Genomic DNA, 71490 nt, shown 5'->3' on the forward strand with positions numbered 1-71490 from the left:
CCCCATCGAGTGAGGGTCCTTGGCTTCTTGCCGGAAAGAATTCAAGAATGAGCCACAGTTGAGTAAAAGCAGATTTATTGAGAGAGATGCACACTCCACAGACCAAGTGTAGGTGGTCTCTGAAGGCCGGAGACGTGAGAGGCTTGGCAGTGGTGGGGAGTGGTGGTTAAAGCAAAAGTAGATACTGTGAATGAAAAATACTGCAAGCCATGTCAGTAAACAAAGAACTCTGAGGCCATCAAGTCATCAGCGGCTGCCGCCACCCCCCAGTGAAGACAAGCCTGCAGCCCAGCCTCTGCAGCCACAGCAGTGACACACTCTGAGGGCACTCAGAATAAGAAAGGACGGGATACTGGTCCTAGATAGCTAGGTGCTTGTCAAAGGAATGAATTCAATGAGCCGAGACATTTGCTCCCTCCCATACATAGAAAAGTGCTTAATTCTTTAACTTGAGATGCCTGGTTTTCTCTAATAACAGCAATCTTTAATGTTCTGACTACCTGGTCTTTGTTGCAAAACTCCTATATATCTTGGATCCTTCCCTACCTCTTTGGAGCAGCCCCTTAGAGCCATCTGAGAGTCTGTCATCCCAGGCTTAAGTCCTCAGAATGGTCCGCCAAATAAAACATAACTCCCAACTTTTAGGTTGTACATTTATTTCAGTTGACAATACACATTCCAGAGACAGAGTGCTGGCCGTCTCAGAAGGCAAGAGGGAGAGCAACCAGGAGGTGTGGGGTTGTCAGGTTTTATGGGCTTGGGGATTTCATATGCTAAAGAGTAGGAGGACTATCCCAGCTGCTTTGGGGAAGGGGTGGGGATTCCCAGGAACTGGGCCACTGCCCGTTTTTGATCTTTTATGGTCAGCCTCAGACCGGTCACAGCGCCGGTGGGTGTGCCATTGCCCATGCTAATATAGTCTAATGAACGCGTACTGAAGCTCAAGGTCTACTGGAGGTCGTATCTCCTGCCATCTTGGGCCGCCACGTCTGCTGGGAGCTGGTTTTCCTGCCACCTTGGTGCCAACTGCTGTGCCACTCCCTGAATGGCAGGGCCCTGCCGCCTCCCTCCCTGTCTCAGTCGAGCAGAGGGAACGTGGGCTTTGGGGCCCGACATCTGGCTTTCAGTCTCAGCCGCGCCAGGGGCTGGCAGTGCGGCTTTTCCCAAGTGAAGTTCCCTCTCTGGGTCTCACTTTGTTCATCTGTCAAATGGTGGTAGAAACAACTCCCTCTCAAGGTTGCGGGGAGGATAAAGTAAAATGATCCAAGGGAAGCTCTTTGTTAACTTGATACCATTTTGGAGATAGAGATAGACAATTTATTGTCCAAACCAGAAAGATCGAGAACGGAGTGGCATCCAGTCAACCTGAATGCCGGACCATTCTCCTCAGTGTGCACACTGTCACCTGGCCTCCCTGAGATTGGAAGAGAAATCCCGCAGGAGAAGGGCCCCAGGGAAGCGGTTTTAAGGTGATTAACTCAGCCTTCTAGGCGCCCGACTTTGAGTACCTTGCTCTGTCCTCCCCACTCACCAGCTCTCTGGGCCACTTCATAGAATGGAGCCATTGCTGGTTTAACACAGCAATGGTTGGGATGATTGGCGCCAGCATCTTCTGTTGTGTATTTGTATCTCTTACAGGCTGTATGATCTTGGACAAGATGTGTAACCTCTCTGTGCCTCAGTTTTGTTTCCTGCAAAATGGGTCCATGAATCCCCAAGTGCATGAGTTGTGTGAGCACTGGGTGCTTAGCACGGTCCCTGGCACATGGAAGCCCTCAGTAACAAATAGTTTCCCTTTTTCCCTTCGCATGAACCATGAGATTGTCTGAGTATTTATTGAAATCCCAGCATCACGGAGGACGATGACAATTAGATTGAGTTGGTTGCAGCAGACTGTTAGATTTAAGTGAGTTGTGCAAGAAAAAATACCCTATTACAGGTACTTGTTGCAAGTGAATACTAATGGTAACTGGAGCAGAGGTGATGGAGACCCCTCGGCATGTGCCCCTGGCCCTCCAGAGTTGGCCTGAAAGCTGAGCCCCTCCCACCTCAAGCTTCTGCATCTCTCTTCTCTGCCGAGGGCTTCTCTCCTTGGACAGCTGTGCCCAGACATGCGGTGGGGCTGGTCATCGCCTCCCGGGGCAACCCCTACATGCTGGGGGTGAGAGTCCAGATAAACGTCCCAGCCTCCTGTCCTCTGGGGAGATGATATGGACGTGATTCCACACACTTCCTCGGAGGGTGCCATAAGGACCTGAGCCCCAGGTGCCCACAGCAGGAACTCACCCAAAATGACACCAGTACCAGCTCCTTTCATTGATCCTGTTCGCATGGTGTTTCCTGGCATCGACTCATAAGTAAACCATGAATCCAAGTCCTAGTCTTTGAGGAACCCAAAAGGAGACAGCGGCTGCTGGAGTCTGAATGTTTGTAGTCCCCCCACCCCCACCCCTCCTGCCTAATTCACATGTTGAAATTAACCCTCGAGGTGATGCTATAGGAGGTGGGGATTTGGGAGGTGACTGGGCCACGCGGGCAGAACCGTCATGATCAGAATAAGTTTTCTTATAAAAGAGACCCCCCCGACAGGGGGTCCCCTCCGCGCGGAGACGTTATAGTGAGGAGTGGCTGTCAGTTGGGAAGCAAGCTCGCACGAGATGTCGAGTCTGCCAGCTCTGCGATTTGGACTCCCTAGCCTCCAGAACTGTGAGATCTAAATGCCTGTTGTTTGTAAGCCACCCAGTCTATCGCAGTTTCATTATAGCAGCCCCGTTGGGTTAAGACAGTGCCTAACCCTTAATTGCTGGCTGTGAGTGGGTCCTGCGCTGGGCGCTCCATGAGCGTCACTGTACGTGACCCTCATAAAACCCCAGGGGCAGGTCCTAACGCTAGTTTCATTTCACAAAGAGCCAGTGGCTTGCCCAAGTTCACCCAATGACATAGTAGTTTTCCAGGACAAAGTACCTGGGCCAGAAGCCAAGGATGGGCTGGTTGATTCTGTTTGATGATTTCATTGATTTGAGGTGAGGAATCTTATTCAAAGGGGACTTTAGAGACCACCTCTGTGGGGCAGCTGGTGGGTGCAGAATATCCAGAAAGATCTATGCATCATGGGGTGCTGATGAGACCGGGGTTCTGAGCCTTAGAAGCGCTTAGTTGAGCCTTAGGGAGAGGCCGTCCCCTTGTTTTGATGATATTACTAGAGGCATCAAGGAGTAAGTGCTCTCCACTGTTCCCTGTCTGCTTGACTCCTGGGGAGGAGGTGGTCCTCCCGGAACAAGACAGGCAGCCAGCTCATTGCCTCTGCCGTGGGGCAGCCGCCACGCTGGGAGCCATGTGTGTCACCCTTGGATGCACATTTCTTTCTTTCCTCCTTCTTTCCTTCCTTCCTTCCTTCCTTTTTATTTCTTTTTTTCTCTTTCTCTTTCTTCCTTCCTTCCTTCCTTCTTTCTTTCATGAGTCTGCTTCTTTTTTGTTTTATTCACCAGTTTGTTATATTTTTTAGATAACACATATAAGTGATATCATACAGTATCTGTCTTTCTCTGATTTTTTTTCTCACTTTGCATAGTGCCCTCCAAGTCCATCTATGTCACTGCAAATGGCAATATTTCATTCCTTCTTAAGGCTTTCTCTTGGCATTGCTTCTTACTCCACTGTATATATGTATATACCGTATCTTCTTATCCAGTCATCAGTTGGTGGACACTTAAGTTGCTTCTGTGTCTTGGCAGCTGTAAATACTGCTGCTGTGAACATTGGGGTGTGTGTCTCTTTTTGAATTAGTGCTTTTGCTTTTTCAGAGGTGTGCTTGGGTGAATATAATCCCACTGGATTGCTGGGTCATACAGTAGTTGTGTGTTTAGTTTTTTGAGAAACCGCCATGCTGTTTTCCATGGCTGCACCAGTTTACATTCCCACCAGCAGCGGAGGTTGGAGGCACACTTCTGACGCCAGGGGTCAGCCAACCCTGCTCTTCCCGTCACCTACTGCATCTCTCGCACTCGGATCTTGGGCCTTTGAGGGCTGCCGACCCTTGGGAGACTGAGGCGGTTCCTCCCTGCTCTGTACACGTCGAGGGAGCCCCTCTCCAATGTCACAGTCACCTCTGCTGCAAACATCACTGAGAACAAGCCTTTTATTTCAGCTCTTAGTAAGGAATTTCTGACCAGGCGACCAGGAAACTTCATTTTCCAGTTGGACAAATTCCAAGAAGGAAAGTGTGGTGTTTTAAAATCTGGAGGTAATGAGAGTCTGGCAAACACCCAGAGGAGAGGACGGAGGAGTGGGAGCGCTGGAAAGCCGCCTCGAAGCCTCCCTTTCGGAGGGAGGAGACCGATCTCCCAGTCCAAGCCTGGCTCCGCCTCCCACTGGCTCTGGCCCCCAGGTGAGCCACATAGTCTTTCTGCTCTCAGTTTCCTCTTCTATCGAACGGGGATATCAGTTCCTACCTCGTAAAATTGCTGTGGGGATAAAATGGCAACTCACGGAGAACACGGAGCAGAGTGCCTGATAAATACTAAATGCTCAGTAAACATTCGCAGGGCACAATGCCCGTCAAAAATAAAAGGGGGAGGAGGTGGGGAAATCTTCAGGCTTTGGTGCAGCTCTGACGTTCAGCCAACGCAGCATCAAATCCTAGAGGAAAGATTGTTTTTAGAAGAATCAGCATCGGACAGAAATAGGCAGGTCTGAGCACCCCGTCCCCCTCCTCTATCCCTCTGTGCTTAAGCTGTGCCTCCCAGCTTTTGGGAATAAGACCGAGGCCATCACTGAGCCAGATATGTAACATCTGCTCTTTCAGCCACTGAAGGCTCAGAGGAACCGGAAGCAATCCTGTGTAGGAACTTGCTTGAAGTTCATGCCCATACCTGAGTCTGGGAGAGGAGCCCAGGAAGGAAATTTTTGGATGCATGAGAAACTTACACTTTAGAAGTCAGCCAAGGGGGGTGTGTGTGTGTGTTGGTGCACGCGCTTGACTTTTTTGTTAGTTACTTATTAATTAATGTATTTAGCAGCAGACACTTACTTTTTAAGTGTCAACTATAGCCAGGTACCTGGAAATTTTCTCAGAGGAAGATACCCACTTGGATCCAAATGAACAAAGGCAAGGCCGAATTTCCTCTGAAAGACTAATTTAGAATTATGTAGGTCAGGGCCCTAAAGCACTACTTTATAAAGTACAGATGAAGACATTTCAACTGAAAAACACTCAAAAATTAATTATTTTATTTTTTTCTAATTATAAAAGTGATAGTTACTTATTTCAGAGCATTTAGAAAGCAAAAAAAAAAAGTCTAAAACAGAAGTGAATATCACTTGCAGTCTCACTATCACTATTAATATTTTGGTGTTCTTCTTGGTTTCAAGAAGGAAGCCTACCATTTCCCCTGGGTTTTGAAGGATGAGTAAGAGTTTGCCAGGCATATCCAAGATGGAAAAGCCTTCCAGGAAGAAAGGAAGTGGCATGTGCGCAGGCCCAGAGACGCAAAAGCACGTGGACATGGCTTGCAAAAGCCAATGGGAAAGAGACAGGAGGGCCAGAGAGAGGATATTCACTTGGACAGGTTGGCAGGGACGAGGTCATGGAGAGTCTCACATGTCAGACCAAGGACTTTGTCAAAGGGCTTCAGGAGAGGGGAGTGCCTACTCAGGCAATGTGGAGGATGGGCTAATACAGGGAAGCCTGAAAGGAGGAGCCAGTGGAGGCTCTGGTTCAAGTCGAGGAGACAATGGTCCAAAAGAATGGACACCCAGACGATGCTCAACCTCAAAGGGTAAGAAGTAAACTTTGAAAAGTTACCTTAAGATTTTCAGTTCTTACAGAGACAATTGTGTCGTATGTTGGGGAAGGTATGAGGAAATGGGCACTGGTGCTAGAGTGGAACTTCTTTGGAGGAGAGTCCAGTTACTGTGTGATTTGGGGGAAGGGTTTCAACCTCTTTAAGCTTCAATTTTATTGTGTGAAAAATGAGGATAATAGTCTTATAATTTCTTTTATAGAGTTGATAAGAGGCTTAAGTGAGCTAATGAATAAATTGCACTTACAATGCCTGGCACGTCAAAATATACGCTAAATACAGTTAGCTTTCATAATCATCCTGCATCTTCATATCCAACTTGCAAATGCTCGCATCCTAGGACCCAGCTCTTCTCATTTCTAGGAACCTCCGTTAAAGAAATAACATCATAAAATTATAAAGCTTTGCACAAGGATATTCACAACAGAATTTTTTTATAGGAGCAAAAACGTGGGAAAAAACATAAATGTCCACTAATTGAAGAATAATTAATAAATTAGGGGTATAGCTTACTGGTAGAGCACATGCTTAACATGCATGAGGTCCTGGGTTCAATCCCCAGAACCCCCATCAAAAAAAAAAAAGCAAAACAAAAAAATTATAAGAATGAATGTTTCAGAATTCTATGACACTTTTAAGAATAATGAGGAAGATCTTATTAGAACAAAGTGTGTTACAGCTCAGTGTTACAGCAACTGGATCTTGGCAAGAGACCAAGCAGCACTCAGAGAGCTGGAGAACTCAAGTTTATTAAGCCAGCAGGCCTAGAGGAGTTAACATTCCAGGCTCTGGACCCCATCTGTAGGTTTACACAGGCTTTTATAGGCTACCAGTCAAGAATCTGCAACATCTTGCAACATCTTGCAACATCATATGCAGAGTAGGTGTTAGAAATGGACCAATCAGGAGTGATAGAAATGGACCAATCAGGAGCGAGCTTTATGTAAATGAGGTATTAGAAATGGATCAATCAGGAGTGAGCTTCAGGGACCAACAGAATCTTAGGGGTAAGTTCTGCTTTCCTAGAAGCAAGCGGTTTTACAGGAGCACTAGAGCGAGAGAATATTGCTGGACCAGGGAACCGGATGGCACTGGTGGGAAAGTAGTGTCCCTGCCTGTGAGTCCTGCCAGTCTTCATGGGGCTTCCCACATCAATCTCTATATATTACCTTTAAAAACATCCACAGCTTATGTTTTAAGGGGAAATAGGAAAGATTAGAGTATAACATATATATTTCATTTCTATAAAGTCAAATCAAATATACTCGCAGGTGAGCATATACGTTTGTAGGAGCATAGACAGTGTCCAGATGAACATAGACCCAGTTACCCCTGGAGATGGTAGTGTTGGGGCTGGGGTTAGGAGAAGGAAGTTATCACTTTATACACTTCTGCGCCATCTTAGCTTATTCTTATGAGCATGTGTTATTTTGGTAGTAAAAATAAAGAGCTTCTTAGGTCAGAGAAGTTGAGGCATGAAAGAAGGTGGGGCACGGAGGAGGAGCGTGAGGCAGAGCCTGGACGAAGGCAAAGGATGGGAGAAGCAGGCGCGCATCCAGAATAGGGCAACCTCCGGGGTTCCACATGCATCATCTGTCCAGTCGCAAACTCCACTCACACTGGACTCTCTTCAGAGCCACGCTCCCCAGAGCTAAGGAGCTGCGGCCCCAGGGACATCTGCTGTTTGCTTTCCGCAAAGGTCCGGGTCCCTTCTCCCAGGCCCGTGGGCATGGAGTCCTGGATACTGTTTCCTTGGGGTCAGGAGGCTGGCTCCGTCCCCTCCCGCGGAGGGAAGCCAGGCTGCGGGAGGGCCTGGTCAGGACCCGAAGGGTAGCTGGCGGCTTCGCCAGGAAGCGCTAACACCCGACGCCGGGCTTCTGCCGCCCCCTGCCGCATACGGGCTGGCTGACCTCTGGCAAGACCCGGAAACCCTGTAATTGCATCTGTGAAATGGGAGCAACCGAGGTGGTAGTTATTTTACAGGGTGTTGTGAGCTTACACGAGGTGGTGACAGGGTAAGATGACTGCTCGGTGGCTGTTGGCCATCACTGCCTGGAATGGGGGCTCGCCGGTGGCCTAGTGGATTTAAATGGTAATTCACGCCCATACTTGCAGCTGACCGCTGGGCATTCGTGTCACAGCAGTGCATTAACCGTTCTCCCCGCCCCCCGCAGCACCTCCAGTCATTACACCACCTCAAAGTACTCCTTGAGCTCTAGGACAGCAGTTTTCACCCCTGGCTGCACCTCAGAACCTGAGTCCTGGGAGCCCAAAATGCTGATTCCCAGGCCACACCCGCATATTGGGAAGCCATTGGTTTCGATGGGGCCTGAGCAACAGGACCGGTGACTATCTCTCCCAGAGATTCTGGGGGTGAAGCCAGGGTGAGAAATCCCGCCTTACACCCAAACAGGGGTGCCCCATTTCAAGGATGGAGTCCCCTTCCCTCAGACACTCTGTTTCCCAATCTCAACTCCCAGACCTGAGAACTGCAGTCCACAGCTGGGCCCTGGTCCAGGCGGCTTTTCGGTCCAGCCGCCTCCTCTTCCTCCCTCCATTTTTCTTTTCTTATTTATTTATTTTTTTTAAATTTAATTATCAGGCCCTAGCCAGCAGCTGGGGCTTCCTTTGCCCTTTGCTCCCCAGCCCCTCATTGCTCCTGGGAAGCTGGAATTTCCCCTCGGAAGTGGGATCCAGACCCAGCTTCTCCCACGGTAACAGCACCCTCTTCCTCCTCATCGGGTCATCACTACTGGATTTTCCGACGTGACTCAGCCTTCTTGGTGAGGAGGCCGTGTTGGAAGGAAATCTTTTGCTTCTTTCGCGTTTCAGTCGCCAGCACCCGCGCCATCCAGGGGGAGAGCTGCCCAGCCCTTAGTCTCTTGCTTCACCTGTCACCGCTCTACTGGGGAAACGGGTCCCAGGCATCTCCCCTCCTCCAGACCGAAATTATTATTCAGAGTTTGTAACGCGAGGTTACATCCTTTGGAATTTCAATAGCATCGACATCTTTGTCTCTATTTTTAGCTTTTCCTTATTTAAAAAAAATTGTTCTCTCAGGCGACCATCTTTCCTGGAGATTGCACATGATTAAAATACATTTTCATTATGAACGGGAGTAAAAGGAAAGAACTTGCTCTTGATTGCAATCACACACGATGAAACGGTTTCCCACCCCGGGAAGCTGGCTGGGACGACTCCCCGCACTACTGATGTTTACCAAGCTGGCTTGGGGGCCGTACTGGAAATGGTCTGCCCACCTTTCCCGTTTGGACGTTATTACAGAGAAATTAAACGGCAGGGGAAGGAAAGTCATGACTTCCGGCTTGCCACTTGTCCATTTTAACCTTCACCACAAGACCTAAGGTGGGTTTTATTGTCTCCATCTTACAGATGAGAACACTGAGGCTCAGAGAAGGGATCTGGCTTGTCTCTTAGCAAGAAACAGTAAGAGACAGAGCTAGGACCTGACTGCTATTCCTCCCCTGCACAAACCACCCTGAGAAGGACCCCCTGCTTTCACGATGAAGTCCATGTTCCTTCACTGGGCACCGAAGGGCCCCCACGACTTGGCCCTGAGAACCTGGGAGCATCTTCCCCAAACTTCCCTTGGTGCACACAACCTTCAGCCACAGTCTCCTTGGTTTCCAGGTCTTTCACATGGACTCTCCCCTGCCCCCGAGGAGCCCCAATTTTCTTCCTGCCCCGTCTCCTGCCACTGAGAAATTCCTGCTCCCTCAAGCCGTCCCTGCTTGCCAGCTCCCCTCATCCAGCCAGCCGGGCTCAGGGTTCATTGTCCAGGTGTGATTCCAGGTGTGACTGGCCTGCGTCACAGCACTGATAGCCCCGAGGGCGGGAACTGACTCTGGTCTGGTTCTGGTTCCGCTCTGCCCCGCTGCCACTGGGAATCCGGTACCCTGGAAAATGAGCCCCAGTGGATGACTCCATTCCTGCCTGTCGGACGCCAAACCAGGGCATCTTTCCAACTTGCTGCAGCTGGAGAGATCACATCTGTCCTTCTCATAGCTTCCTGCACCCTCTTCCGGACTTAGCATCAGAAATCCAGAGACCCACGTTGGCAGGCCTAAGTCCGTTGCCTTGCGCCACCTGCCGGCAGCTCCAGGGATCAGCAGGCTCCAGCCGCTCGTCTTGCAGGCAATGCTGCTGCCTGGCGGCGCTTCTGCGCGCTGCGGCTCTCTCCGCAGAAAGTGAATATAGTTCCCTGTGTTATACGGTAGGTCTTTGTTATTTATCGATTTTATATATAGGGATGTGCTTCTGTTAATCCCCAAACCCTAATTTATCCCTCCATGCCCTTTGAATTTCTGGTGTCAGAATCATTCAGAGGGATTGTTAAAAGTTGGCTGGGTCCCACCTTAGAGTTTCTGATTCAGTATGAGGAGAAAGGCCCTGAGAGGAGGCATTTCTCATTCCCACTGATGCTGTAACTGCTGGTCCAGGTACCACGCTGTGAGAACGGTTGCTCCTGTTACTGTAATAGGGGACCCCATCTGGCAATGACCTTGCCGACCCGCCTTTGACCGTTGGGTGCTTATCTGAATACTGTACGTTCTGCAAACCTTTTGTTTGCTGCTGTGTATGAAGGAATGTGAATACGTTCTTTTATAAAGCCTTTGAATTCACCAAGTTAGGTTTGTGGTAAGTGATTTCACTTCTTCAGGACTTTTGCCCCCACCTTTTTAATGAAGAGATGCTCAGAGGAACCCTTGGCGTTATTACAAGAGTAATGCAACAAATCTGACTCCGTATGAGACCTGTTCCTTTGGCTTTAACCCTGTGCCCTGTTTTCTAGGCTTAGTCTTGCTGGCTCTGCACCTTTCGTAAAAACAAAGTTGCCTTTAGCCTGAAATATACAGGAGAGCCTATTCTCAAGGCTCTGACCTTTAAGGATATTAACACTTTTGCTCCTATAAAGATATCTAGTTGCAGAATGGAAAATAACCTTTGTTTTCTTAGAGGTTTTATAGGGGCACCATGATCTGACCCTCTTGGACAGCTGTGAGAACAAAGGATTCCTACACCAAGAAGTTTGCAACAATCAACCACACCCCCTCCCCCTTTTTAGTATAAAAGGAGCCTGGATTCTGATTTGGGTGAGGTGGTTCTCCAAGACATTAGTCTACCATCTTCTTGGTTTGCCGGCTTTCCAAATGAAGTCTCTTATTCCTTGCCCCAGCACCTCATCTCCAGATTTACTGGCCTGTTGTGCGGCGAGCAGAATGAGTTTGGACTCAGTAAAACAAGGAGTAATGTATGCAGACGTGAAACCACTTTGAGGATTGTAAAATGCTGTACCAGAGCTAGTTCTAACTATTCCAGTTGATGGAGAGGCCGTGAAGTACAGTGGAGGACACTTCTTGGAGTTTGACAGGTCTGGACTGAGATGGTGGTTGGATCACCATGTGACATTACACAAGTCAGTCCACCTGTCTGAGCCTCAGATCCCATCTCTTTAAAACTGGGCAGACCATGGGCTCCCTGAGTGTGAAACAAGCCCCTGTGAGTTTCATCGCCAATGCTCCTTTTGCTCCAGGAGCTCCAGGGCCAGTGGTGCCCTGAGTGACAAACCGGCTGGTTCCAGACAAACCCTAGTCACAACTTGGTTGCTCGCGGCCACTTTGCCTCTGGATGCCTGGGGACGCTGCTCCTTTCCAGCTGTGTTCCCAGAAACTCTCATGGTCCCTGTTCTTTCTGCATCCTGGTGATGACCTCTCTGCACAATGCCAGGTGGATTCTTTTCCACAATTGGAAATTGGAAATACAGGGACATGGCTTCAGATCCCCAGCAAGAGCCCAGGTTAAACCCGATGACCATGTGGACCTGTGGCCGGCACCAGCTCTCTGGGTGCTGGAGCTCTGGCAGTGGACCACATGGACATCCCTGCCCTCAGATGCCTGTTGATCTGTGCCCCTTGGTATGTCCACATTGAACCTAAATGCTTCCTTGCACTCTGGGGGGGGGGAGTGGTAAATATGCAAATTCATAGAGTATCACAAGCTGATCTGAAATGGACCTGATGGAGCACGGGAGACGGGGCACAGCCGGAACTTCTCCAGCTGCGATGTTTACATATGCTGTCTCAGTAGGTCCGGGCTGGGCCCTGAGAACTTGCATTTCTAGCAAACCTGGATGTCGCTGGGCTGTGGACCATACTTTGAACATCGGGGGTTGAAGTGACACCTTCTAGCATTGCTACCCAATGTAACTTTATATTTCTTCAGTTCGCAGTGAAATTCTGAATCCACAAGGGAAACACTAATTTTCTTAGTGTCCCAGTTGTTTGTACTTTTGGACAGGGCTGTCGGTTTGGGGGTCAGACCTTGGCTCCCATTCTAGTTTTCAAGCCACCAGATGCAGCCTTGAACTTGCATTTCACTATGGAAGCCCCCGCCTTCTCAGCCGTGAGCAGAGACTTTTCCCACCTCTATCTCGTTTGGGCAAAACCCTTCATCGTTAGACAGCTTCAAAGGATGGATTCAGGTGTCTCCCTGTGACCATTTTAATCTGCTATTTTTAGTGAGGTGGTGGGTTATCTCTGGGGAAGTTGCCAGGGTTCTGAAATCTTACTGCTAGCACTGATATACTGGCGTTTTGAATGCATGGGCAGTGTCGCTAGACAAATACATGATGGGCGACCCCCCCCAGACTGTTCACTATGTGAACTGCTGTACAGGAAGTACCTTGGTTACAACTCTACGACGTAGACTCAATCATTTTCTCAAATCACCCAAATGAACAAGACTGAAGGTCACAGAGGATGTCCGTATCCCAAATACATATATTTAAAAGTGGGTACGACCAAGATTGCATCAGCTCCGTCTGACTCCTAGACCCAAGCTCTTGGATTTATTTACATAATTTAAGTGACAAACTGAGTTCCAGTAGCGAAACAGATGCAGAGAGATGTGACCAAGAAGGTTAAAATGCTCACAGCTCTTTAAGAAGTCTGTTCATAAGGCATTTCCCAATCTTGGGTTAATTTATATTTTCTGTGAACCACGGCAAATGCCAGTTCCACATTAGAATCCAACAAACGATATAAAAGCGGAGTGACCTCACCACCTTGTGCAATGGTGTTAGCCATCCAGATGCAGACTCTCACTCCCGCTGTGGGCACAACTAATGGTCCTGGGGTTGCGCTGCGTGGGGCTGGTGGGGGGGTCTGTGCATCTCTGTGCACGCAGTCTTTGAGAAGGTGGAAGGCTGGTGGCCAGAACTAGAATCTGTTTCCCACGTAAGGTGTACTACAGAAACATCTACTAGGAGTTACTGATGGTACCGAGAGATTCAGTTTACATGAAACGTACCATCGGTCGTAACATACAAACTGCATCATCCATTCCGTACAAACCAGAGAGAGGATTTATTTTCATTCCGAGTTTATTTAACATTTCATCCAGTCGAACTGAAATAATACATTGACTCCAACTCTGGCAAGACACGGTGCTAATACTGAAATCAAAACTGCCAGTCAGTTAACACTTACAGTCGTTAATTCTTAATGTCGTGTTCATAGCAATGTTAATTAACTATTTGCGGTTACCAGCGGATTGCACCTCACGTGAACTTTCCTCCAAAAAAAGGTTATTTATTTCAAAGAGATCAGCGAAGACTGCCAATCTTGGCTCAATTTGTTCCTTTTTATAAACCACAATTCGACGCTACAGTTCGTATTTCTCTATAAAAGCATCAGGAGTCGGAAACTTCAGTAAATAGTGTTTAAAAAGACACACTTCCAGGCTTGTCATCCCTTGTGTCATGATGCTTTGGTCCTGTCCTCCTGGTGTGTATTCAAATTTCGGTTATTTTGTCAATCTTCCAACTGGTCATAAATTTTTCAATGAAGGTTAAGATTCTGAGATGGGGCCACCAGTGGACAGGGGAGAGGGATTCTGAGATTAGCTGGGGTGAGCAGGGCAGGCCTCACGGGCTTTAGTTTCTTGTTAGAAGTGCCCTTGAAGCACCTTGTGGAGGTGTGCCTGGAATTTCCGGCTTTTATCAATTTTTAAAGAGACGCCTCTATAGCAACAAAATACATCCAAGGCCGGAATGTCATGGGATGGTTTAATAGAGAAATTCTCAACGAGGAAATTCTGGCAGCATAAAGAAAGGCTCAGAGTGGCCCAAAGCTTTGGGTCCATTAATCCTTTTAGACAAAACAGAAACACAGACATGAGGCACACCATTCTCGCTTTGTGAGGAAATTCAGGCTGGTCACACTGTCAGGAAAAAATCTGCCAAGATTAGTTTCTACATTTTTGTTTTTTCACTTATTAAGTCTCTGAATTACAAGTTGGATCGAGTGGTCTACACTTGATAAAATAACTATTCTGCTTATGCCTTTGAACCTCGACAGAACTGAAACATCATCTCTGTTTCGTTAAATGTATTATTTGTGAAGCTAACCTGGGTGATGAAAACAGTGGTCCGGGCGTTGGTTATTCTCACAAGGGGTGGAATGTAATATACAACATTCAAGTAAATGTCACTTAGTCACGGATTCACACGCACACACTGTGTCTGTATCTTTCTGAAAGCCAAACAGAGCTACGATGTCACAGAAAGACCTGTAGGTGAACGAACTGCGCACCAGCTTCTACACAACGAAACAGACAAAACAAAACAAAACAAGACAAGAGCAAACAAACCAGATTCAAATTAGTCATACTGCACTAGTTTTGGAAAGACTTCCAAAATTTGCCTTTCCAACTAACATTTCAGTTAGTTGACTCGTTGGCTTAAATCACTCAATATAAAGCCAACAGGTAAAGGGAAGATTAACACCTTCGCAGGAATGTGAAACAGGATACATTTAAAAGTCAGGCAAAGAAATCCCACCAGCAATTCGAAAGCACACAGCTGCTGACAGCGGGGACCTCGCCTCGCGACTGCCTGTTCCTATGACTTTCAGGAGGTATCTGATCTGAAGGAGCTTTTGTCTGTGAATCCAAGAAACCCATCATCTACTTTGCGATGCTTCCTGCTCAGACTGGGGGCCAGCTGCCCTGAACATGTACAAGTCATTTTCACAGTTTGGCCTCAGAGCTTTTGCGTTTCCCCAACTCACTACTGAGACCGCTTTGATTGGAAACAAAAGTGGGAATAACAGTTCAATGTTTCAAACAGATGTCCTTTCCGCCGACTGATAATCAAGTTATTTGTGGAGCAGCTAGTGAACGTCTACTGTATGCCTAGCGGGGCTTTCGAAAACTCCGGGGGAGGGCTGGGACAGTGGCCTTGGAAAAAGCTGCAGGAAGGGTGCCTCTGTAAATCAGACCGTGATTCAAATGGAAGGGGGCCAACAGGTGGGGGCACCCGGCCCACACCAGGTGCTGCGCTGTACACAGCAGCTTGACTCTAAAAGGCTAACGTGGAGCTTTCAAAGGTTTGTGTCACTGGGAGGACCCGGGCTGGTATTCCTCGCCAGCTCGGCTACACCGGGCTTGTGGTTGGCGGCACCGGCTGAAGGCGTTTCTGCCCCTGCTTCACAATCCCTTGTTAAAGTACACGCGCTGTAAGTCAGGACGGGTCTCTCGTATCTTGGCTCGCAGCTCCTCCTCCAGGCTTGTCACGGACATGGAACTGGGATAAGGGACAGACGACATGGTTATTCCACGGGTGGGGGTGGGCATTAGGACGTGAAGGGAGGAGAGAGGGGACCCCCACCGCCCCCATGACTGGTGCAGAGTCCTGTTGGAAAAACGCTTTGTGTGCCCAGAAAATGAGCACCCTGTGCCTTTCAGAAAATTGTCACTAAGGACCCAAGAAGTGCACTGAGAGACCCTCTTGACCTCTCCCATTATTAAAAGGCTTAAGCACTCATCGTTGGCAAGGAAGTATGGTTGCAGTACGTTCAGGCACTGACAGCATCGCAAAACAATCTGCGGTTATGCCACTTCCCAAGGGAAACAATATAAACGTTCACCACTAACGAAAAAAGACAGATGCACTCAGTGGAGTTTTTAGCACTAAAAATTCACTTGCACTAATGTGTTTTTTGTCCACTGTCTAATAAATAATAATGCAACTAATGCTAAAACTTCTAGAAAATGCTAGAAGGTGCGAGAAAAACCATCTCTTTAGTCACACCACTGAGAATGGCCACTGTGAGTCTTTGCTTTTAGGCATTTAAAAAAATGTACTTTATTATAGGGGTATGTGTATGAAAGCTTATTTTTTCTTTTTTTTTGGTTATTAATACATACGTGTTCTATAAAAGGATGAGGAGAAATTGCCCAGAGAAACTGCTGACATTCTGATATGTAATTTGTCTTTTGAAAAGAATTGTTCTTTAAGATAGTTGAGACGTGGTAAACTACGAGGTAAAGATTAATAAACATATGTCAAAAAAAGGAAAAATTATTGACTATAGAAAGAAACTAAAAAAAACCCCTCCACATTGGCTATTTTTTTTCCCTATGGAGTGGTTCCTTGGGTAATTTTAAAATAATATGAGAATGATAATGGCTGTGACTTGTTGCTCATTTTGGGGGCCAGACATTACGCATTTCAGTTCTTATAAAGACTCTGAAAGTCAGGTATTAACCTAGTTTTACAGATAAGGAAACCGGAGTTACACCTGAGATGTGAAGTCCGGTCTAGCTCGACCCGGAAGCCACGCCCCAAACCAACGGGCTACACTGTGTCTCTGTCCTTGCAGGTTTCCATTGATCTGTAAGTATGTACAATTACTACTGATATAATTTAAAGGACAAATCCGATTTTGGAATTAAAGTTACTCAAACCCTAATGGATGATGGGGAGTGGTCTCTTTTTTTTATCTTCTAGGAGAGTTTTAAGAAATTGGAATAATCTTGTTTCTTGACACTTGAGTAACCCTCCCCTGTAAAACCACCTGGTTCTTGTGTTTTCCTTGTGGGGAGAAGTTTAACGATCACTGCAACTTCCTTCACGGCTGGAGGCCAATGCAGACTTTCTAATTTTTCAGCTTTGATAATACATTTCTAGGAATTCGTCCATTTTGCCTGTTTTCACATCTACTGTGTGATAATGTTGGTAACACTCTCCTATCTTTTCAATCTCTGCTGGATCTACGTAGTTTCGCCTTTTTTTCATTTATAATTATCATTGTGCCTTTTGGTTTTGATTGACATCATAAGATAATTGTCTACTTTGTTTCTATTTTCAAAGGATCAACTTCGACTTTGTGGACCCTCAAGTGTTTCTTTATTATCTGTTTGACTTATTTATGGTCTTACCTCCTTCTTTTTTCTGTCTCTGGAGTTTATTTTTATTTATCTTTTTAAAATTAAGTTGGACATTTACTGCATTGATTTTCAGCCATTTTTTCTCTCTAATAGGAACATTTAAGTCTACAAACTTCTCTCAAAGCAACCCTTTTGCTGCTTCCTACAGGTTTTGCTAAGAGTGTTTTCGTTTCGTCTCATTCACGTAGGAGAATGGATAATTGTGGTGTATTCATACAGTGGCTAACACACAGCAGTGAATGAGCTGCAACTCCATGCAATAATGGGGAGGGATCTTACTCCTATGATGTTGAACAAAAGGAATATGACACTCTTCTCTGAAAGGTTCCCACGGAGGCAAAACTAAACACCACCATAAGACTCATGCTTATATACGATGATGGTAAGTTTTCAGTGCAACTGCATGACCAGCATGAAATTCATCCCCGTGATTAAATCTGCAGGGGAGGCAGGGAGAAGGGCTGGAAGAACTCAGGGATAGATATAACCTATTGGCAACAGTTTTATTCATGGGTTGGGCAGCGGATTCCTGAATGGTCATTATTTCATTAAAATCAATAAAATAAAAGAGGGTCCTTTTTGGACCAATGAGGACAGCGTGTTACAAACCAAGGGATATGATTACTCTACCGAACTAGTGAGGGACAGAAATATAAACAAACGTACAAACAAATGTGTACACGAAATAACCAGACTCATAGCCTTTGTTTTTAAATAGAGGAAGACGAGAGAGAGTCCTTGGTCTCCGGAACGTAAAACCATGTGACTTCATGGCACTAGCAGGTACAGAGATCTTTGAATTTCTAGACCTAGAGTTCACTCCGTAAAACAAATATCAGAATGAATATATTGCTTTTTCTCCTAACACTTAAACAAAATCAAGGCCATGAAACCACCACCACAATCAAGATAGCTCACATTTCCATCACTCCCCAAGAGGTGCAAATTTCGAACTCCTGCTTTATCCCTTCCCACAATTTTCATTCTTTTAATCTCAAAATAAGAACAGCCAGCTATCAGGAGTGCTCCTCAGGACTTCACAGACACTATCTCTGTCACCGAGTTCAAAGTCAAGTGCCAAATGCAGATATTCCAAAGTTATGCACTCAAGAAATAAGTTTTTCTGTTATGAAGCCCCGAGATTCTGGGGTTTGTACAACGAGATAGGTAGGCGTGCTCCTCTTTAGATGAGGAAATTCTTCAGGGCTGGGCCTGAAAGCAGATTCTGAGGGTCCTGCCCTCCCCAAGGGTGGGGCTTGGCTATAGGCATCAAAGTGATAAAGGCTCCTTCTCTTTGAAATTTGTCCAGTGAAAGATCAGATAAAAGATGGCATTCAGAGGGACCTGATGGAGCTAGTTCTGGAGCAGAACGCCTCATCTCAAACCTGCACAAACGCCCAGGGCATGAAAGGCCACACGCTGGGGACCCGCCGGCCACGGAGGATATTACAAAGGCAGGGGCCTAGTGACACAAACCACAGCAAAACAGAAAATGCTGCTTCTCTGCGCCGTGATGTTAGACTGGAAGGCGGCGGAAGCCCTCTGTTTATAGGATGCTGATTTAGTGCCCGTCCATCCAGTTCTTACATCAAAGGCAGGATTCAAAGGCAGCTGGTGATGAAAGACCTGTGTACAATAAAGCTTTTGAGGCAAAACAAAGCAAAACAAAAACTCCGCATAGGAGAAGTGGGGAAGCAAACAGACCAACCACTGAAGGTAAGTGCATGTAACTGCCGTCCCTGGGGGTGGAGCTGAAGTTCTAATACAACTGCACGGTAGTGTGCCTTGGCCACGGGACCGGACAACAAACGAACCATATTTAAATTTTTATAAAAGCAAATTTGCACCCGAGCTAACCTGAGTCTTAACACAAGAATAAAGCATTTTCGAAGGTATCAGTAGCAGAGAAGAGCCGGGCAAAGAGGGTTTTGAAATTCAACAAATGTGCGTTTGATTTCTGCCTCTGTCTCTGCCTTCTAGAGACTTGGTTTCAATTATCGTTTTGAGAGTCAACTTTCCTAGTAGTGAAACGGACCCGCACCTTCAACTGGATTTTAAGATCAGAACTCACGATTATTCTAAAGAATAACAAATACATACCTTTTCTGAGGAAACAGAGCGCAGCACAGAGGCGTAGCAAATACCAAACTTAAAAACAAAGAAACAAGAGACAAATCACAGCATTTTGAAATGGCTGATTTTCAGATTCTTTCTCCATTTTACTTTTATAACAATTCTCTTCCTTCCTTCCTTCCTTCCTCCCTTCCTTTTCTTTCTTTTGAGTGTTACATTGCTTCACAAAAATATGTCCTGTTCGTGTGATTTTATTACCAGTGACGGTCAAAATAATTTTTTAAAAAATCAAAGAGATAAAAGGACTTCAAAAAAGAATCACGCCAATTGCCCTAAAATGTTGTAGGTTTCTCTAAAAACAATTTACTTCCAGCTGAGTTACTGGGACCATGAGTTCCAGATGTTTTGGGCATGGTCTGACATTTTTCAAGTGTATCCCAGGGAGGGTACAGCTCAGTGGTAGAGCACGTGCTTAGCACGCACGAGGTCTTGGGTTCAATCCCCAGCACCTTCATTAAAAAAAAATAAATAAAATAAATGACTAAATAAATGAGTATTAGAAAAAAGCTTGTGTCCCATGTCATCCACCCTTTCCCTCACCTTTCATATACCGTGTATTTCTCTTTGACAGAGAAATTAATGACATCAGAGTCACTCTACTCACCAGAAGCCAACCAGTCCAACCTGGATGGGGGCGCTCATCCACGGGAACCTCTGTGTTGAGAGAGAAATGATTTTGAATAACTCACATAGAGGCTCTGAGAGACCGCCTCTTCTGCTGGGAAACCGGAAGGAGCCACGCCCCATTACAAGATCCGGCTGGAATGCGATTAGTGAGATGCGGCCGTAACACGCCAACAAGCCCGTTAGTCCTGACTTCCCGGTCCCCTCCTTGATCTGTCGCTGGACGCACATGCAAAGCTCAGGAGGCTTCTCCTTTTGTTCCCCTGCACGTATCATCTGAGAGCTGCCTGGCTGTCTCTGGGAGCTGGAGAAACCATTATCGCTCCGCGATAGTTTCTCTCGTAGCCGGGGAGGCAGGGCGGTCTGGTTCCAAGGCTGGAAGACTAACGAACCCGCACGCAGCTCTCTGCCCTACCAGCTCATCCCGACCGTGGGGAAAGGGCAGACGGAGCCCAACCTCTCCAGGCTTTGGTCTCCTTCTCTGTAGGGCGGGGATCACCACAGCATCCTCAAAGCTTGCAAGTGAAGATGCACCAGATAACATTCACACAGCCCCTAGCACCGTGCCTGGACCGTAGCAGATGCCCAACGAGCACCCCGCCCCATCTGCCCTCCTCTGTGCCTCTTCTTTCGTGGTTTTAGTTGCTGTCAGCATGGTTAAAACTCTTGCTGGCATAACACATTTTTGCTGATCACTTTTTTTTAATGGAAATGAATGAGTTCGTTGGTGTTTTGGAGAATATGTGCATTAGATTTTTAGTTTTCAAAAAGGAGTTTTAAAAAGGTGTAATACACAATTGAAAGAGGGATGAGGTCTCTAGATTACTCTAAATCAGGCCACTGAACTAGCTGCGACCGAGCTGTGAATCGGTTGTAAGGAAATCAGCCAACTTAGTTAAGAGTCAACACAAGCTGTGAAAAAACCATGATTCCACGGCGGCCCGCGTCGGAGGCGTACCCTGGTCCCCGAGGAGGCTCCTCTGGCGAAAGGGTACATCGCGCAGGTTAACGTGAGGGGAGGGAGGCACGGGCTAGAGAGGAAGGGAGAAACGTTGATGAGCAGAGACACACACAGTGTCACCCCTCAAAGGACAGCAAGGAGAGGAAACCTGTATCTGGGGCAACTGGCTCTGGACCGATGATGAAGGATTTTCACAAGGAGACGGGAAATCCTTCTCCCAGCACCTCCCCGTGCGCCCTCTGCGTGGGTCCACAGACTTGGTGACGGGTACTGATGGGATCTTGTGGGAAGACGAGCCCACGAGAGCCCGTGAGAGCAGCCTCTCACTTCAAGTGGACTCTTGAACAGCTGTGTGTGATCTCAACGATGGACGTGTCCAAACGAAAGGCTGGCGGCGGCTTTGCTGGAAAGGCTCTCAGCAATGACTGGGATCCTACAGAATTCTGACGTCTCCCGTGAGCCCCCAACCTGCATGTCATCCCTCCTCCCAACTCCCTCCCCAGCACCGCATCCTGCCTCATCCTTCCCGACTTCTTCAACAGGACTGAGTCTGAGAATACACGAGCGAGCTAACGATGTGTGGTTTTCCCCTAGATAACCTCAGAGCTCCTTCAAGTAGGGACCTTACAGACTCGTGCAAACGGAGGGTATTCGAAATGAAAAGTTTAAATGAATTAAAGACAGGAATTGTAAGTTTAAAAGACATATCTTCAAAGAGGTAAAAACTACAAAAAGTTAATTTGACTCTCGATTCTTTCTCCTCCCGATGATCTTTTCACGAATAGCTTTCCAACATACAATAAACTGCACAGATTCACTGTGTACAAGTTTTGACATATGTCTTCAGCTGTGAAGCCATCACCACGATCAAAATAATGAACATGTCCATCATCCCTAATGTCTTCCTTATTCCTCGTGGCCTGGGCTATTCCACCATCTTCCCTACACCGCAGGGTCACCCGCTCCCTGGCAACCTCTCATCTACTTTCTGTCACTATGTATTAGTTCCTATTTTCTAGGATTACATATAGAGTAGCTACTGTCTTGGGTAATTATTCTGAGATTCATTCCTGTGGTTGTGTGCATCCAGAGCTCAGCACTTTTTGTTGCTGAGTTAGGTGTTCCCTTGTGTGGATTCACGACAATCAGATCAACCCATCCTCTTGTGGATGAACATCTGGCTTATTTCCAGTCTTTGGCAATTGCAAATAAAGCCGCTGCGAACATCTGGCTTTTATGGACTTGCGTTCTCATTTCTTCTAGGCAGATCCCTAGGAGTGAAATGGCTGGGTCACATGGTAAGCTTCTGTTTCACTTTTTAAGAAACTGCCAAACTATAAGATTTGACATTCTCACCAGCAGGGGATGAGAGTTCCAGTTCCTCCACATCCTCATCAACACTTGTTATGGTCAGTCTTTTAAATTTTAGTCATTCTGACGAGCATTTCGTGGCAGCTAACATGGTTTTAATTTGAATTTCCCCAATGACTAAAGACACCGAGCATCTTCCCACGTGCGTATTTGACATCTGTATATATTTGGTGAAATGTCTGTGCAAACCTTTTGCCCATTTTTTTTTTTTAATTGGGTTGTTTTCTTGAACAAGTGTTGAGAGATCTTTATGTATTCTGGATACAAGTCATTTATCAGATATGTTCTTTGCATACATTTTCTCCCAGTCTGTTGTGTGAATGTTCATTTTCTTCGTAGCTTTCCAAGAACAGAATTTTACCATTTGGATTGAGTACAGAGGTGGGGTGTATTTGTTCGTTTATATATTTTAGTCAATTTGTCAGTTTTTCTTTTTATGGGCGGTGCTTTCAGTGTTGTGTCAAAAAAAATCTTTGCCCAACTCTAGGTCTCAAAGAGGTTCTATTATATTTTCCTTTTAGGAGTTTGACAGTTGTAGTTTTCTTTATATCGAGATTTCATGGACCATTGGGAGTTGATTTTTATATATGGCACCTTCAGTTCCTGACACACGGCCAGCGTCCCAGGCAACCTGACCATCCACAAGTCTCCCTGTACGTCACCCTCTGTGTCTTCTCGGAGCCTCTGCAGAGCATGTGCCCCCGGCCAGTCCTCTTCCAGCCTCTGCCCACCAACTGCAACTGAGGGAGAAGCCTCCTGTACGTTTCCTCCGTGCCCCACACTGTACTCACTGTGTCCTGGAACCACTTGCCCTGTGGCTCTCCCCACCACCGTGCTTCATGGTCCCTGAGAGCAGGGCTCATGCCCTATTTCTATGATTCTAGCACCTAGCACATTGCTTGGCATGCAACAGGCATTCGGCAGAGGGCTACTGAATAAAATATATAAATGAACAAATAAACGCCACCTCTACACTCAGTCAGCAGACAATCCTGGAAATCTACTGAGTAGTCAGAGCCGTCCACCTTTATTAAGGAAAATATGAAAAGAACCAGGGGTTAAGAAATGAGGGGCCCTTATCTGACCCAAACCACATCAGCTTTATTCTCAATGAAAATGCCAGTAAGGTAAAGAGAACACGGAAGCTATTCTTCAAGAAAACTGCTGGGCGAAGCAGCAGATTTTAAGCAGGGAACTTTCTGGTTGACTGCACAGATTTCCGTGAGTCACCTGCCTCCAGCGAACGCCACCTCCCTCCCAGGGCTCCATTTGGGAAAAGACAAGGCGTAGGGCGGAAGGATGAGTCATTCCAAGGCCTCCCCAAGTGCACCGTTGAAAAAAAGCCAAGAACATTCAATTCATTTCATGTTTGCAGAGGAGTTTGGTCTTGTCCAAGGTAGAAGCCCAGATCAGTGCACCCTTGCACAGAGGTGCATCTGGGCGCTGGAGCTGGGGACAGAGGGCTGACCACCGAGGTAGATGCCACCCACATGGACCTTACGAGCTGCTGAGGAGATGATCGCTGAGCTTCTGTCAAAGGGGCCAGGAAAAAGCCTGCCTTTCAAAATAGCACGTGACAGTGCTTTGCAGGTGGAAATGCATGCAGGATGCACATCTAAGCAGCCTCTGCCTGGGTTTTCGTCACGGCACACTACCGATTAAGTCCAAAAGTTTTCTCTTCATGGGCAAAATGCAGTATTTCGGTCTGACAGCAACCATGAACATGGCAGTGGGATGTACGTCTGAGGAGCTCAACCACATTCAGCTGTTGCTTTTTCAAAGCAGCATCCTCCACGGAGGCTGGAATGAGTTCAACTGTAACCAGACCCTATGGAGCTAGTGAGGCGCTGGGACTGCCTGGTGAGCTGCTCCGCCGGCCTCTCCCGACCTTGACACGGGGCTTCTGATGCCAATGGCCCCTTCAGGCTCCACGTGAGACCCTTCGGGAGGTGGGGGGAGGGCAGAGGGGGAGTGAGGTAGCACACCTCCAAATTATTATTCATGCGTCTGGTTCCAAAGCAAAGCTGAAAGTCACCAACTAAGCCGAGGGAGGAAAACACAGTATTTACTCATTTACGATTGTGAAAAAGCCAAGGGCAGTGCGGCGATGGCAGGCCAGCTGCTTGGATCATCTGCTGGTTGCTTCATGTAAGAAAATGCCAGGCTGTATTTGTAGCAATTTCTGTCTGTGTCTCCGCAAGAAAATGATGCGATATGCCCAACTACGTCTTCTGTCACCAAGTGTTTGTCACCAAGGTATTAGAGGACAACCTGTGCAACAACATACGCCCTGGCAGAAGTACTGCCACCCCAGTGACTTTTCAAGGGCCAGCAGAGAAGAGCATAGGGCATCAGTTCAATGCTTGTGAAGTTGCGGGTTTACCGGATGGGCCACTTCCTCCTAGCGTCACGCTGATGGTCCCCACTGGAAGTTCACTTGACAGGTTTTCTCCCTCAAAGCCTAAATCACTTCCCATGAGGAAAGCAGCGACGGACAGAGGAAGGAGCATTATCATCGTCACTATTTTCAGATTGTCTGAAAACCACTGAGATGTCAAAGTGGGTGAGTTCTAGATGTTTATGTAATACGGTAGTCTTACGATCTCGTCACCGTCCCAGCACATAAGCGAATTCCTTGGCAGCTTTAAAGAGCTCATCTTTTCTGAACTTTGCAGCAGAAAGAGACGTCGGCAAGATCTTTTCCTGGATCCTCAAAATAAGAGCTTACCCAAGTAGGTGAAATGTCAAATGAGGTCACCATGACATTTTGGTCTTCAGGAATAGCTGTACTGATTAACTGTATGTAACTGTTTCACAGTTCTGTTTAATCTTACAGCTAAGGCTCTAGGAAGCCACCCGGGAGTTGGACGGGGACTCAGAGAGCTTTTGAGCGTGCAGCTTCATGGGGTGGCCCAGGGGTCTGTGGATTCCCCCGAAAACACTCTACCGAGCGATGGGGCAGTTCAGTCACCACAGTGCTACTGTGACACCCGATCGCACAAGTCACATCGCCATGTAAAACTGCAGGAGGAAGAAGCTCAGGGAATAGACTTCGTTCACACACCCAAAGCTCCCGAGGAAGAGCATGAGGGGGTGATGTAAGGGGGTCTTCTCCCTCCCACAGGGGTCGGTGCATCAACACGAAACCACCTGGGCACGCTGGTCAATCAAGGCTCTCAACATTTACTGCTTCTTCAAAGCACCCTTTCTTGGCTTACTCTTCTAAGAATGTAATTGTGCTGGAAGTATTCAGGGTGAGCCTTAATCTTCCTTCTGGAGCCCACAGGGAGCAGACAAGCCCATGAACATGCCTGTTGGACATTGAGAATTTTCCTAATCCCTGAAATCATTCAGAAAGCGCAGGCTGTGACCCATGTCCTTTGTTATTCAAAGTCCCATTGTGTCCCCTCAATGTTACAGTTTGGTTTCTAAGACCCAAAACAATTCACCCCAAGAGGGCTAGAGTGTTCACCCCACATGCCTGCTCCTCCAGCCGGAGCCGGACCCATCCCTCCTGGTAGGTGTAACGGTGTCTGTTTCCAAACCCAGCATGAGCCCTATCCCGCCGCTTCCTACTTGCTATAAAAGCTGGAGTATGAAAGGTGAAGCATAAACACTATTGCACTGAATCACAGAAGCTACAAAAAGAATACAGACAGTGCATAGAGATGTCTTAGTCTTAACATCACAGCTTCATCCTGTAATATTTTTCAGACCTCGAGGGGAGACGGCTGATAGATTAATGGATTGTTAGATATGATCACCACAGAAAGATACATCGGGGCACAAAATTCCGTGCTCTCGGAGGCTACCACTCCAAATTACTTTTTCCTTTCTGATAGTATGTATAGTGACTTACAAACGAATCATTCCAAACATGCCCCATCTTTTCATTATTACCCAGCTAGGGATCCGACTGGTGACTGAGATGAGTGTGTACCTGAGCATTAACCTCTGAAGAGAAGTGGGCAGTATTCAGTAAATGAAGGTTTGTGAGAGCTTTATCAAATGCCTGGTATTAGAAATGAAGTCTTCCATGAAGTGCCCAACTGCCACTGGCCTTTCCGTCCTTTGCTCACTTTTTACCTGGGAAACACTCTGCATAGTTAGAAGTCTGAAAACGGAGGGGAAGGATGGAGACCCTGATAAACAGAAATGGGACTTACCTTGAGAAAGGCTTTCTTTTCCAAAGTGTTCATGATAAACGGCGGGATGGCTGGAAGGAAAGAAAGATCCACTTAATTCCTCATTAATGTCTATTTTCAGCTCAGATTTTTTTTTTCCCTCAACAATTTCACAAAAGGATCCTATTACTTTTAGGTTAGTTTCACACTGGTGGGGTAAAATTAATTGCAATTATTCCTTAAAATACCTTTGTATTAAAAAAAAAATCCACTGTTTCTACTCTCTAGATTTTGGAAGAAGAATGCAGTGCTTTTTGCTGGCCAGAAAATTTTATACTCCTGGAGAGAACTTTACATTGAACATTAAATGTGCAACAGTACAAACATTGGGGACTTTCCCCACCTAAACCTATGAAACAAATGCAACCTTGCCCAGGTGTCCATTCCGTGTGGGGCAGAGTATAAAGATTCCTGCCTTGAGTCAGGCAGACCACCTGCTAGGTGGGTGATCCTGGAAAAGCTCCCTCACCTCGCTTAGCCTCAGTTTTCTGTTTTCCTCGTCTATAAAACAGGGATAACTGTTATCAAATTGGCCAGGATGAGTAGATACAATAATGCATTAAAAAAATAATGCACGTAGGCAGCATTAGCTCATTTACTCATGACTCAGACTCAACTATCACATCAACTGCTTCAATATGTCAGTTACCTTGTGGATTTCACTGGGACAGAAAGACTGTTTCTTCCTCAGGGGCTAGATAAATGTTTAAAGTAACCAAGCCACTGGGCACAAACGCATTGGGCTTACCGAACTCCCAAGAGGAGCCTCGTTTTTCAAAATGGGAAAGAACAAAACCAAAAGCCAGCCCAGGGGAGATGCCAGGATTGCCACCTGGATTTCAGCAAGTCTGGAAGGCTGGGCTCAGCGGGCGTGACGATGTGCTGGTCCCGGACTAAGGGGACATGGGACCTGCACTTCACAACGGTGGTTTCCATGGTTCACCCACCCTCCACAGGGCACATCACTACCTCACAGGGGCACCGGGGTGTTTCTTTGTTAAATCATTTAATGGCGGTTAAATCATGTAACTGGGGAGCTGGAAGCCTCCTCAAACTTTCCTTTCATGCCGTTTTCTTCAACTCATTTGCCCACTCCTACCTGCCTGCAGATGAGCATTCACAGGGACGAAAGGCATTTAAGGACAACAAAAAATATTAGTGGGGAAACTTGACAGCACTTGATGAAGTATGCTTTTCCTCCGAGAGCCTAGTTGACAGCCAAGTGCATTCAATTTAGGTGAAGAAATTAAACATACTAATTTTCATTTTTTTTCTGCAAAGAGTGATGTATTCTCAGGCCCTCTGGCTTCTGAGTAAGTCTGAGGACCTTCTTGAGAGCCCTGGTCTCAGGGTAGCTTAAGGAGCCTTAGGAGTGGACCAGAGATTCTCTGAGGACCTGAGTAACAGCACAGATTTCCTGCTTTTGGCCGTGCTGACTCCAAGCCCTGTGGCTGAGAGGTAGCTTGGCACACATCTTCTTAAGAGCTGCTCTAACCAACTCGACTTGGTTCGTGTTTCAAGGGCTGCCAATGGATACAAATATATCTTCAGTAGAAATGATATCCACTTAAGAACTTGTGGAAATTTCTTTTCAGGATTTACAAGGACCAGATTCTTTCCCTTCTGATTCTCATCACCTCCACTGTCCCCGCCCTGGTCCAACCACCATCATCTCTTGACTGCGGGACTTGACAGCTTCCTGACCAATCACCAACCACCATTCTTGTTCCCTCTTCACTCGGCTCTCAGCACAGCACCTGGAGTCATGCAGTTAAAACCCAGGCTGGATTGTTCCACTTCCCTGCTCAAAGCCCTCCATGGCCTCCTACTCCTCAGACTAAAAGGCAGGGTTCCATCCAAATGCCTGCGGGGCCACCCACATCCACCTACTCCATCCTACTGTTCCCACCTCCTTCTCTCTCCTCCAGCTGCATCTGCCTCCCTGTGACGTTTTCAGCACCCCAGGCATGCTCCCTGCTCTCCTGCTGTTCCCTCTGCCCCGTAACCACCTGGCTCCCTCCCTCCCATCGGTCCAGTCTACTTCCACCCCCAGGTCCCCCACTCTCTTGTCCCTCTTAGCCCTATTGCCATCTCACATGTTTTACTTAATTTGTTAGTTTTCTGCCTCCCCCCACTGACCCCCCTACCACCAAAGCAGCTTCCACCAAGGGGAGTGATTCTCACTGCAGTTGCTCACTGCTGCGCAAACGCTTGCTTGGTGGAAATGTATGAGTAGATGACACGGTTCTACGCACCCATGCCAGGGGCAGCCATGAGGATCCTAGACACGACCACTTGTGTGATGGCTTGTTTGGCAGCGTTTGCCGACTCGCCCACGCGGTTCCCATTTTCATCTGTGACGGGAATGCCAACTTTGAGTTCCCTAGAGAGCAAGACAACGTGCAAAGAAGTTCACAGGTGCCTTCAGCAAACAGCTGGAAACAGCTATAAAAGACCGAGTCCTTCCCTGATCCAAAAATCCACTCCGGTGACATTTTTGGCAAGAAACAAGTCTATTTTTAGATACCACGAATGAGTTTAATCCTCATGTGATAGACACGAAAGTAGAAGGACACTAGTAAACTTGGTCAGAAAAGGGCGTAGCATTTTCAGTAACACTACGACTTAACGAGTGAATAGGCCAGATAAGGCTAATGTCTACACTTGTGTGCAAACTTGAGCAATTTTCCAAATGCGAGATGGATATCATACGTGGCATCATTAAGCAAGCTCACGATACTGACACGATACTGACACAGGGGTCATGAGTACACGGTACTACTGGATTTTTAACTATGGTCACTAACACTATAATTACAGCTCCTACTGTTACCCTGTGTTTCGTTATCCATTCCAAAATGCTTTTTCTCATTCTTTCTTCTCCTTTAATTTTTGCCAGTTCTAAAAAAAATACTTCCAAAGATATAGATTAATATTATTTTAAATAGATTAATATTATTTTAAACCCCAAAAGAAAATTTGGGGGGAAGGGAAAAAAACCTCTTTTAGAGAAAAAGTCGTACGTAGCCGTTAAGTTTGAGATGTATTTTTTAAAACTTTTTATTACACAGAAGTAGAAAGAGCATTCTAACCCCCTTGGGCCCAGCAGCCTGCTTTGATAACTAGTAACTCATGGGACACTAATGACCTCATCTACAAAACAGAAACAGACTCTCAGACTAGTAAACAGTCTTCCAGTTACTCGGGGAAAAGGGGCGGGAAGGGATTAAACTTGGCAGTTTGAGATTTGTAAATGTTAACCACTATATATAAAAATTGATTAAAAAAATTTCTTCTGTATAGCACATGGAACTATATTTAATATCTTGTAATAATCTTTAATGAAAAAGAATATGAAAATGAATATATGTGTATATATATGCATGACTGGGACATTGTGCTCTACACCAGAAACTGACACATTGTAACTGACTATACTTCAATTAAAAAAAAAAAACTGTAACTCATGGCTAAGCTTGTTTTATCAGTAGACCCAGCCTCACCCCCAACATCAGATTATCTGGAAGCAGAAATCCCAGATCTCATATAATTTCATCTGCAAATATTAAAATTAAAAAAAAATTAAAGTTTCAACAAAGCAAAGTATTATAAGGGCCCCCTACCGTCAAGAGCGAGTCCTCTCTTACACTGTGTATTAACCTTACCTTTGCCTCATTAACGGAATATTAATGCAATTAGCAGCAGCTACCGCAGCGAAGGGAACAAAACGTCCTATGAGCGGAGAGACGTGCTGCAGAAAAGACAATTCCAAGAGCAACATCTTATTTTTCCCGCAGGACTAAATGGAAATACTTCTTTCTTCTCCAAAACGGCTGACCAGGCAGAGTCCCATTTGGGCAGAACCTCAGGGCCAAGAGCACTTTCAAAACTTGTTTCCCGGAGGTATTTTTATATTTCCGGCATGGTCACATGGGGATAAGGCAGACTTCCAAGATATTTTGATGGCTTCATGTGGATGATGGGAAGGGGGGCTTTGCAGTCCCTGAGTCTTGGTTTCAGAGGCTGACTCCACCTCTCAGAGATGTGGCCGGAGGCACGCAGCCCAGCACGCAGCCCCCAATAGGCTGTTCGCGTGGGTGAGCATTTAGCCCATCACACACAGGCCCACGTACAGACCAGGGCCCTGGCTGATCTTATTAGTGACCCCCCGCTTCCCAAGCTTATGGAAGATAGACTTAAAATATGCCGTTGAAGATAATGATGGTAAGAAGACCATCACAGGACTTGAACCATTTTGAGAAATAACAGAGGGACTTAAAGAGTCAGCAGGTGAGAACTAAGAAGCTTTGCTATGGAAGCAGAAGCCTGAGTACCTTGGTTAGCGCGTTGAGTCCTAGAGCCGTTGCCACTGCACCTGTGGTGGCAGAGACGTACGCTGTCCCCAGTTCGCTGAAAAGAAGGAAAATAGTACGTGAACAACGAGGGAATCTCAGGACACCCAAGTCCAACACTTTGGGAAAGAGCATGATTAAGAATGGAGATTCAAGGGAGTGGGTATAGCTGAGTGGTAGAGCCCATGCTTAGCATGCACGAGGTCCTGGGTTCAATCCCCAGCATCTCCATTAAAAAAAAATTTAAGAAAAATGGAGATTCCACAAAACAACATTCATTATCACTCCACAAGTAGAGATACTCATAGAAAAAGCAAGCAGAGCTGCACAAAAATGGCATTCTTCACATATACCCTAACTACAGTGCCACCCAAGTAGACATACTAGAATATGTATGGTGGGGTGGGGTGGGGTGGGGTGGGGAAGGAGGGGGGCCGGATCGCAGGAAGCTGCAAACGAGGGGAAATGCATATTGGTCTAAATGTCTGGAGCGTATTTGCTCAAATAAGAATTATTCTCAAAATATCAATACTGAAAGTAAAAATGCAGTGCTGTCCTTCTTAAAACGACATCTTATTGTATAAAAATACTGTCTCATTCTGAAAAGGCAGCGAAGCCCAAGCAGTCCTCTCTCGTTTCAAAATAAATTTTAATTCAAGGATTGGGCGAAATGAAGGTGTGATAGGCGTGGCTGGGTTGCAGATGTCAACACCCTCTGTTCCCTAGGATGGTAACAGACGGACACGGGCGGTCAAAAGCACTTTGCGAGTTAAAATGAAAAGGAAAACACTTTGAAGTGTTACACAAGTTAGGCTAAAAGGTTTGGTGAACTGATCTCTCTAGACTAGCTAAACTTTTTTTTTTTAAACGAGAAGTAACATTTTAAATCCATTCATTTTCTTTTGGGCTCCATAGATGACCTATTTTAAAGACAAATCAGATACAAAAGTCCCCTTGGTTTCCGCAGAGATCACACTGTGCGGCCGCTACTCCTGACGGCCGGCTTATCTGTCCACGCGAACAGCGTAGACTGCAGGGGGTTACAAGTGGCCGCTCCCTACATTCCGTGAGCTGCCCGCTGTGTGCTGTGTGGGGGATGGTGGGGAAGGAGCCCCAGGGTGTGGGGGGCTTATACCCCTACCAATACCACCAACAGCATAACGGACAACCCCCGAGCAAAAGCAGGCTGCAAAAAACCTGTCATCTTGATAGAAAGGGAGGAAAAGAAACACTTCTGAAAAATATGCTCCCTAAGGCTCTGAACAATGTGAACACTTGATACAGAGAGACTTTTTTAAACAGGAGAGCATGGCCACTGAATCAAATGAGCAGAGGATGGTCACATCGTACGGTCATACTTTACAGTGAGGGGCGCGTCTCCGCTCCTGTTGGTGTAGTTGACCACGGCGTTGAAGGACTGGTTAATCCACTGCCAGAACAGCACGGCCGGCGTGGTCCTAGAACAGAGCGACCTGTCACACGCCCACCGCCGCTGGGACCCCGGCACCGCGCACGACATGAAAGGGCAACACCAGGAACCAGAGGGTCAGAGAAGGGAGAACGCTGGGTCCAAGGCTTAGGATCGCTGGGGCTGGGCAGAATTTAAAGCTGTCTGACTCTTAGTTCCCTCATTTGTTAGAGGCGGGCAGCAACAAACTCAGTGGGTTACGGGGAGAATGGAGTTAATGGAGTTAAATTTTATCTTCAGTCTCTAAAGAGCCTGGCAGAGAGTAGGCACTCAATTAATGTCAGGTCCCTCCTCTTGGGGAAAAAAGCCATTTGCAGGCTAAGTTGTTCTGGTCCCTCCTCACCGCATGTGGAAGCCTAGATGTCTGCACCCACACCTATACTTACACCTGTATCATAAGAATGGATTAAAAGGAGAATTTGCTTAGAGGCTCTTTTTATTTTCTTTCTCATTTTCTTTTGGGTCTAAGATTTAGGGAAAAACTCAACCTCCTTTGAGCCACAAGGAGAGGAGCTTTCGTCAGAAGGAAACAGGAAAACAAGCCCCTAGACCTACATTTATACAAAATGAAACTCCCCACGAAATGATACTTATTTCAAGAAAACAACTCACATACAAAGACGTACTTTAAGCTTCTGTAACATAAAACAAACTGACTGCTGTCCCGTTGCCATAACTTGCCTGTAAAAGGTCATCATGCAGCCTGTGATGGTCATGTTCATCGGGACCTGGGCTGACATCCTTCCAATCAAAATCATCTTCTCTCCGGTGTCGGGATGAAAAGCTGAATCGTAGATGTACTTCGCTCTCCACAATTCATTTTCTGTAAGGCCCGGAGGAACGATTCCCTGTCTGGAAAGACAATAGCAAACAACATGGCAGGTGTCCATTTCGGAGACCTCACAAGTGCTCCAGGAACAGGCAGCTAGAAGGTTTTCAAGTTTAAATTTACCTCGAACATCTGTGCCCAGATGGTGTGACCAATCTATTCCGTAGAGTCAGTGAAATTTTAATAGCCGATACTACACAATAAACACTTAAAATGGGCATTTCTCAGGGTCCGGCAGCAAAGTTTACAGACCGCCCTGGGTGTCCTCCCTGACTCCCCACGTGACAGTCAAACATGGCACGTTTAGGCTCAGGGCTCCCACTTAAACCAGTTCTCAGCTTTTGCCCAACTCTCCCCAAGAGCAGGAATCAGCAAACTGGCTGTGGCCTGTACACTTTGCTAGCTAAGAGTGGTTTTTATATTTCTTAAAGGATTGTAAAACAAACAAAAAGCCCTGGAAAACAAACAAAAAACCCCCAAGAAGTTAGGAAGAATATGCTATGTTCTGCAGAATAAGACAGAAACCCTTTATGGTCCACAAAAGCCTGGACTATTTCTTACATGGTCTTCTATCAAGAAAGCTGCGCGTCCACCAACAGATGAAGGGATAAAGAAGATGTGGTATAGATACACAATGGAATACTACTCAGCCATAAAAAGAATGAAATCTCGCCATTTGCAACCACATGGATGGACTTGGAGGGCATTATGCTGAGTGCAGTAAGTCAGACACAGAAAGACAAATACTGGATGATACTACTTATATGTGGAATCTAAAAAATATGACAAACTAGTGAAGATAACAAAAAAAGCAAACTCACAAATATAAAGAACAAACTAGTGTTACTAGTGGAGGGGTGGGCATTACAGAGGTGGGGGAGTGGAAGGTATAAACTACGGGGTGTAAGACAGGTTACAAGGATGTGCTGTATAACATGAGTAACAGAGCCAATATTTTGTAATAACTGTAAGTGGAGTGTAACCTTTAAAAATTGTATACAAATTTTCTTTTTAATTAAAAAAAAAAAGTCGGCACCACTGTCTTAGAGCATATTTCTTCTCCCGCCTCATGCCTGGCCCTTTGAGCTGAAGGGAGTCCATCCCAAACCCATAAATCCTGCCATCAGCATCCTTCCCGTCTGAGAGCCCACCTGTGGGGTTTATTCATTGGGGTTTTATCTCAGAAGCAACCAACCTACCCTAATTTGTGACAACTTGCTTTTTGCATGATGTTGTCTCCATCTGGAGACAGAAAGATGTGGATGCAGGGGTGGCTGTACTGGAGAGCAGGAGGCAGGGAGCTAGGAGAGAGGACCTCACAGATTGGTACCCATGAATTGGAGGGGTGGCTGTCTTATTTTCAGGTTATTACAAACCCTGGGGGGGAGCGCAGAGCTCGGTGGTAGAGTGCATCTTAGCGTGCATGAGGTCCTGGGCACCAATCCCCATTAAAATAAATAAACCTATATACCTCCCCCCAAAACAAAACAAAACAAAACCCCAAAAAAGAAACAAACCCTGGATATTTGTGTTAAGGGTCAGCAATGGGGGATAAAACACGTCTTCCTATTTCTTACTTTTTTTTTGTAAAAATAATTGCAAAAAAAAATGTTGAAAAATCACTAAGGGAAGGTTTAAAGACAACAGGCTAACATGATGACCCATTACTGTGTTAAGTCAAAAAAGCATAATTGCTAACATTACCTGTAATCATGCACCACTTTTCTTGCATCCTCTAGCTGCTCATTGGTTAAGAGAATATTCCTGGGGTCAGTCACAGTGAAGAAATGATTGGCTCGTCCAACAAAAGTGCTTTGATCCCATCGGGGCTCTCTGATGTTAATGTTTGGTGGGAGTTCTCCAGACATCGTCCTGGACTGTGGAGGGTCAAACAGATAAGCCTGCTCAAGACTTACAATGTCACTGTACATTTAGAAACTCTGTATTCACACTAATCTTCAAAGAAAGAGTTAAGTACATTCCTAGTTACAAAAATAACTTTGCTATAAACGGCAGAAAGACGTTCTAAATCCAAAGCTACATTTGTCTGTAAATCTCAATGAAGCTTCATCAAATTTCAGTAATTGTCTCATGCACTTCTTTTTATAAGTACACAGTATCTCATCATCCCTTACTTTTGGAAATCTATAAATACTTTAGGGAAAAAATAACAATGTAAAAAGTTAAAAATAACATTCATAGTAAGAGGGTCTGAAGTTCGAAACCCTTTTTCTGGATGAAATAACCAACCAACGTCAAACTACTGTCGCCTTCTGGTTTACTAAATTTGTTATTCCTACGAGTAGAAGTGACTCATTATGCAAAAAGGGCTCACACGCTAAAAATTCTACAATTAAAAAAAGATGCAGATTCATTCAGCCTTATTCGGCATATAAACTACCAATCAAAAATGAAAAATTCTGTTCTTTAATCTAATGGGGTCATAGTGGGAAAAACACATTTTGACAACCCTATGAATGGTAATGGCATGGTGCATGTAATTTTCCTTACAAAATACTTATTTTCTGGCTAAGAACCATGACTCTTTTCCCAAAAGTAACTAATATCTTTCTCTGAGTAACACATGCTTATTTTTAGAATTGCTCTGTATTGCTGTAACACACGTTTATTGTAGTATTTTGAATAATATAAGCTTATTGTAGGAAATAAAGAAGAAACAAAATCTGCTATAATTCAGCCACGCTTGAAATAACCATTGTTGACATTCTGGTATATTTCCTTGCAGACATTTTCTATACATATTATCATTTAATTAAAAAAAATAAAGTTGCCATCATATTCTGTACTTTAATATCCTAATTGTTTCTTGCACTTATTTCAAGAGCATTCCCTACGGCACAGAATATTCATTTTGGGTATTTAGCAACACCTACAATGTTTATGTTCCTTTCCATTTGTCGCCATGATAACGAAAGCTGTATCCTTGTCTACTAATCTTTTTCCTTGTAGATGGTGACTTCCTTGAACTAGAATCTCTCTATATGCTATGAGCAGGTCAAAGGATCTTCTCTCCCTTAAGGCTTCAAACCATTGCTTTCTTGTACCTGTTCCCTTTTCTTCCAGTTCTAATAATGGTTCTAATAGTGGCTTTCTTTTCCAGGTCATTTTTCATTATCTTTCAGTGCTTCACTAGTTCGTAGGTGTGTTAGATGTCAGGTGCAGAGGCCTGTCACCTGTACTTCATCAGAATCTCAAATTAACACACGTCATGGCCCACTGGGTCAAAGTCGTGTGTCAGGTCCACAGACGTGAGGAAACGAGATTCCTACGTGAAACTGAAGCAGCTGGTCAGTGCGAGTGAGAAAGTCAAAAATCAGCCCCAGCACTCATACAGCAGGCTGGGAAGACGCACACACACAAACTCAGCTGTGCAGTCAGTGGGAACCCATGTTTCTCCCAGCGTCACGATGCAGCTGTCAAGTGTCAGGACAATCCCCTTCCCTGGGTGACCACCGCTTTCTCATCTCGCTGAGAAACCTGGTTCTCCACAACCGCAGACTGTCAGAAACTCTGCTGTCTGAAATCGTGCCAGGAAGAATGGAACATCCCACTCTTGACACAGCAAAGGAGCCTCCGTTTCCAGGCCAGGTGCGGAGTACCTGATGAGGGAGTTTCTGGATACATTACAAGTCTTGTTAACTTTGCAGTTTCCAAGGAAACAGGGCCATGGGGCTACCTCACAGTCCAGATCTTTACACCCAGCCCTGCTTTGAGCCCATCAAAATATTGCTTCATTATACTTCCCTCCTCGGGGCACTGTCCCTTCCCGCAAAGCCGCCGGCACAGACTGGTGGTTCCAACCAACGGAACACACTGCAATCACCTGGAAAACGTCTGAAAAAGACACACACTGTCTTTCTTCGGATCCAGGAGGTCTAGCATGGGATTCTGCAGGCGCCCTGGGTGCAGAGCTCCAGCTCCCTCTGCATGAAGCTGGGGGCTGCTTCCTTCCCTACATCTCTCCCTGCTCTGCCTACGCCTTCCCTCAGGCCTGGGCAATCCGCAGTGCCCCCCAGGGGATATCTGATACAGATTTTTTGTCTCATAAAATTCAGTACCAAGTATCTTTCTTCCCTTTAAGGTATAATTCTCACTTTCACCATTCATTCCCCCTTTATACTTCATGTATGCAACAAAAAATTTTTTAAATGTAGCTTTCATAGAGTTCTCAATAACAAACCATCTCCAATCTGTTAAACAGAAGGCAAACTTTAGGTCAAGTCATCAAAACATGATCTGGTTTTATAACATGGTACTTTATAAAATAAAACTGTTCTAATTGCATAAGAGCTGGGTAGGGCCTTAAAATCGATCTACCCACTGTGCTGATCACACAGATGAGGAAACAGAGGCACAGAGCGGGAGGCATCTTGTCCGGGTTGGGCCACGGGCGCTGGCAGCAGAAGGAGGTTGGGGACAACCCAAAGCCAGACTGGATTCCTGGGCACTGGTCAGCCAGTTCACTCTTTTGACTACATTATTTCCTTTTAGCTACTTCCCTCTCCCCCAACAAAGTATATCAACTGATGTCTGCACAGAATCGGTAGCTTTGAGGCCCTCCTTTTTCCTTTTAAATGAAAAAGTGTCCACTCACATTATGAAGTTCTGCACCAAGATAACCCAATGGTGACTGTGGAGGCCCCACAAGGTCTCCTCCGGCAGGAGGAGCAAAAGCAGACAGACGGGAAAGGAACCCCAACATTTCTGGAGTTTCTGTTACATACAAGGAACTGGGCTAGATGCTTGCCAAAAGTGCAAGCTCCTACTATGTGCCAGCGGCAGCACATTCTGTGTCAGTTTTCACAACGGTGTGCTTTATGCCTACCATGCACCTTTAACAGGAGCGGGAAGTGCAATTCTGAGATGTCACTCACAAGCACCCCTTGGTGTACCCAGCTTAGGGAGGAAACCAGCTTACCTCCAGCCTCCAGGTGAAGCCCACCAAAACCCCAACACTGGAAGCTCACATGGTCCATTCTGCACAGACCTGCGGTGGGCAGAATTATGGCTCCCCAAAGACGTCCAGGCCCCAGTGCCCACAGACCCTGAATATGTCACCTTACATGGCAAAGGGACTTGGCTAGTGTGATTAGGTTAAGGGTCTTGAGACTAGGAAGCTAGCCTGGATTATTCAGGGGGGCCTGATACCAGCACAAGGGTCCCTACAAGAGAGAGAGGGAGGCAGGAGAGGCAGTCGAGAAGCAGAGGGGAGGTCAAGGACAGGTTGGGCTGGTGCGGGGCCACCAGCCAAGGAAGGCCATGCCCTCTGGAAGCTGGAAACAGAGTGGAAACAGGTTCTCCCCAGAGCTTCCAGAAGCAACACAGAACCAGTTTTTAGACTTCTGACCCCTAGAGCTAAAAGACAATATACATTTATTCTAAGGTATGACATTTGTGGCAATACGTTAAGTAGCAATAGGATGTTAACACAGCACTGTTTTCCGTACTTAAAAAGGACCTTAATGGAACTAGACACGGACGTAAGAAATACCAACTAGACGGGACAGCCTGTCCCCGCCCCCGCCAATTTCAAAACCTTTACAAAGGCTAATCAGGAATGCCATAACAACAGTCTCACAGAGACAGCTGATCTCAAAGCAGACACGATTCTAATTATTAACTATGAATCCCATGTTCCAATTAGACAAGCATTTTCACACATGAACCTTCAAGCACAGGAACAGTTTTTACTTTTTTCCACTCCAAGTAACCAGTTTCTAACCATTAGGAGTCCTAGTTTTATTGGCTGCCATGCCCGGATCCCTGGGGCCTGTCCCCTTTCCGCCCCACTGACTGCTGGGGCTTGGGGGTCCTGGTCACTTGGTCGGAGGTCTGCAGCATCCCGGGAGCCCATCGGCTGGCGGGCGGCCTTGGATGCTGCAGTCCGTGCTTAAGGGTTTCCACCCTGCACACTCGGTACCAACCGACCCCAACCGACGGATGGAGGGGTGAGCCGGGCTGTGAGGCAAGGGCCGCAGCCGGCACCTTCTTGGCAAGAAAGCCGCGTCCCCAGGATGGTAGGGGAAGAATGGATTTGGCGTCCCCCTGGTCGGATTTATGCAGAAAAAGCGCAGCCATCCTTGAACTTGCCGGCCATGAACTTTCCTCCCTCTGTCCCCACTAAGGGTGAAACTGGTCAGAGACCAGACACTTTTTCAGTGTTCTTAAGCACCGCTAACCACGCGGTTCTGACAGATTTCAAGACAGGGGATGGTGACAGTTTTTCAAGTGCTTCTCAACGAGGAATTTCTGCAGAGGACACTGGGTAAGTCAATCTGCTGTGCTGCCCTCAGGATGACACTGGGGACAGCACGAAGGATTGCAAAGCCACAGTGGCTCAAAAGACAGTTTCAGAGAACAAGATACATCTTCCAATTGCAGAGGTGGCAGGAATAAGGGAAAATGCTACATCTCAAGGGGACAGACTGCACGGGACGCCGAAGAGTGTGTGCTAGAAGGTGAGTTTATCAGCTTTACACCCCAAACAAGTGAAAGGTGCCCTGGAGGGACTCCGAAGACACCAGTGGGAGGATCTTCTCTTTGACACATCTACCTGAGGCTTTGACAGTTAAGCAGAATGGCTGAAACAGCTTCAGAAATTCAGAGAGGCCACGGAAGGAGAGGCGGGAAGGGTGGAAACATCACAGATACTGACAGACTAAGTGAGGAGCTCCCCAGGAGAATTTTACTAACCAGGTACCAGCTGGTTTAACAACCGCAGGTGGTCAACTGCAAAATGTTACGGCTGACACAAAATCCTACCAGCGGACTTCTGATGTCAACAAATTCAGTATCCATGATTTGAAGAAATGATGGAATCGGGGTTGTAGAGAAGCAGAGGAGGCTGGAAGAGTCTGGAACAGAGAAATTAAGAGGAACTGACTGGTGAAAGGAGGTCTCTGTATATTTAAATGGTTATAATGAGGCCTCCTGACACTTGGCCAATTGGGGTGTTAGTTCTGACTTAAGAATATTTTTCAGGGAGGAGGGTGTAGCTCAAGAGTTCAAGAGCACATGCTTAGCATGCATGAGGTCCTGGGTTCAAGCCCCAGGACCTCCTCTAAAAATAAATAAATAAACCTAATTATCCACTCCCTCCAAAAAGAATCTTCTTCATGAATGATTTTGAAGAAAAATTAGGATTTTAAAGATATAAAAAAATATTTTTGTACGAGAAAAAAAGTGAGATATAAAAAAAATTTTCTGTGGCAACTGACACTACTTATGCAAAGAAAGAAAGTTCAAGTTTTGTCACTTGGAGTCAAAATTAATAACCTGAGTATTTTAAGTATCTGGGACCATTAATATAGCATTACACTGCATTTAAATGAGTCATTCCTAAAGATAGCATCTTACCTGCCTCACATGTTAAAACATTAATTAACCCCTCCAAGAGGACAGAAATAATCTCTTAGAGGAAGCAAAAAAAAAAAAAATAAACTTGAAATTCAACCTCTTGGCTAAGGTTTTGGTTAAATATAGTATCTTGAAGCCTCATCAAAATGAATTTCTCCAAGTCTTTTCATTCATTCATTCATAAACAAAATTAATTTACTCATTAAACATGCACCGTAGGCCTCTCCTGCACCCACCAACGGCTTGGCCCTGGATTTGGAAAGACTCAACACACAGTAACCAGTAAGCTAAAAAACAAACACACTAACGAATACAGCCTAAATGCCCCCAAACACGCTGAGAGACACGCTTCCCATGCAGAGCTAACTGTGTCTGGACATCACCCACCTCTGCGGATGAAGCCTTCATCTGAGTTATCAGATTACTAGCCTGGGTAAATCCTACAGAACACTGGGGTATGAATGACTCTGACATCCCTAACTGTACACACTTTTCAGAAATACTATTTCCATGGAGTAAACCTGCTTTAAAATTCACAGTAACTCAGCCACAGAATTTATAAGCTCTGAGAGCCAAAACGAGTGCCATGACAAAGATTCTCTCTTCACAAGGCACTCATACCTTACACATTACAGGCCTACCGGAAATGGCAGTTAACTCCATCTTTTTTCTGCTTAAACTGCATCACAACCTTTGTGAACAGTTCTGGGAGGGGAACACCACCTCCCTGTTTGGTCCGATGGTACACAGCCAGCGCACAGCTACACACAGGTGAGGACCATTCCAGGACTCCGAGGCCAGGACCGCCTCCCGCCACGCATGAACCTTTGTGGCAGGTGAACAGTCCGCTCCAACTAGACAATGGTCATCAGATTCGTTTCCAAGTAAGTTTACTGAACCACTGGCTAACGGAACCTGAATTCCTGGCTCTACACCACACCTTCCCTAAATGTCCTGTAACTTGGAATCCTCAGATGGGGGTGATAAGGGAAGGGATGTGTCGTGGGCAGGAGTTTATACCTGGGGAGGCAATAGATCTGAGCTCCAATCCCAGGTCCAACCGATGACTCTGTGGCCTTGTACAAAACATTATCCCACTGCTTCAGGTTTCTGCCTGTTTATCAACAAAATTAGGATGTCACTTAATAACGACACTAGTGTTTAATAAACACTTATTTTAAGAGCTTTCCTTTTAATATCCTGTCTAATCTTCATAACCATTTGGTTATAAGGGCAGTAAGCTAGCTTGCTCAAGTCAGTGGTGGTGCCAGAATGTGACATTATATTGTCTGGCTCCAGAATCCCTGCTCCCTAGAGAGGTGGTTCTGACCCAGAAAGCTTCATCCCGGACATTCTGATTCAGTAAAGCCGAGGAGAAGCCTAGGAATTTGACATTTAAGAAATATGCCAGGAGAGATATGTATACAATGGAATACGACTCAACTGTAAAAAGGAGTGAAATAATGTCATTGGCAGCAGCACGGATGGACCTAGAGATGATCATGCTAAGTGAAGTCAGTCAGTCAGAGAAAGACAAATATCGTATGATATCACTTGTATCTGGAATCTAAAAAAAAATGACACAAATAAACTAATTTACAAAACAGAAAGAGACTCACAGCCATAGAAAACAAATTTATGGTTACACGGCGGGGGGCGGGGGAGATGGATAAATTAGGAGTTTGGGATTGGCTGGTACAAACTACTATGTACAGAATAGTTAACAATGTCCTACTATATATCACAGGGAACTATATTCAATGGCTTAGAGTAACTTGTAATGAAAAAGAATGTATGTATGTGTGTGTGTATGTGTGTGTATATATATATACATATATATATATAGACTGAATCACTATGTTGTACACCAGAAACTAACACAACATTATAAATCAACTACATTTCAATTTAAAAAAAGTAAGAAAAAAGAAATATACCAGGGTTATCCTATGATTGGGTAAGTTTGGGTAACACTATGCTGCCAAGAATATAAAGCTTATAAATAGATCATAAAGTGTCCTACCAGTTAAGGGATGATTCCTGCCCTCTTTTGGGGGAAACAGAAATGTTTAGATGACTCCAGGGCCACTCACGGTGGTGGCTGGGCCTGCTCCTTCTGGCCGGGGTTCCAGCTGAGGAAGGCTCCCATGCCCTGAGGCCCCATCCCCTGAGTACCCACCCTGACAGCCCACGGCACGAGAACTGGACTCAAAAGCACTTTGCAATCTGGACCAGAGTCATGATTCTGCCCATCCTTTCCAGGCAAGGCAGTGGGTGAGTCACTTGACATCTCTGAGCCTCAATTTTCTCATCTGTGTAAGATGGAGGCAAGAGCTGGCTGACAGAGTTGGAAGGATTAGCAAACTAAGGTAAACAAGAAGGTGTGCTTTATTAACCTTTATTAAGTGTAAAGGGCTAAACAACATAGGATCGTTACTAACCAGCCGTTCTCCATGTGTGGAGGCGCCTGTCCTCACTGGCTGATGCTCTGCCCATGAACGCAGTGGCGGGTGGTGCTGGTGGGCTCAGAGGGGGGGAATGGAATGGTGCTTGGCTGCCTGAGCTGCCCGAGGATGATCAGAAACGTCTAAGAAAAAGAACTTTTCTCTAAGATAAACTTCATTGCAAATTTTCAGCTGCATGCCAAGAAAATGCTTAACTACTGGGGAAAAAAAAAAAGAATTTTCCAAAATTTCGCAGAAAACACACTAGCAGGGAACGTGCTTTATTAGGGACTTGGTAAGAAAGACCTTTAACCCTGGCTAAACATTAACAATGATAATTCAGTGATTTAACTGGAAACTTATTGTTACTTAAAAGAACTGCAGTTTGAAAGAGGTAAGACTCTGGTCGCCCTGGTTTATTCAGTTAAGGGCTGGAGGTGTGAAATGCCCTGTCAAAGTCACTGCAAAGTCACGTGGCCGAGACTCCACTGTGTGCTGGGCACTGGGCTCTCCATGTGTGACCAGATGGCTGAATTCTCACTGCAGCTCTCTACGAAATTTCCCATTTTGTTGTTATACAGAGAAATCAAGTGTCAAGCCCCAGATGACCCAGCCCAGAAGTGGCGGTTCTATCTGACTTTATAGCCCACTCCTGACCCTCCCAAGGCCAGAGGTGACATCCACCAAGAACGATCCAATCACTCAAGGAGGACTGCTAAACAGCATTAACAGCATTAAACAGCATTAGTTTCCTAATCTGCCTTTAAGCTGGTTATCTGTACGCAGTACACAGCGTTCCTTTCTTATGGGCGTGGCCACCCAGAAGATCAAATGATAAATCGGAAAGTCGAATCCCATGCTAGGAAGTAGATTCTTTCAAAGGGCATTTCCACTCAGCACTGGCTTTCTGTTGCATACCCTCCTCTATTCCTAGGATAGGTCTAGATGGAGACCTAGAGAATCAGGAAGACATGGGGAATTACTGCCTTCTGTCTGTCTCACCATCTTTTCTGCCCCCACCTCCCACCCCACAAGGCAGATCCCACTCTTATGTTAACTTCAAAACTCCCAGGTGACAGTACAATCATTTTTCGGTGCTCCTCAAGATCAACTTTGGGTTTGGTTACTTAATTTCTTATGATGAGTGAAGTTCTTATCCACTTCAAAAATGTTTTTTTCTATTGGTTTATACTTGAGATGGTGGCAAAAGCCTGTAAAAATAACAAAATATTACCAACTGCAGTACTTTGGATACATTCAGTTCCACATTTTGCCACCTACTTTAAAGAATCAAATCACAGATGATATATACTGTCTCTGAAAGTATTTTACCAACAGCAATTAACTAAAAAAAATAACTTTCAACTTTGTATACTGAAGTGTAGGTTTGACATGTATTCTAACTTAATAATTTAATAATTATTAATTAATGCTAACTTAATAATTAATAGACAAGTCAGCCTTAAAAAAAGTGACTTACTGCTGCTGATTTGTTACCTTTAACCTCAACAAAAGGTTGGTTCCACTCATGATTATATTCCAACCACATGCACCTAACCACCGCTTGCATGGTAGGGTGCAGACGCCATACTTCATTCTAAGACATCAGAGAGCAAAGAAGTTGGATGATGGATCTGTTCTAAGGGTCACTGCTGCTCTGAGTGTCCTCTCAGCATCCTTTGCAGGAAGTGAAGAGGGTGAAGGGATATTCCCCACCCCCCATCCTCAGGTAACACCTTGCTATACCCATCCACGTGGGACTTCAGAAAACTTTTACAGAATATTACAGAATTTACATTCTAAATATTTTACTGAGCCTGAATGACAGCTACCCCTTGCTGTACAGCTTCTTCTCTGAGAGCTTCGACCACAGATAGCATTCCTTTCCTGAAAGCCCATCAGATCTAAATTAAATGCCTGCACCCTCAGTCTAACCCTTGAATACATACTTAGAGCAATTACATATTAGAACTGCATAGGAACTGATACTCCTCTCCAAACACCATCACTTTAACAAGCTAGATGCCCGAGGTCCCTAAACCTCTTGGCAAAGCTTCCACTCATCCTCCCAGAGACTTCCTGCCCATCTTACAGATCTTATTTGGCAAGACTGAGCTCAGCACCGTAAAAGCTGCAAAGCCTCCTTACTCGTCTGGATACCCACCTTGCACCTATTACAATGCCTGGAACATGGAAAGGGTTCAGAAAACTGGGGATGGGCAAAGGATGAAAAAATCTAGAGGCACCCAAGTAAAAATGTAGAAGAGGAGACAGAAGAGAGATTACGACTCTGAGAGAAGTACAAATAAAATGTCGGGGGGGTTCAGAAGGCAGTTGCCCATGGAGTGGTTAAGTGTCCGAGCACTGAAGTCAATCCGGCTAAGCTCTTCCACTCAGGCACTCAACACACACTCAGTGAGGGTCTACCTGGTGCAGGTGATAGATGGATGAGCAAGACAAACACAAAACATGAGCCCTGATCACAAGCAGAGAATCAGACGAGCAAGTAAACAAATGCTATTAAAGAAAAAACACTGGGGTAATCTAACAAAGGATGTGTGCTTGAGGGGGCAATTTCAGACAACTCGGCCAAGGGAGAACATTTTTGAGGAAGCAACACTGAAGCTGAGGCTACAGACCACTGTGTGACCTTAGGCGGGTTCCTCAACCTCTCTGAGCCCTAGCTTTCCCATCTGGATTAGGAAGGCAAGGCCAAGTACCTCATGGGGCTGGACGAATGTGGAAGTAAATGGACCTGAATATCCTGCACACGCTTAGTAGGCATCGTGGCTACTGTCATTCTGAGGAGGCTGGAGGCCTGTGACAAGTTAGGCAGCACAGAAATGCAGGGTCCGAGCCGGGTCACTGCTATGCCAACCACTTGCCTGTGTCTTCCCTACCAGGCTGGGAGTTAGCTGCAGGGCCGGGAACAGGTGGTCTGCTCTGGCCCCGCAGCCCCGCTCTGCGCCAGGGGGAGAAGCCGGGAGCTAGGAGCTTGAGGGGCGGGGGGGGGGTCGGTGCCACCCGCCACCCAGCAGTCGCTCGCGCGCGTCCCCGCCGTGGCCTGTCCCCGCGGCAGCCATCTTGGGTGTCCTCCCCGCGGCGAGTTTCGTCACGCGGCCGCGGGGACAGCGTGGCAGAGCGCGTGCGGGCGTGGATGGGTGAGCCCCCTCCCATCCGGGGGGACCCACTTCACCTCGGGGGTTCAAGGGGACCCCCGGGGCGGTCAGGCTGCTGGAGGTGGGGAGCTCAGGCAGCGGGATGCCCGGGGTCCCCAAGGTGCAGGCACCCCTGGCCCTGGGAGTCCCAGGTACGGCCAGGGGGCGTCCGCCCTCCCAGCCGGGGGAGGAGCGGGGGGGCTCTTCGCAACCTGCCGGCGGCCGCGCGCCCCCGCTCCAGCCCGCGCCCCTCCGCCGGGCCCCCAGTGTCCTTCCCGCCCCCCGCGCCCGGCCCGCCACTCACCGCTCCCCCTGGGCCGCCGCCCGCGCCGCTCTCAGGACCCGCTCGGCGCCGCCTCCGCCGCCACCGGAAGCGCTTGTCCCACCACGGCTGCCCCGCGCGCCGCCGCCGCCGCAGCCGCCCGGAGCGCGCCCCCGTGCGGAGCCGCGAGGCCGGGCCAGGCGGCGGCGCGCGCGGGCCCGGGGACACGGCCTCGCAGTCGCTGCGCTCTGGGCCCCGCCACCCGCCTGTCCGGGCGCGATCGCCTGCGCGCGCCGCCTTTGCGTCTGGCTCCATCGTGAACTCCCGAGCGCATCCTCACCGTGGTGTGGGGCTGGCGCCACGTTTTCCGTTTTGGTTTCCCAGAGGGACGACCCCTTACTCGCTCATTTCTCTGTATCCCCAGGGTCATACATAGAGTCAGCATCCACTCACTCACGTATTTAAACCATTGTTTCCCAAAGTGTGGCATTTGCCACCACTGGGGCTACAAGGCGATTTTCGGTGGTACAAAGGCCATGGGAATCATCCTGGCTGCTGGGTGAATAGGCTATTGAGGAGGTGACGTGGAGGCAGAGAGGCCAGTAGGGAGGCAATGGTGCTTAACCAGCGGAGAGATGATGCTGGCTTGGACCAGGTTGGTAACAGGGGAGATGACGAGAATCATTGGATTCTGGGTATCTTTTTGAGGCAGATGAAATCTAATAAATGGTGAAATAACATCCTGTTCATGGATAGGAAGATTCTATTTCTAAAGCTGTATATTCTTCCCACATTAACTTTAAAACATAATTCAACTCCAAATAAAATTCTGACAACTCTAGTGGGTATAAGAGTGGGTGCATAACTTGACAAGGAGACTGTTAACATGCATTTGGAAAAATAAAGAGCCGGAAATAGCCAAAACAACTCTGAAGAAAAAGAGCGAGGTGGAGTAATCATCCTACAAACACAGAGAGCTGTGTTTGTGCAGGGATCACCAATTAATTAGCTTAGTGCAGCCAAATCGATGCATCAGACATGGACCCTGTACACAGAGAAACCTGCTGTTATGCTGCATCCCAGGTGAAGGGGGAGATTAGATATTTATTAAATGATACTGGGGCAATTGAATCCCTGCTTTCTACCATATTCAAAACTCAGACCGATTTAAGCCCCAAATATGAAAAAACAAAATTCCCCCAATTTTAGGAGACAATACAGGAGGGTATGTTTCTGACCTGGGGATATGGAGACATTCTTAAATAAACACGAAGTGTATGGAATATAAAGGGAAGATTAAAAAGTTAAATCTCATTAAAACTAAAAAAAATCCATGCTCACCAATGATACCATAATAGAAGTGAAAGAGTTCGCGTCTCTCCATTCAGATTGGCAGGAAATATTTTCAATTCATGGATCTGGCAAAGACTACATATGGAGAAAAATGTAAAAAACATTCAGAAATGAATGAGAAGAAAGAGGGGGCAAGCCAATAGAAAAACATACAGAACAAAACAAAAACAACCCCAGGAAACATGCAATTCACAGAGAAGGAAAAAAAATATGGCCCTGATACATAAAAAAAATGTTGGAATCGACTGGAGATTGGGGACTCTGCCTGCATAGTTTTTCTAGATAGTTTTTTTGGTGACACTTCTTATCCTTGGAATTCCTATGAATGTTTAACCAGTTTCTGTTCTTTACCACCCCTGTGCCAAGTGTTGGGCTCAAAAAGATTTAAAAACAAAAATTCCTCTTTCAAAGAGCTTAGTGGCAAGGAGAAAAACATAAAAACAAGTAATTTTTTAAAAAATGATTACATTTCAATATAAAAATTGCCACAGTATAATGTGGACTGTGTAAGTAAGTGCTATGAGAGCACAGAGGAGAGACTGACTAGCAGCATGCAGATGCAAAAGAGGTATAGTTGATACACAGTGTCTCCGTTATCTGTTGCCATGGTAATGCTGCAGCAGAACCACAAAGCCTCAAAAGGATACAAATATAAACATTGGTTTTTATTCGTGCGCGCGTGCGCGCGCGCTGGCTAGCAGTTCTGCGGATCTGAGCTGGGCTCTGCAAGGCTTACTCACGTGTGTGTCAGTTGGTGGCTTTGTGGGTCGTGGCAAGGCTGTCTCACTGCTTGAAGCCATAGCTAGGAGGAGTGGACTGACTTGGCTCTGTTCCAAGTCTCATTCCTCCGGCAAACCAACCTGGGCTTGTTTACATGGCAATGGCGGAGGGAGGGAGGGAAGGGGAATGAGAAAGAGAGACAGAGAGACTACTCACTTTTGCTTTATCCTATTGGTCAAACCAAGTCACAAGACCGACCTAGATTCTTTATCTCTTGATGGGAGGAGCTTCAAAGTGACATTATAAATAGATGTGGTATACAGACAGGTGGGGAATTGGGAGCATGATTTTTCACAAATTCCTTCTTGTGTGTATTTTGCTTTCCTAGCATCCCAGTTTCTTTTGGGGAGCTCCCCACTCTCATTTCGCCCTGGTCAGATTGTCAATCATGGGACTATATCCTCTCATGCCTGCCGCTGTCACGGGTATGTGTCCCAAGCTGAGCCAAACAGAATCCTGCCCTGAATTTATATTCAGACACTGAGAAAATAGGAAGTCATGCCCTTCCTCCACCCCTACTGGGGCTGCTAAGCTGGGAGAATGTGGATCAGGCGCTGCCAGGGCTACTCTTTTTGCCTGTCCGCGGAATTGAAACTGACCTGAAAAATGCAAGAGAGAGAGAAGAATTCTGATGAGGTCACTGCAGGCCCCTGGCTCCTCCAGTCCTGAAGCTAGATCTACCTCCCAGGCTTCCAGTTATAGGAACCCTAAATCCAACCACACACACATTTCTTTTTTTTTTAAAAAAATCATAAGCTCTTTTGAGTTGGATTTCTATCTCTGACTGACTGGGATGTTCACAGAAGTGGTGACATCTGAACTACACGAAACCAAATTTGACAAATCAGGAAAAGAAGTCAGATGAAGGAAGAGAAATGAGCTAAGGTTTTCAGAATAAAAAGCAAATGTCCACATGTTCCCACCATTGTACTCAAATAAACATCTTTCAGAAACAGCTTCCAGGGTTGCTAAAACAACATTTTGCAGCTTCATTGATAAGGAAACTAAAGGCCTGGGAATTCTTGCTAAGCTTGCGCGGACAAAGGTTGCAAAACACTGGCATTCTCATATGGACTTTGAACTGTTCAGGGCATGGCAAAAAACAAAACAACGCTTAAGTCAGCACAGATGGGGGCACATTTCTGAGCATAGTGAAAGTTCAGCGGTCTGAGCAAAGATCTTGCAGACCATATACCACAAGGTGCAGGTTTCCTCAGGGTCCAACAGGAAATTCAGTGAGACAGTATTTTTCTTTTAAGTTAACATTTGTGGATGAAAAATACTGCAAGTCGTATCAGTCAACAAAGAATGCTGAAGCCATCAGGTCATTAGCAGCTGCCACCAACCCCTAGTGAAGACAAGCTTGCAGCCCAGCCTCTGCAGCCACTCACAATGGTGCCCTCTGAGGGGACTCAGAATAAGAAAGGACAAGATGCTGGCCCTAGATAGCTAGGTGCTTGTCAACGGAATGAATTCAATGAGCCCAAATGTTTGCTTCCTCTCATACATAGAAAAGCACTACATTCTTTAACTTGAGATGCCTGGTTTTCTTTAGATAACAAGCAATCTTTTATTGTTCCAACTACCTGGTCTTTGATGTAGAGCTCCTATATATCCTAGCTCCTCCCCTACCTCTTTGGAGCAGTCCCTCAGAGCGATCTGAGAGGCAGTCATCCCTGCTCGAGTCCTCCCGCCAAATAAAACATAACTGTCAACTTCTAGGCTGCGTGTTTATTTCAGTCGACACAGTGAAATCAAAGCCTTAAATTCTAGATTCTATTAGCAATGCTATATATGACGACAAAATAAATACATAATCAGATGCATTTGAAATGTAAGGAAAAGTTCACGGGCACACTCCTTGCTATTCGCCAGCACTCTCCCTGAGAGATTTTTTAGTATGTTTCTTTCTAGGATGTTCTTTTCTTTTCTGACCCAGTCAAACTTCCGTTTCTCCTGTGCTTGAGTTTCTACCGTCTTATGTATGAACATAAGCATGTGGACCCGGGCTTAAGAACACGGGTCTTGGGAGGCAGACCAGCCTGGCTTTTGATTCCATCTCTGCCCTGATCGCCTGTGAGATCCTAGACAGATGAGTTCCTTAACCTCTCTTGTGCCTTCGCTTCTTTATCTCTAAAGTAGGGATGAGGCCAACACCCTTCCTCCTGGGGCTTTTGCGGAAACTACCTGAAATGACGGATGTGGCGAGATTAGCTGAGCGCCTGGCCCCGTGCGAGCCTGGATAATTGAGAGCTGTTGTTATTGGGGTTCTAGCTTCAGGGCTCCTACAGCACTTCAAAAGTCTCTCTGTGGGTACTTACCTCGTGGTACTGAACCATTGCTTTATAGTCCTGTCTTCTCTCTAGACTGTGAATGATTTAAAATAAGAAAATCTTATTCAATTTTCCTGGTGTCTAGCACAATACAGTGCAGGTCGGGTGGTGGATTCAGTATTTGTTTGCTAAATATGTTAGAGCCGTGATGCGCGTATTTTATGATCTGCTTTCTTCACTTAACGGTATGGTTCCTAAACATTCTCTCGGGTGACATTATAATCCTCATCATTCATTCATTCATTCATTCATTCATTCATGCTTTTTTTCAGTAAATGCTTATTGCTCATCAATTCTCCATTAATAATTGTTCCAGGCACTGGGGATTCTACATCCAAAGGGACAGATTTAACCCCCTGCCCTCCTGCAGCTGACATTCTGGAAAGGAGAGATGGACGGTCAACACGGAATGTGCACAGTACACAGTGGTGGTAGGTGCGATTGACAGCTTGAGCAGGGAGGGGTGGCAGGAAGGCTGGTCAGGGCAGAGCTCTGGGGCAAGTGTCCTCTCTCATTTCAGCGGCTGTGGAGCAGTCCAAGGAGCAGCCGTGTCATCCTCCACTCAGCTGAGCCGGGAGACTCTTTGCACACGCGTCACTCAGGCGGGCGAGGACCTTGTGGCCTCCACCCCCGAATGTCAGACTCTGCAACTTGCACAAGAGCCACTGCTGCTCCCGGAGCTGCTTCCTGCAGCCACCGCTGGAATGGATGCTCCACTGTCTGGGCACGTGCATCCGACCGGCTGAGCTGAGGTCACGTGCCAGGGCCACACCAAGTCTTTTCTGTAGAGGCTGATGATCTGTTCCCCACTCACATAGGATGGAGAATTGAATCAACCCAGGAAGTTCCCTCACGCTGTTCCTCAGTCAGTACATGCCTTGATTCCTTGATTCCTCCAGGGGTAACACTGTCCTGATTTCTATCACCTGCTTTCTGTGATCTAACACTAACTTCTAATTAGCTTTATCTCTTCTGGAAGTTTCTCTAAATGGAATCATACAGTATATGCTTTTTCTTGGTTGAAGTATAGTACTGATTTACGGTGCTGTGTTAGTTTCTGGTGTACAGCATGGTGATTCAGTTACAGAGTGTGCATCTTTGAATGTGTGTCTGGCTTCCTTCATTCAGCATGTTTTTGAGATTTATCCATGTTGTTGGATGTAGTTGTAGTTTGTTTTTTCGCATCATGTAGAATTCTGGTTTATATGAAAATACCACACTTTTTGTATCCATTTCTGAATTGATGACCCTTTACGATGTTTCCCATTTAGGGTTATTATGAATAAAGTGGCTGTGATGTGGACATTCAAACTTTTTATGAATGTAAGAGGAGTTTTGTTTGTTTTGTTTTGTTTTTTTTTTACATTTAGTTTGCAATGTTTGGGGCATGTGCTTTGACCTAATTTTTGCCTCCAGAGTGATCTTCCCAAGATCTGATGTTTTATGTCAGTCCCCACATGAAAGCTGGTTTTTGCCACCAGATAAAGTCCAACCTCTGTGGTACGGCATTCAAGGCTTTCTGATACTGATTTACCCCCCAAGCAGCTTCAGGTCCTTCCTTGCACCCTGATGCAGGCACATTGACCAGCTCACTGTTTCCAGGACACACCAGTTTGCTTTATTCCTCTTTGCCTTTGAACAAATTTTGTCTGGAGTATCTTTCCCCAGAGAGTCTTGATTCCTGGACGAACTGATACACATCCCTCAAAACCTAGTTGGAAGACACCTCCTCCAGAAAGTTGTCCTTCAATTTGCCAGGCACTTTATTGTACCCTTCATTGGGTACAGTAACATTTGGTATTCATGTTGTTAGAGCACTTATTTCATCACATAAATTGCTGTGATCATGGGCTGTCTCCTTTTCTTGTCTGGGACCTCTATAAGCAGAAGAGAAGGCTCAGAGCTGTGAAGTGACGTGCTTAATGCCACACAGCTTCTGCGACTCCTGGTCTGCCTGATTCCAGGTTAAATACTCTTAACACTATAGCACATGGTGGATTGCATGCTAATTGCCATGCACAAGGTTAATGGAGCCCAGGGGCTGGAGCTCTAAGGCCCTGAGGGTCAGTAGGTCTTGGTGATGGCACCAGCAGAGTGTGGATCTGGGGCCAAGTGGTCAGGGCACACCCACCAGAGGGCGTAGGGCACACCCACAGAGGGCGCAGGCCACACCCACCAGAGGGCGCAGGCCACACCCACCAGAGGGCGCAGGGCACACCCACCCCGCCAAATTGTTGCCATGGAAATATGAGTTCCGAGGGGCCACATCTTGTGACTTCTTTCAAGAGAAACCAGAAATCCACAGACTATGTAGATTTTCCTAGTTTTTGAATGTTGGTAAGTTAGTATATTAAATACAAGGTAAGACAATCAAAAAACATCCATGGGCTGGATTCAGGCCATTGTTCACTGATCCGCTCTTGGTGCCCCAAGCTTTGTCAGGCAGAATCTGCATTCTGATGATGGGAAGGGAACACGTTGAAGTTAAGAATGATCGATGACTACTTGTAGTCCAGACCGAGATGCACCTGAAAACCAACGCAAATCTCCTGGTCGTCTCTGATGTGCCATTTGTTTGCTGGTTTACTCATTACGTTCTCTGATGTCTCTTGGGTTAAGCCCCATGAGGGTACTGTGGCTGTTAGAGCCGGCAGATAGCTAGACATGAGCAGAGAAAAGGGGACACAGGCCAAAAGGCAGGAATTGAGCAAAAAGGAAGGGGCGTGGGCCAAACACAGGAAATCATACATTATGTAAACAACAGGGGTTCCTGGGCAGACAGAGAAAAGCAGGAACCTCTGGGTGAAAAAGGGGTCACACATTTCGGGGTAACAAGCGGCCTGGAGGCCGACAAAGAAAGATGGGAAAAGGCAGGAATCTCCAGTGTCTGAATGTAACCTTTGCTCATTATGCCCTCATTTCAATAAAATTAGCCTTGCAGATTAGAAGTACCCATCATGCACCGACACCATGACACTTCCGGTCCAGATGAAATAAGGACAAAAACTTCTCCTCTCTCCAGGAAGGTGGAGTTGGGATGAGAATCAGGGAACATGATCTGAAACCCTTTCTCCCCCAAAGAAGACACTCTGGTCCGGGCACAGGCAGGGGCAGGCGGTCTGAGCGGCAGACATGGGGCCTGGAGGAAGGACCAGCTGACCTGCCCTGAGTCCGTGTCAGGGCAGGGCTCCTGGCAGAGGTAATAGATCAGCCAGGGCTTAAGGGGCAAGTAGGAGAAAGTGAAATAAAGAGGCGGAAAAGGACACTCTTCGCAGGGGCAACAGCACGTTCTGCAACATCGAGGCCCAACCAGTCAGGCTGGAGCAGGGAGCTGGGGCCCACGTGTGGAATGATGGGTATGGGGTGGGCTTGGCTGCAGATCTCAAGGGATGGGGATAGGTGGAGAGGGGGCAGGTGTAGCCCTCTGGCACCCGGACAAGAGGGGGCTGCATACGGCTAGAGGGCATTCTCCCTGGGAGGGGGTGAGGTCAAAGCTGGAAGGAGCATCCTCGCGGGTTCCTCCACTGGAGAGCTTAGGAAGAGGTAGGGCCAGGGCCAGGACGCAGGAGGTGAAAATCAAGGGGCCAGCAGAGCAGAGAGGACCAAGGGGCAGCCTAGGGCGTTTCTGGAAGCGGAGCGCAGGCCGCATTGGGATTTCAGGCTGTTTGCCTAAGTTCTACCAGGCACCTTTGAAAATAGTGACTCAAACTTGGCTGAAATTTGGAATCACTTGGAGAGCTTTAAAACTCTCGCAATTTTACCCAATTTCCCAGGCCACAGCCCGGAACAATTACCTCAGAATCTTAAAAGCAGAATCTGGAATCTGGATTTCTAAAGCTACCATGTACAGCCAGGGATGGAGGCCACGACAATAAAGGGATGGAGCGAACACCAGGGAACAGACAGACTCCTCCTCCTCTTGATTCAAAGCGGCCCCTCCACTTCTTGAGATGCGGGGGTGGAGCTGCAGGATCTTCGTGGGAACAGCAGAGTTGACCTGCCATCTGCCCAGGATGGGGGCTGGACTGTGGGCAGCAGGCAGACAAGCCTTAGGCTTTTGTTCCTCAAATATGGAGACAAATGTCCTAAAAGCATTCTTGTTTCGGGGTGAAAACTCAGTGTGTCTCGCATACAAAGCATCTGAAAAACACATCATGAATTGGCTCTTTGTTTAAAAATAAAGCAATGCTAAATATCACTTGGAAGCTAATTATGTCCTAAATAGGTCCTGGAGGCTAAACACAATGTTGATTATGTGGAGAAAGCTGAGTCACTCCAGTACGGGTTTTAAGGAACTGGTTCATTAGGCAAATTAATCATAACGTAACAGGGCAGAAATAAGGAAGAAATAAGACCACGTTTCTTTTTGCGCTGGGTAAGTGCTTGCTGCTCCCTTTCTTCTGAGAAGAATATGGTACCTCACTCGCTCTTTAGGTCCAATCCATCCATCCATCCAATGTGTATCTACTGAGCATCTATTCTATGCCATGACTAGACCAGTGAGTGAGGCTGAATCCCTCCCTTGGGGGAGCTTACTCCTAGGGGGACAGACAATAAAGCAACACATACAGAATTTCAGGGAGTGAAAAGTGGAGTGAAGAAAGCTGGATAAGAGGACAGAGCAATATAGGAATGGGGAGGGGGCCGACCTTAGAGGGGATGTTCAGGGAAGGCTTCTCTGCAGAGACCTGAATGAAGGAGGGAAAGAACCAGGCAGAGGATCCAGCGGAATAGCCTCAGGCTGTCCTAAAAGCAGAGGCTACCGACAATTTTGAGTTGATGCGTGAATTTCTGATAAGACTGTCAATCAGACCTAGGGCTCCTGCTGGCACATACAATGCCTTAGTAGAAGTTACAAAAGTTCTCTGGCAGACAGATTACAAAAAGGCACTCTAACCTGTGACTGGAGCAGCTCTAGGTTGGCCCAGACTGTAAGCAGAGCCCCTAATAGATTCCAGCTCACTCTCACTCCCCTGGCCCAGGCCATCTTTGTGCAGTGCACAGCCTGTCCAACTGTATGCAGCAGCCTTCACTGAAGTTCATTTAAAACAGACTCACCTAAGTCATAGGAAAATAATGAGATGGAATAGACTTTCTTTTGCTGGTGAATTTTTATGGGTTTGAGAACTCTCAGCAAGAAGCCTGAAACAGTTGTGGTGGGATAATATTTTGAGAGATTCGCTGGTTATCTGATTAACTGGTCTCTTTCGTCAACCCCTTTTCTGGTCCCCCTCCTTCCCTTTCAAATGATCAAGATGTCCTGGGCCAACTTCCTTGGTGGAAAGTAGCTACGGGACAGAGAGAAAGTTGTTAGACTCCGGTCATGAACACATCTGAGTCTATGGAGGGTGGGGAGTGGAGACAATATATTTGAAAGAAATATCCCCCTTATATTTATTTACTTGCTGAATCCACATTCTCCATGTCTGTTTTCCTCCCCTCCACAGGCAACAGCGCTAACATAGTATTCCGTACCCTCAGAGAACGTGTAATTTCATTCCACATGTTCCATGTTGTTTTGGGTGCATGATTTTTAAATTACAGAAATGTTTCTTCTGTTGTAGTTCTCCTTTGGTTTCTGACTTTTTCACTCACCGCTGAGTTTGGGGGATCTGTTTTCATGGTCTTCTGCGTATCTTTTTTGTTCCCTCCAGCTGCTGATCCAACCCCTTGGAACAGAGCAGTGACTACATTCTACTCATCTGCACTCCAGGATGACCACCAAGGTGCCTTCCACTTCTCAGGGCCATAAATCGCTTCGTGATGAATGCCTTCTCATATGTCTAGCGAGGGTCCTGTATAATAAAGACCCTGGGTGAGATTTCCGCCCAGGCAAGCATACTTAATTTAGATACGTCTTGCCACAGAACTCTCCAAAATGGCAGCAATATCTCAACACTCCCCAGAGGTGCCCAGAAAGTCTCCTGTTCCTCACATCTCACCAAGAACTGGTGTTATTCACCTCTCTGATCTTCGAAGGGAGTAGACTTCTATATTGTCGTTCTGATTTGCAGTCCTTTGGTTATCAGTGATTTTGAGAATCTTCTCATCTACTTATTAACACTTGCTTGATCATATTCATTGCCTGTTTGTTTTTTTTTTTTTGAAGTCAGGTTTCCTAGCTTTGTTCCTTTGCAGATGTCCCGTGTCTATTGCAAATCTCTTCTCCCAACCTGTCATCCTCCTGTTAACGTTGTCTACAGTGTGTTTGGCTGAAAAGAAATCTTTAATGTTGATGTCATTAAAGGCATTCACTTGTGGCCTTGCATTTTGAGCTTTTGAGGTCTTGTGTTAGAAGGTGTCCCCGAATGCTAGCTTGTAAAGATACTCCCCAGTATTTAATTCTCTAGCTGTGTAGTTTTATGCATCACACTTGGGTCTTTAATCCACCTAGCACCTACTTTTCTATATGGTGTGAGGTAGGGATTCAATTTTATTTTTCTCCAAAGAATGAGCCAGTTTTCACTGCATTGTCTACTCATCTGTGCACCAGGGGATTTAAGGAGTGTGATGTTTACTCCTCCCCGAGGCTGGGAATGATTTCATCAGGCTGTGAGATTCAGCTGACAGCAGAACTCTCTCTACCCTCAGAGAGGTGAAGGAGCATGTTTTGAATGAACCAAGTAGCAAACCAGATTCACATAAATTTCTTATAGCTAACACAGTCCCAGTCATCCTGATAAAAATTTGTGGTGGATTTTATTGAGGTACAATTTATACAAAATAAAACACATGGCTCACAGAAAGTTGTGTGGCTCACTGAGTCTTGGCAGAGGTATACGTACACATATATCTACCAGCGCAATCCAGAGAAAGAATATTTCTATTGCCTGAAAAAAATTCCCTTTGTGCCCCTTGGCAGTCAAGCCCTCACCTCGACAACCACTCATCAGCCTTCTGTAACTAGGTATTAGTTCCGCCTCTTCTAGGATGTCAAATAAGGGAAGTTATAGACTTGGAGTCTTTTGTCTCTGGCTTCTTCAGCTTTGGGATCCATCCACGGTGTTGGGTGTATCAGTGTTTCATCCCTTTTTATTGCTGGATAGGGTTCTGTTGTGCAAATATCCTGCAGTTTTTTTAATCCAGTGAACAGGATTTTTGAGAATAGCTTCAGGAAACGCTACAGCTGCAGCCATACTGGAGTGGGGCTTTTGATCACGAGACCTTGGGGGCAGGACTGTTGTTTATGGGATGTCCTGAGGGTGGTGTGGTTCCTACTGGTGTGCTGGGCATGGTTCTGCTCAGATGGCTCCTCCCGGGAGGGGATGGCCTCTGAGCCTCTTTGCCTCAATTCAGTGGCCCTCCAGACCGTCTCATCTTAGCTTCCTGTTTTGTCAGTTTTTCAGTGTGGCCCTGACACTGACCCTGGGAGGTGGGAGAGGAGGACACGAAGGTTCTGGGAGGGATGGCAGTCCTAATTCCCCCCCCACCCCATTGGCAAATGTCTTTCCTTTTCATTGCTTTTTTCACTGTCCCACACAACATCCACACCAGCAGAGGGAGAGGTCCTTACTGTGATGGGCTCACAGGTCAGTCCTTAACGTTCTTGGCTGCTGCGTAATATGGAAAATCACTTGAAGAAAATTGCCTAGGATTTGCTTTGTGGTGGACAACTAAAGAAAGATGATCACGCTTGTTCTCTGATTTACATCAAAGACTGAAAAGGGATGTTTTTAAAAGGGTCTTGAATGTAAAAAAAAGTCTTGTGAGCAGATTTTTCTGTGTGGTAGCTGAGTCAGAATCAGCACTGTTATCTTGCTTTGTTGAGAGATGCTGAAGTTCATTTGCATAGAGCTGGCGAGAAATTCTGGCTCTTGCGAGGCAATTTCTAGCAGATCTGAAAGTATCTAGACTTTCTGAACCAAAACACTGCCAGGTGTGTATTTGATTTTTAAAATATTGTTTATATGCTACAAAGGCCAAAATTGTGTATGATTCCTTTGGGAAGGATGCCACACTGAAGGGTGCCAGAGCGTGGGAAATGCCTTTGGATCTAAGTTCCTTTTCCCCGCTGAATGGGGCATCTGTGCCCTTACTGTCTAGTGCACTCTATCCAGCACCAGCTCCCCGAGGATTCCCAGTTGCAGACAACAGAGGCCTCTCTTCTTATTTAAACAGAAGGGGATTTGTTAAGGGATTACAGATTGCAAACCTCCAGGGTGTTTGGAGAATCAGGCGTGGTTATGCATGGTCCGGAAGAAAACACAGTTGGGAGAAAACAGATCAAGGATTGTTCTAGAAAAAACCTTTGCCCTAGGGCTCACCCAGTGGTCCTCTCATCTGCTGGTAGCATATCTTCCCTCGTTTCGCTGCCACATCCACATCTAGGGATGTATCAGGCAGGTTGAAACCACTTCACATACTTGTGCCCTGGCAACAAAGGAGTCTGGGAAATGTGGCTTTTAGCTCTTCATCCACAGAGAGGCAAGCTAGGAGGGGTTTGGGGTGGCTGCCGGCAGTGTCTGCCACAAGTACTAACTTGAACTTGGCAGAGACCATAGCAACAGAGGATGGGATGGGAGCCAGAGTCTATGTGGTCTCATCCAAAGCAGAGTTTTGAGCCTCTATTTCTTAATTTATCAGACATGACTAAAAATCCAACCTTACAGGGTGCGATGCACTGCTTGGGTCTCCCTTCAAGGAGTGAACGTAATAGACAACCGCTAGTTAGCGCCTTTAGGATCTGCCTTCATTTTCAAGCAGGAGCTACACTCTTTCTAGGTCAATGACCAGCCATGATGAGAATACAAAGGCCTGTCTATTTCTGCCCAGTGCAGGACTCCCGTGCTGGGAAGTCTTTGCTCTGGAACTCCCCATTGGGTTGAGTGGGCTGAAATGCTGCCAGATCTGCATCACAGTCCCTTCTGTGTCCAATTCTGCTTTCTTCTATTTTTATCTTCCTTCCACAAACATCGCCTCCCATTAAACCCCTTGTATTCCTAATCCCATCTCGGTGCCTTCTCCCCAGGGGACCAGACTGATACACAGGACTCTTGTGAAGATGAAACGAGGCAATAGGTCATGAAAGCATTGGGTGGAGTGCTGGATACACAATTTCAGTGATTTACTCTTTGATTTCTCCCTTTCCATTTTAATCTATGCTTTTTCCAAAAAAAAAAAAATTATGCCCTTTCCACCTTCAAAAATGTATCTTGACTCTATTGACATATGACTGGGTAAAAAAGTTGTGGTATATTTATGCAATGGAATGCTACTTAGTGATTAAAAAAAAGGAATAAAATAATGCCATTTGCACCAACGTGGAGGGACCTGGAGATCATCATTCTAAGTGAAGTAAGCCAGAAAGAGAAAAATACTATATGATATCACTCATATGTGAAATCTAAAAAAAAAAAGAAGAAGAAAAAGAAAAAAAAGAGAACACGATGAACTCACAAAACAGAAACAGACTCGCAGACATAGTAACCAATCCTACAGTTACTAGGGGAAAGGGGGTGAGAAGGGATAAATTTGGGAGTCTGAGGTTTGCAAATGTTAAAACCACTATATATAAAAATAGATAAAAAACAAATTTCTTCTGTATGGCACAGGGAGCTATCTATTCAATACCTTGTAATAATCTTTAATGAATAAGAATATGAAAATGAACATATGCATATATATATATATGCATGACTGGGACATTGTTCTGTACACCAGAAACTGACACATTGTAACTGACTATACCTCAATTAAAAAAGAAAGTAAAAGAAACAAAATTATATGTTGAATTTACCTGCTGCTTTTCCATCTGCAAAGCTATTACTCTAGTCCCAGGTACCATTGTCTCTGGCCTTGTGTTTGTTTTCTGGGGCTGTCATAGCAACACACCACTAATGGGATGGCTTAAGCAACAGAAATTTATTGCCTCAAGGTTCTGGAAACTAGAAGTGCAAGATCTAGGTGTTAGCAAGTCTGGTTCCTTCTGAAGGTTATGAGGTTATTATGTTCCACGTCTCTCCCCAGCTCACGGAGGTTTTCGGGCAGTCTTGGGCATGACTTTACCTGTAGAAGCATCACCCCAACACCTGCCTTCTTCACATGGCAAATCTGTGTCCAAATTTCCCCGTTTTATAAGGATACCGAGTCATATTGGACAAGGGTCCACCCTTCTCCAGAATGACCTCATCTAAACCTGACTAATTATATTTGCAATGACCCCTTTTCTATATAAGGTCACATTCTGAGGTACGGGGATTTGGACTTCAATATATGATTTTGGGGGGGGTGGGTGTTGTGGGGTCTGATGGGCTGGTGCACAGGTGGTAAAAGAACTTACCAAAGACAAAGGGTGAAAATAGAAAAGGAGTTTATTAGGGACACTGTCACAGACAACAGTGGGCCGTACGGATGAGAGGTGCCCGTGCAAGCCCTGAGGGTCAGTTGCTAAGGCCTTTCATTCGGGAGGGTTACATCAGGTACCCAGGGGTCACAAGGTACATGATTGGCTTGTGCACAAATCTCTGATTGCTTGTAGGTGAGGTAAGAAGTCTGGCGTCCGTGAAGGGGCAGTGAGGTTTATGACTCTGTTAAGGTGGAGACGTGGGCTGAAACAAACCAGCCTGAGCTATCGTACGATTAGGCGTTACTTAAGGCTATTAGTTTGTTAGGGGAAACATGGCCAGTAGAGAATGTACTTTATCTTTTGAGGGATCGCAGGCAGATGTCTGAGAGCCCAGGAATGGGGGTCGTTGGACTTTGAAGGGTGCCAACTGTCCCCACAGGGGAGACACAGTTCAGCCTCTCGCAAGAGGATGCAAGAGCCTCTTAATTGGCCTTCCTGCTTCCTTTCCTGCTTTGCAGAATTCAGGGCAATCTTTTGAACACTTGAATCTGATCACTTCATCCTTCTGCCTGGAATCCTTTAGAGGCTTCCTCTCACACACAGAATGCAATCCAACCTCCTCACTTGGCTCCTGGCATCTTCACGCTCAGCCCAGACATCTCCTCAGCTTCATTTCTTATCAGTTCCAGACACCCAGGCCATGCCATTTCCCTCCCACCTCACGGTGTGGGCACTGGCTGTTTTGCCTTTGCTGGGAAGCCCTCCTCTGTTGCTGTTTACCTAGTGGGGTCCTGCATTCAGCCTCAGCTCCGATGTTACTTCCTCAAAGAGGTCTTCCCTGATCACCCTCCTGTAAGTGTGGTATGTAAGTCAGGATAAGTTTGTGTCTTGCTGTGCTGACAGATGGACCCCAGACCTCAGTGACTTACAACAAGGACATGTCCATCACGGGTCAGCTGCAGCCCTGATCCACAATAGCTTCACTCTGGGACAGACTGATCACAGCTTCTACCTGGGACACTGCTGGACTCAGGGGAGGGAGAAGAGAAACAGTGAACCCTGAACTGGTCTTTAGGTATCTGCCTGATAAACACACACATGGCTTCCAGCCGCATTCTATTGGCCAAAACAAGTCACATGGACACTCCTGAGTGCAACAGGGTGGGGATGTATAACTCTCCCATAGGGAGGGCGCTGTAAGTCCCACGGGCAAGCCTGAAGTCGGTGAGCTAGGGAAATATAATATTCTCCCTGGCGAGAGCAGTAAATATTTAGAACTACAGTATAACCTACCAAAAAGTTCATCCCCAATCTGCATTCTCTTTTATTTCCTCTTATTGCTTTTTTTTTTGGTAGCAATTATTACAGTAGTAAATTGCAAACAAATCCATACTTTTTAAAAAACTCCATGTGTGTGTGTGTGTGTGTGTGTGTGTGTTTGTGATGAAGCCCTGGCCCATGGTAGGCTTTTGATAAATTATCACTGAATGAATGAATGTACGAATGTGAAGAAACCTGGAAAAAGAACAGGCTTTTCAATCAGATAGGATTAGGTGTGAATCCCAGCCTGACCTCTTATTTCTATGTGATCTCAGATAAGAGAACAAATATTAACCAAGCTTCAATTTCTTCATATTTAAAATAAGGCTGATAAAACTTTCACCGGAGTTGGCCCATAGGTGGCACTCAAAAACGGTAGTATTTTTTTTCCCACTTTGTTTCTTTACGAGCTATTCGTCTTTTGGTGTGGGTTTCATTTTAACACATGTGAGCGTGGACGTGGTATTTACTGCATTGCACCAATTAGGAAAAAAGCATGTTTGGGCTGGTGTTGATTCAGAAAACTCATTTATTTGGCATTGGCTGTGTTTTGTGACAATGTAACCCAGGAGGACAGTAGCGACCTCTGGCTATGCCACCGTGTCTCATATTCCTTAATTAACCTGCTAAATCTGGCTTTTATAAACTTCTCTCTGTTGATATGAGTGTTATGTTTCAACGGATGAATTTGTTTTTCATGCCTTCAAGTAAAGAAATCTAATTTTTTTTTTGTAATAATGATAATGAGTCCTAGTCCCAAAGCAATGTATGTGATTTTGGAGACTGCTCCCCGGCTCTTTTGTGTTTAATGCAACGATTACCGCTGACATACAGAACACCAGCCATCCTCCAGCCAGCATACAGAGATTATGGTCTTTGGAGTCAGACAGGACCCGCAAGACTCCCGCCCTTCCATCTTTTTCATTTTGTGGCTTTGGACAAATCACTTCCCCTCTCTGAGCCCCCAGTTATCTTGAGTAAAATAGAGACTATGTCTGAATAATGACCAGGCAGGATTGGTGATGAGAATTACATCATGTCCAGAATCAGGACCAGCACAAGTTGGTAGCTTTTTCTGACCCATGGGCTATGGTGCATGTCACTTAGCGGGGGAAGAGGGGAAAATATTAGCGAGAAACTGGTATGAAAATGAGTGTACTGTCAAAGAAATCTTCATCTTGAAGGGCCTGGATATGCAAGGTGACCCTGGGATGAAGTGTCAGGCACAGGTGAAAACACGGTACATGAAGGATGCTCAGCAAATGGCAGATTTTCTTCGTGCCATGGAGTAAGTTTGGGATGCTACCTCATAGAGAGATTGCTGCAGCTGTTTTTTTGTTTTGGGTTTTTTTTTTTTTTTTTTTGGTAGAATGTCAGCATTTCAACTAATATCCTTTGGCCAAAAGAGATCTATCCTGGATGCCTTAGGCTGAAACAGGACTTGATGGTGAGGATAATGGGGAGCTCACACACCAGAAAAGAGTGGGTCCACCTTACCATGGAGGGTCTGGGGAAGCACTCTGAGAGCAGGAACGCACAGACCACCCTCCTGAGGCTGCCGTCTAATGGCTCAGCTCTGATCCCCCGTTCTCTTTATTGTGGTGAAATATACATAACGTAAAATACACCATTTTAACGATTTTAAGTGTGTAGTTCAGTGGCATTAAGCACATTCACATTGTTGGGCAACTGTCACCACCATCCGTCTCTAGAACTTTTTTCCTCTTCCTCAGTTAAACTGAAGCTCTGTACCAACTAAACAACTCTCCATTCTCCCTTCCCCCAGCCCCTGACAACCACCATTCTACTTTCTGTCTGTATGAATTTGACTACTCTAGGTGTCTCACGGAAGTGGAATCATACAATAATTTGTCCTTTTGTTAACTGGCTTATTTCACTTAGCATAATCTCCTCAAGGATCAAGTGTATGTCAGAATCTTTCCTTTTTTAAGGCTGAATAATATTCCACTGTATGTATACACGACATTTTGTTTACCCATTCATCCATCAATGGACACTTGGGTTACTTTCACCCATTAATCATTGTGAATAACGCTATTATGAACAGAAGTGTGAATAGATCTGTCTGAGTTCATTTTGAAGGGATGTGAAAATACCTGTTTTCAATTTTTTTTGGGGGGGTATATGCCCAGAGATGAAATTGTTGGATCATATGGTAATTCTATTTTTAATTTTTTGAGGAACTGCCACAATATTTTCCATACTGGCTGCACCATTTTACATTCCCACCAGCAATGCATAGCACGAAGGATCCAGTTTCTTCATCTCTTTGCCAACGCTTGATATTTTCTGCTTTTTTGATAATAGCCATCGCAATGGGTACAAAGTGGTATCTCCTTGAGGTTTTGTTTTGCATTCCCCTAAAGATGATTGATAAATATCTCTTCAAGTACTTATTGGCCATTTGTATAACTTCTTCAGAGAAATATCTAATTAAGTTTCTTGCCTATTTTAAAATTTGAGTTGCTTGGAGTTCTTTACAGATTCTGGTTATTAATCCCTTGTCAGATACGATGTGAATAGTTTCTTCTATTCTGTGGGTTGCCTTTACAATCTGTTGATAGTGTCCTTTGATGCACACAAATTTTACTTGTGATGTCTTCAGATTTGTCTATTTTTCCTTTTGGTGTCCATGGCCAATTCATTGTCATGAAGTTTTCACCCTGTAGTTTCTTCTAAGAGTTTTATAGTTTTAGCTCTTGCTTTTAGGTTTTTGATCCATTTGGAGTTAGTTTTTACATATGGCGCTAGGTGATGGTCCAACTTTATCCTTTTGTATGTAGAGATCCAGACTTCCCAACAAGATTTGCTGAAAGGATAGCTCTGAACTCTTTTTGTTCCTCTGTGTTTCCAACTCAAATTTCAGATGCCCGAGGAGAGTCTGAACAGGGCTGTATAGGTCCTGTGCTTGTCCTGTGTGTCAGGGGAGTTGAGTGCCATGATGGGCGGGGGAGGAAAGTGTTAGTGAACAAAACAGAGGTGTCACTACACCCAGAGACAGAACCCTGATCATGAGTAGAACAGAGTACTGGAGAGGAGAGATCTGGCGAGAGAGAGAGGGCTCCAGAGATTTCCGCAGTCCCCTGGAACATTCACCAGGAAACTCATCAGTAAATGATGTGAGGAAATGAGAGAGTGAAGATTATAGGGAACAGTATCGGGAACTCACACAGGGCCAGGAACGGTGCTTGTCGCCACCAGCCAGACTGGAAAAAACCCTCAAAATTCACAGCACATTGAGTGGAGCACACAGAAGAATCTTGCCTCAATCATGGGAGATAATTAGCCCCAGAATAAACATTGTTTGGTTTTACATAACAAGCCTTCAAAGCAATGCCTGAGTGGACCAAACTGTTTTTAAGTAATCTAAATGTGTTCTAGAACAAGGCTCAAGAATATTTGTAAGACTATAAAGAGATCCAGGACCCAACAAGATAAAATTCACGATGTATATCATCCAGCCCCAAACTGCCAGGCATGAAAAGAATTAGAAAAATGCAGCCTGTAATAAGGAGTAAAAGCAACCAGCTGAACTGACACAGAGGTTGAAATTAGCAAAGAAGGGCAGTGAAATGGTTATCATCGGTATATTTCATACATTCAGAATGCTGAGTAGAGACGGGAGATGTGAAACAGACCAGATGAACTTCTGGAGATGAAAACTATAAAACCTAGGGAAAGGGTACAGCTCAAGTGGTAGAGTGCATGCTTAGCATGCATGAGGTCCTGGGATCAATCCCCAGTATCTCCTCTAAAAATAAACAAACCTAATTACAACCCCCCAGCAAAAATAACAACAACAACAATAATAATAATAGAAAATGACAAAACCTAAGATAGAAAATACAGGGGATGGGATTAACAACAGACTAGACAGTGAAGAAGAAAAATATTAGTGAGCTAGAGGATAAAGCCACAGAAACCATCCAGAATGAAAATACAGAGAAAAGAGAGCAAATAAAAGAGAATTAGCACCAGTGCATTGTAGGCCAACTTCAAGCAGTCTGGTATACATATAATTGAAGAGCCCAAAGAAAAGAAGAGGCAGAAAAAATATTTTTAAAAAATAGGCAGAAAAAATATTAAAAAAAAAATGGCCGTTTCCCCCCCCCGAATTTGACAAAAATCATAAACCCACAAGTCAAAGAAACTCAACAAAGCCATAGTACACCAAGGGTTTGAAGAAAACTACACTAAGGTTCATCTTAATTAAACTGATCAAAATCAATGATAAAGAAAAAAATCTTAAAAGCAGCCAGAGGAAAAAAGGCATGTTGGGTACTGAAAGATGAAGGTAAGATTAACATCAAATTTCTCATTGGAAACAATGCAAATAAGGCAACAGTGGACCAACACTTAAAGTGCTAAAAGTGAAAATCTGTCAATCCGCAATGCTATCCCTAGGAAAAAAAAAAATTCAAAAATGGAGGCAAAATAAAGATTTTCCAGAGATATGAGAGCTGGAAGAGTCAACCCCAGATAATCTGTACGGTGAGAAAAGGTAAAGGTCTTCCTTCAAGCGGAAAGATGATACCAGATGGAAAGATGGGTCTATTCACAGAAGAAAGGACATCAGAAATGGTACATAGGTAACTACATAGGTAAATATTTAATAGTTCTTTCTTATTAATTTAAATATCATTCTGAGATAACTATTTAAAGGAAAACATAACCATCTATTGTGGGATTTGGACCATGTGAAGAAGTAAAATGTGTGACAACAAGAGCCTAATGACTGGGAGAGAAAACATGGACAAATGCTACTGTAAGACTCTTAACTGTACACAAAATGGAATCATATTCTTTGAAGACAGGCTGTGAGAAGGATGCAAGACAGACCTCTGTGTCTTATATAGATATATAATTACAGCATCCACATGTCTGATATAAGATATATGTAGGCATACTTCAGAGATATTTTGGGTTCAGTTCCAGATCGCCACCACAAAGTGAGTTTCACACTAACGAATGAGTCACACGAAGTATTTTGGTTTCCCAGAGCACATAAAAGCCGTGTTTACACTCTATTGTAGTCTATTAAGTGTGCAATAGCCTCGTGTCTAAAAATACAATGTATAGACTTTAATTAAAACTTTATTTAAAAAAAAATGCTAACCATCATCTGAGCCTTCAGCGAGTCATAGTGCTGCTGGAGAATAGGTTCTTGTCTCCAGCAGGAAAGAACTCAAGAGCGAGATTTAGTAAAGTGAAAGTAAGTCTATTCAGGGATGGACACATTCTATAAACAGAGTGCAGCCCGTCTCACTCAGAGCGGGGGGCGGCTTAGGAGATACACAGTCCCCAGGCAGAATTCGAGCCATCTCGAAAGGTGAGTGGGAGAAAGACTGAGAGGTGTGGGAGTGTTTGGTAAAAGTAGACACTTCATAGACCGCGTGCTGCATGTCTCAGAAAGCAAGAGAGAGTGGCCACGAGGGGCAGGGTTGTTAGTTTTTAAGGGCTCAGTAATTTTATATGCTAATGAGTGGGAGGATTATTTCAGCTAGTTTGGGAAAGGGGCAGGGATTTCTAGGAATCGAGCACCAGCCCACTCTTTGACCTTTTATGGTCACTCTAGGAACTGTCATGGTGCCTATGGGTGTTCCTGAGGCTCAAGGTCTGCTGGAAGTCAAACCTTCTGCCATCTTGGTTCTAACCAGTTTGTCCTGTCCTCAATGGCTGTGTCATTCCTTCAGTGGTTGTGCCCTGCCCCCTTCCCTCCTGCCTCGGTAGTAGTCACACCAGTGATCACTGATGACAGATTACCATAACAAATATAATAATGATGCCAAGCTTTGAAATATTACGAGAATTACCAAAACGTGATACAGAAACACAGTTGGAAAAATGGCCCTGGTAGACTTGCTTGATACAGAGGTGCCACAGACCTTCAATTTGTAAAAAGTGCAGCATCCGTGAAGCACCGTACAATGAGGTGTGCCTGTCAATCTACATCTTATATCACACGTCTTATCATGAATAGAATGTCAACCCTCAAGCGACCATGAAAATCGCAAAACAAAGAATGACAGAAAATAAGGCAATAAAGGAAAACAAAAGCAATCACAAAACTACTCAGATTAGCCTACAGAAGCCAAAAAAAGAGGAAAAGGGGAAAAGAGGGCCAAGAACAGAGGCAACAAGAGCAAACATGCAATATAACAAACGAATTGATTTTTGAATCGTATAATAAACTACAGGAGCGGAAACTCTGGCACGGGACGAGGAATTTCAGAGAAGTTGTATTTATGGTCTGAAACAAGCATCCGAGTTACTTAGTCAAGTTCAGCCAAGCTTCTCTCTTTTCACCAACATTACAAACAGTCATTCTTTTGGTATAAAATTACCTTTAATAATCCTGAAGCTTCCCGAAGGTATCATTTGTTATACCTGGCAGTTCAGTCGCTTTATTTAGTCTTTTATGACCTTAAGCTCCCCTAGGGATAGTGTGCCTTCTCTATTCACTTACTCTTACAAACTCCCAATAAAAAATATTTGTTCAAAAGCATTATTTGAATTCCCTTCCCCTTGCAGTGCATAAATCACCCGCAGAGTTTAAAAAGACGTGCCAATTTGGGAAACAAAGGTGCTTTTGTGCTAGGGTTTACATTCCCAGCATGATCTAATGCTAATACCTGCTTGCATTTATATTCAGTTCTTAATGTTTGTGGGAGAGACTTTTATAGAACAAAACGGAAGGTTTTGTTTTACCTTGGCTTCAAGAGAGAAAATATGGAAAAAACCCAAACCTCTAGCCAAATTGTAAGTTCCTCTGAAATTCACAGTCTCTGAAAAGTGAAAAAAAAAAAAAAAAAAAAAGAAAAAACCCCCCTGAGATTTCACCTACATTTTACCCTTTCCTGTTTTATCAGCAATGACGTTCAAAAATCAGTGACTCAAGCTTGCCAGAAAGAGATCTCAGGGGTCTGCCCTGGAATGGTGAGAAATTGTTCAACTCATGTTTTCCTGGTGACAGGAGACAAAATGATTCTGTTCCTAGAGTCTTCCCTCCTTTAAAGGTACCTGCGTCCTGTGTTCCTGAGCTTTTTTTTTTTTTTTTTTTTTTGGTATGTTATCGGAAAGGAGGGGAGCGGGTGATCTGACAATAAAAATGGCTGAAATTTACTGGTACAAGAAACAGTTCTCAATCACCATAAAATTGATACACGTTAATTTAATCACCTAGATATTTCAGGTGAATGAATTGAGAGAAAGAGACATAGGTCAGTGTGGGAGAATGCGGAAAGAATTTAGGAAATGTTTCAAGCAAAGAAAAGAAGGCTTTTTTTTTTTTTTTTTTTTTTTAGCTGCTGAGCTTGAGAGAAACAAGGATATGATTTGTGTTAGAAATGTGATTTTCTTCCAGCAAGTTTTTGGTTAATATGTAAATTTCCTGTCAAACTTTATTTGGCTGTCGAGTTGGTGTTTCACTGAATGTGACCCCTTCTGAGAGCAGACCAGTCGCTACCTGGGCTTTAATGTAAAGAGCTGTGGGCATTGCCAGGGTTACTGGCTCTGGGAGGACCTGGGCACTGGGGGCACTTCTCAGATAAATCACTAGACAGAAATTTTACTCCTGACGTTGGCCTTATCCTGACTTCCAGCCCCTGTTACCTCAGTCTTGTAGTGTGTTCTTTTTGGGTTTCTTCCCGTATGAAAAGCCCCAGGGAGTCCCCTATCCTCCAGTCCAATCCTCTCTGCCCTTTACCCTGGAGGAAAAAGATCCCCACACCCCTTTACTCCCTGTCTTCCAGGGTTAATGCTGAATTTCCCCTCCCTGTGTATTTCTGGGTAATTTCAGTGGCAACACTTCAGGGTAGGTGGGTAGAACGTGGGGAGTTAAACGTTCAGGCTCACATGACTGTCTTGAACCAGAAGCATAGCCTTCCCCTTGTGTTTGTTAGTAAAAGGGAGAGAAAGATGAAATAAAGTCAAGAAGCTTGGGGAATGACTACCTTGTGGAAAATGATCTGGAAGTATTATGTTAAGTGTGGCTTAAGACTCTGCAAGAATGTGGTTCCTGGGGCATGTTTGTGGCAAAAAAGTGCGTCTGCGACCATGACTCAGGACACACGGCATCACTCTGTGTGACAGGGAGGCAGAAGTGGGAGGACAGATCTGGGAGCAGAGGCTCGGGAGGGTCTGCCATCAGTAAGGTGGTCCTTACATTAAAAACCAAGGTGCCGTTAGAACCGGATAACTGAATGGAAGTATTTTTTAGGTTCAGGCTTCCAATGTGGTGTGAGGTTCTAAAGGAGATAAGATGATTGGTTTTCTAATGAGCCCTCAAGGTGCCTGCCTGGAAAGGGCTACCTGGGTCCTACCTAGCTGGGTGCCAAGCCCTCCGCAAACATCATCTCATTTAGTACCTACAACAATCCTGTTACATCATCACCATTTTACAGGGGGAGAAGCCAGCGCAGAGAGGAGAGAGGGCACATGCAGCAGCGGGCAGGGTAGGGACGGGAAGCCGGGCAGTCTGACCTAGAAACTGCGTGCTTAATTCCTCCAGGTTTTGGAATTCACTGCAAGGCAGGATGATGTCACTTACATAAAATTCGCTAGAAGTCTGACCTGTCAGGTATCACCCGGGGCAGCAGGGGAGGGGGTCGAGGCAATCCCCACCCAGCCCTCTTGCTTCCATTTTGTCCTGTCCTCTATGTTAGCTCTGGGGGTAATTATTTAGTTCCTTGGCTCCCGCGACAGACTCCTGAGTTCCCAGGAGGCAGTGACGTGGAGGTGAAAAGAACACGCAGGTGGGAGTCAGGCAGCGGCATCCGCATTAGCCCTGTCACTTTGAGCACCTTTCCGATCCTAAGTTTCCACTCGGGCAAAGTGGAGACGCGCAGGCCGAAGAGAAGGAATTCTTTAAGGGGTGGACGACAGAAGACGCGAGCTTGGGACACAGACGTTGCTCAGTAGATGCCAGTTTTCCCCGGTTTACTCTTTGCGAGTCCGCCTTGCATCTTGCTAATAATTCTGTCCCTCGGTATGTAGTGAGCGCTCAGGAAAATACACTGGTTCAATGAATGCAGTGGCGGCAAAAGGGATTTTTCACCCTCGTCAGTTTTTAGGGAATTTCGAGCAGAGGAGCCCCCTTTCCCAGGTTCTGGCAGTCAGGGACAGGGAAGAGAGGGGGACCAGGCGTGGATGCGGAAGCCGGTCCCGGTGAGGTGGGTGCCTGTGA

At 45.6% G+C, this 71490-nt stretch overlaps 1 protein-coding gene and 1 long non-coding RNA gene across 6 annotated transcripts; one reads left to right on the top strand and one right to left on the bottom strand.

The window, feature by feature from the left end:
- Nucleotides 1–13185: 13185 nt before the first annotated feature.
- Nucleotides 13186–46384, bottom strand: SFXN1 (sideroflexin 1). 5 transcript variants are annotated; one of them, XM_072947209.1, is made up of 14 exons: nucleotides 46257–46343; nucleotides 41371–41464; nucleotides 39688–39848; nucleotides 34678–34850; nucleotides 32826–32996; nucleotides 32035–32133; nucleotides 30659–30734; nucleotides 29990–30075; nucleotides 28580–28707; nucleotides 26307–26356; nucleotides 20767–20839; nucleotides 19789–19838; nucleotides 19152–19199; nucleotides 13186–15405 (listed from the first exon to the last, which is right to left on the bottom strand). In XM_072947209.1, exons 4-14 carry the CDS (start codon nucleotides 34839–34841, stop codon nucleotides 15343–15345), a joined length of 1008 nt encoding a protein of 335 aa, XP_072803310.1. In that variant the 5' UTR covers nucleotides 34842–34850; nucleotides 39688–39848; nucleotides 41371–41464; nucleotides 46257–46343; the 3' UTR covers nucleotides 13186–15342. The 5 variants fall into 5 exon arrangements, with proteins under 5 accessions (XP_072803310.1, XP_072803311.1, XP_072803312.1 ...); XM_072947210.1 differs by lacking the exon at nucleotides 41371–41464 and having other exon boundaries at nucleotides 46257–46369; XM_072947211.1 differs by lacking the exon at nucleotides 39688–39848.
- On the top strand, nucleotides 45888–51320 carry LOC140688408 (uncharacterized). Its single transcript, XR_012063070.1, has 3 exons — nucleotides 45888–45955; nucleotides 50997–51111; nucleotides 51201–51320. It is a non-coding gene; the product is annotated as an uncharacterized lncRNA (long non-coding RNA).
- The last annotated feature ends 20170 nt before the right edge of the window (nucleotides 51321–71490 follow it).

This window comes from Vicugna pacos, chromosome 22, assembly GCF_048564905.1.
Source record: "Vicugna pacos chromosome 22, VicPac4, whole genome shotgun sequence".
NCBI lineage: Eukaryota > Metazoa > Chordata > Mammalia > Artiodactyla > Camelidae > Vicugna > Vicugna pacos.

Excerpts from the sequence above, each read along its gene's own strand:
- SFXN1 (XM_072947208.1), bottom strand. The coding sequence starts at position 34,841 with ATGTCTGGAGAACTCCCACCAAACATTAACATCAGAGAGCCCCGATGG. Across the intron at positions 26,357-28,579 it reads CATGGCTGCCCCTGGCATGG|CCATCCCGCCGTTTATCATG; the intron begins GTGCGTAGAACC and ends CTTTCCTTCCAG. Across the intron at positions 20,840-26,306 it reads AAAAGAAAGCCTTTCTCAAG|CCCGTGCCTCCCTCCCCTCA; the intron begins GTAAGTCCCATT and ends CTTCCTCTCTAG.